General features: G+C 41.4%; 4 protein-coding genes across 10 annotated transcripts; 3 read left to right on the top strand and 1 right to left on the bottom strand.

Moving 5' to 3' along the window:
- Positions 1–6,804: 6,804 nt before the first annotated feature.
- On the top strand, positions 6,805–28,782 carry LOC134069280 (globoside alpha-1,3-N-acetylgalactosaminyltransferase 1-like). 3 transcript variants are annotated; one of them, XM_062525211.1, is made up of 7 exons: positions 6,805–6,980; positions 15,894–15,953; positions 25,135–25,164; positions 25,583–25,672; positions 25,779–25,817; positions 26,889–27,023; positions 27,127–28,782. In XM_062525211.1, the coding sequence occupies exons 1-7, from the start codon at positions 6,850–6,852 to the stop codon at positions 27,815–27,817; spliced, it is 1,176 nt and encodes a 391-aa protein (XP_062381195.1). In that variant the 5' UTR covers positions 6,805–6,849; the 3' UTR covers positions 27,818–28,782. The 3 variants fall into 3 exon arrangements, with proteins under 3 accessions (XP_062381195.1, XP_062381197.1, XP_062381196.1); XM_062525213.1 differs by having other exon boundaries at positions 6,809–6,980; positions 25,135–25,672; XM_062525212.1 differs by lacking the exon at positions 6,805–6,980 and having other exon boundaries at positions 15,890–15,953.
- Positions 28,783–49,416: 20,634 nt separating this feature from the next.
- On the top strand, positions 49,417–52,928 carry LOC134068564 (globoside alpha-1,3-N-acetylgalactosaminyltransferase 1-like). Its single transcript, XM_062524248.1, has 4 exons — positions 49,417–49,460; positions 49,565–49,603; positions 50,875–51,009; positions 51,114–52,928. Exons 1-4 carry the CDS (start codon positions 49,417–49,419, stop codon positions 51,802–51,804), a joined length of 909 nt encoding a protein of 302 aa, XP_062380232.1. The 3' UTR covers positions 51,805–52,928.
- Positions 52,929–56,123: 3,195 nt separating this feature from the next.
- LOC134068973 (globoside alpha-1,3-N-acetylgalactosaminyltransferase 1-like) lies at positions 56,124–67,633 on the top strand. 4 transcript variants are annotated; one of them, XM_062524804.1, is made up of 7 exons: positions 56,124–56,453; positions 57,042–57,138; positions 63,719–63,754; positions 64,195–64,284; positions 64,389–64,427; positions 65,699–65,833; positions 65,934–67,632. In XM_062524804.1, the coding sequence occupies exons 2-7, from the start codon at positions 57,068–57,070 to the stop codon at positions 66,622–66,624; spliced, it is 1,062 nt and encodes a 353-aa protein (XP_062380788.1). In that variant the 5' UTR covers positions 56,124–56,453; positions 57,042–57,067; the 3' UTR covers positions 66,625–67,632. The 4 variants fall into 4 exon arrangements, with proteins under 4 accessions (XP_062380788.1, XP_062380790.1, XP_062380789.1 ...); XM_062524805.1 differs by lacking the exon at positions 57,042–57,138 and having other exon boundaries at positions 56,126–56,453; positions 65,934–67,631; XM_062524806.1 differs by lacking the exons at positions 57,042–57,138; positions 63,719–63,754 and having other exon boundaries at positions 56,125–56,453; positions 65,934–67,631.
- Positions 57,280–65,543, bottom strand: LOC134068972 (uncharacterized). Of its 2 annotated transcripts, XM_062524803.1 has the most exons (6): positions 65,152–65,543; positions 63,191–63,285; positions 61,696–62,283; positions 61,420–61,578; positions 61,208–61,303; positions 57,280–57,986 (listed from the first exon to the last, which is right to left on the bottom strand). In XM_062524803.1, the coding sequence occupies exons 3-6, from the start codon at positions 61,795–61,797 to the stop codon at positions 57,669–57,671; spliced, it is 675 nt and encodes a 224-aa protein (XP_062380787.1). In that variant the 5' UTR covers positions 61,798–62,283; positions 63,191–63,285; positions 65,152–65,543; the 3' UTR covers positions 57,280–57,668. The 2 variants fall into 2 exon arrangements, with proteins under 2 accessions (XP_062380787.1, XP_062380786.1); XM_062524802.1 differs by lacking the exons at positions 63,191–63,285; positions 65,152–65,543 and having other exon boundaries at positions 61,696–62,372.
- Positions 67,634–71,688: the final 4,055 nt, after the last annotated feature.

Genomic DNA, 71,688 nt, shown 5'->3' with positions numbered 1-71,688 from the left:
CTCCACCTCGCTCACGGATATGGCATTTAATTTCATCTCCTGATTCTGAGCAGGTTAAATAAGAATGACATTCCCCTGTCTCGAACGTCTGCAAACTTGAATAGACAGGAATGGAGAGAGAGTAAAGACAGAGTGAGTGTGGGAGAAAGAGTGAGGGGAGGGATAGGGGAGGGATGGGGGGGGCATGGGTGCTTTGGGAACCAAGTGGCTCAGAATCAATGGAACATGGGAAAAAGTTTAGTCACTTTCCACAGGAGGGAGTATGACGTCCGGAAATCGATCACGGAAAGATCAGAGGAATTTCGGGGGGCTGAGGGGAGTCTGGGGTATGGAGACTGTGGTAGAAGGTGGCGTTGAGGTAGTGATTCAGAAAGGGGTCACCCCCTCCGTGCCTGCCTTGCCTGCCTGCCTGCCTGTGTCAGCCAAGTGAGTGAATGTCCTGTCACTTCGGCTCTCCCTTCCGCATGGCCTGCCATGGAAGATTCATTTATAGTGTGAGTGGGGAGGAACACCCTTTCAGATAGAGAGAGAGAGAGAGAGAGAGAGAGAGAGAGAGAGGGAGAGAGAGAGGTGCTAAAACCTATGAGCTCAGTGAGGGACTGCACTGGCAGGCCACTTCTATAAACCTGACAGTGTGCACGTAGCGTAGCTGTAGTCTTCCACATTTTTTTTTTTTTAAATGACGGTCTTACGGATGTGACACTTCTTGCCACGTTAGACTCCAAGCACACCTCACCCCTACCCGAACCACCCACCCCTATGACAACCTTACCCACCACTTTATGTTTTCTTTTTCTTTTTTTTTCTTTAACATATCCTGTTGCTGTGTGCAGTCGGGCAAGGACGTTGTTTTGTTTTTCCAGTTTTTATTTTGTTTTTGCTGTGGCGCGGTATTTGCTACCCTGGGACATCTCTCTCGAAGGGTGTCGGGGGACTCGCGTCTCCACAGGTCCTGTGGCTCCTCTTTCCCCGGATAGGATTCAACACGCAAGACACTGCAAGCGTTTCAAACACAGCAACGTCGTCGACGTAGACGAAGATAAAAAAGAAGAATCAAACGAGGTCACAGGGTTTTTTTTTTCCTTTTAAATGCTCAGAGCACCTAAAACAGACTGCCGCCGCCTCCTCTCCCACAGGCAGCCTCACGCTGACCTGGCTGGTGTAAAAATATTCCTGGGAAAAATCAGAGCATGCACTAATCCTACCAGGAACACGCCCAAATCGCACAGAGAGAGGGAACAACCCCAGCCATCTGTGAGTCCCCCATTGATCTGGCAAGGCAGTAAAGCTTCTGGAAGCTTCCTAGGGCACCCCCCATCCTACGCGCCATCCCATGACCCCCCCTCCCACACACACACACACACACACACACAATGTCACCAGACCTTTGAGTCCTGAGATCTCAGTGTTCTTTCATTCATCAATGTTCCGGAAATGTGACCATAATATCTGAATGTGGATGGAGCCTGGTGACTGCGAGTGATTGATAAATTTGACTGGAGACATGAGAATGATTCATGCCAATGAAAGGGATTTTAAGACTATCTGGGAAGCACACCTGTTAAGAGCACTATTTGCTCAGTACGTTTATCTTTATTATCTAAATATGTGACTGATGTTTACCCGCAGTAATTCAAATGTTAAAACGACTGAAAAGACCTTAGGTCTCAACAGCAATAATACAAAGATGTAGAAGCCTTGTACTTACAAGCACCCTTATATTAAATACAGCTCTGGAAAAATGAAGAGACCACTGCACATTTTTCGGATGTCATCCTACGGTTGCTGAGTGAAAACCGAATGAGTTGACAGTCATATTCTCTCTTCGGGTTTAACCTATTCCTACGCACCTGTCCCCACAAAAGAGGTGTGTAAAAGCATTTTGTAAACCCTCTATAGTATAATCATTTATATCACCATTGATATACTTATTAATACCGACCTTCATGACTTTCAGTAATACTAACACACTCTATTTCTCTTCCCTTTCCCCTATACCTCACCTGTGAGGTAAACCATTACCAGCCATCAACCATCTCTGTGCCTGTCCCTTATCACACCTGAAGTCACATCCCTCTGACTACCCTACCATCGCCATTGCCTTCGCCATCCCTATGACTGCCCTACCATCGCCTGCTGTGGTTCCCTGCCGAATCTTTGGCCCACGCATCCCAGCGACCCATCACTTTCCTAAATAACTAATGGATTACTAATGGACAATTTAATCCCTACACTGGACTATTTGAACTTTCATTGTCATTGTAACTTTCAAACTACAATGACTGTACTGTAACTGACCCAAGGCAGATGGGTTGGGCCCTTGAGTCGTGGATCTGTCTGAGGTTTCTTCCTATATGTATCTCCAATTCTAGTTTTTCCTTGCCCCTGTTACTCATGGGCTCTCTTTGAATGTCTAACACTCTGTAAAGCGCCATGAGACATGTGTAATGTATTGGCGCTCTATAAGCGAAATTAAATTGAAAATTGAATGTTCAAAATGAAGAGACCACTGCAAATTTGGATATAATCAATAAATAATAAAATAATAAAAACTAAATAATAAAATAAATTGTTAAACAACCTGATTGAAAAAGCAAAAAGAAACTAAACCCAAGGGTCAAGGTTGTTCTTCAGAGCATTTGGAATTGTTACATGTTTGGCTGAATTGATTACAAAAGATGTGTGCGGGCAACAGAGATCAGGAAACTATTGAATAGAGCTGTAGGTTAAAAATTGGTGACAAACACATTTCTCTCTTATTTTCATACTTTCTTTAGTCGAATACGTCGACTAATCACGGCAGCATCAATGTACAGTACACCCACTCTCTCTCTCTGTGTCTCTCTCTCTCTCACACACACACACACACCAGGGATGTGCACAGACAATCTGAGGAAACATACATAAGCATACACCCACTCTCCCACTTTCTGCTTGGCCCCACATTGCTGCTTATAGCTACATTTATTCTTCCTCCGCCATTTAAGTCTATGGCAGCCCACCGTCTGGTGAAATGTTTGGAAATTTGACTGATTATAGGGACAGTCCCCTAGCCTGGCTAACGCCTACCACTTCTCAAATGAGACGTGGTCTGGCAACCAGACGTTCATTTTCTCGTATTTGAAAAAATGCCCAGATCCGTTCATTGGGCGCCACGGATGTCTATCAAATGCGCATAGCTCACCCAACTCGTTCGTATGCAACGCTAAGGGCTGCCGTTGACATCAGTGTAAATCCTTTGGCGTCGAATGTAGACGCAAGAAGGCAACGGAAACTTCTCGGATGTTCTGTGATTGGTTCGCCAACATCAGGCGAACATTTGGGCGTTAGTTTCCAGACTGCCTTAGCAGCGGGATTGGAATCACAGCGCAAGGCAGTATGGGAAAACCCAGGCTAACAGTCCCCTGGTTGATATCACCAAGTTTCATGCCAGCACCTCATATGCTCTAGTGCCACCACCAAAGTTGGATGTGCGCACACTCATATAACATTTGACCTGTCGTAACGATTTTTTGATTTTCAAAAATGAGGCATTGTTGGAATCCTTTGATCAAGCCGAGTTCAACACACCATATGACATCAATTTCCGCCATGATGCAATTTCCACCATTTTGGATCATCAAAAACATGTCACAAATTTTGTTCGACACCAAACTTGCCACACTTTATCTTCAGAACATGCCTCATAAATGTTTTTTTTTTATTATGTTTTCTTAATTATTTGAGTATTATGGGTTATTATCTCCCTCAACAATGGAATTCTCTTCTCTGATTGGCTGATGGGGTGGCCATTAACTTCGTATAACCTGGTACCTTTGAAGTAGTTCCCGTAGCACACTTGAATATTAATTCGCCAAACTCGTTGCGAAGTTTAAATGAACTGTCATGTTGCATCCAAGCTGAAATACAGACGTGCAGAACCATAGTAACATTGTAGCATATGACGGAGGTGGATTGTAGCTAGTTGGATGCCATGTAGGCTATAAAAGTAGCGATCTTTCCAAGTTAAAGTTAATCAGAATCCTGGGATATGCCCGCTTGACAACGGGAGAGATAGAACCACTGATCTATAAAGAATACCTGGATAGAGCATCTACGTCAAAATTCTGAAGCCTACATGGGGGCGGCCATTATGGGACCACTTGCCATAGGAATGCATAGACAGTAAAAGACAGTAAAAGAATGTTGCCGTTCTGCAACAATGGAATTGGAACACCTCGCCGCCATTATGGGACCACTCGGGACAGTTCCATTGGCTTCATTGTTGATGGGTCAGCAACAATGAGATAGTCTATCCAGGTATTCTTTATAGATCAGTGGATAGAACTAACGACTGGCTTTTGGCCATAGCAACCAGCTATTTAGAACTAACGACTGGCCTTTGGCCATAGCAACCCTCCATTTTAGAACTAGTAACGGCAGTTTTGTCCTGCAAGTAGAAAGTTGATATGTGAAAGTTGATAAGTAGTCCCACAGTCAAGACAGTTTTAGCGATGTTAACGGACGCAACGGTGGAATAAAACTATGTTCTAAATATACAGGTTATGAATACAAACGGGAGATAAGCGGGATAAGGGCCTGCGAGGTCGACCGGTTCGATGGAAATCAGTGACCCTGTAAAGTGGAACCAGTCGTTTCGGTAAAAATTATTAAATTAGGTTATTGTGCTCACGTGAACGGCCATAAACTAAGCTTTCCAACGATATGTATATCAAGGGTATTACACAAACTATCGCTAAGATAACAGCATCCAAAGTTGACATGGTTCTCCTGTCACGATATGCCAGAAGAGGAGAAATCACCTTTTTAAGCGGCGCGTGCACAACGAGAATGACAGCAAATGTGTTCAATCTTCGCCGGGTTTAACAGTCAAAACGTATGTTTTTCCGTGAAGTGCGTTCACGATATGAAACTGTAGACTGTATACAGTCGAATTATGCGAAAATGTGAAATTCAACATTTTAACCCGGAAGTTTGTTATTGTTGATTTTCTCAAAATAACGTTGTGCGCAAAACGACTGATTTCGCTTTGAATGGTCACATAATGGCACGGCGGAGGTAACTCCGTCTCCCTGCTCCGCACGTCGCCGGAGTTCTAGACCTCCACCAAGCCATTATTTCCATCGAACCGGACACCTCGTCGGCCGTTATCCCTTACTTATGTTCTAGAATCATTGGCTTCCACTAACAAAATAAATAGTTTGCCACACAGAAAGAACTTGATAGTCACAGGTGTTGCGTGGAAAAATCTTACTAGCTGAGTTTAACTTTCAATGAAATTCCATTTCAATAAGCGAACGGAACGGATTTGTTGCGGATTGATAAGAAAGACATTAATCAAAAGCTCAAAACCCGTTGCCATTGACATCTGTCATTAGCCTACTTTGCAGCGGTAATTCGATTTAACAGACCTCCGAATGTTGGGAAGGCCCACTCATGTGAATGGAACTTTCTGCCACACCCTGAAGAGCCATGTAATACATTTTATTAGTTAATTCCCCCCTACTGTTTATATGCTATTTGTGTTATAAATATCAGGTGGTGACGTTTATTTTATCATGGGTGCCACATACAGTAAGCATGTAGATCCTGTAGATGTACAGGTTTGTGTAGTTGTATGTCCGTTTGCTTTTGTGCTTTTGTGGTATGTAAATCATTGTATGACTTAGGATTGCCATTGTATGCCATTGTATGACTGTACAGCAAACATGACCAAAGGCAAAAAAAAGTTTGAAGTTGAAAACTAAGGCAGCAACGATGAATTGATAATTACACTAATATTCGATTTCTTGTCTACCGTTAAATTAATCTGCAACTATTGTGATATTAATAAGTTTGTGTTATCATTAAAGAAAATACCTAGAAATGCTCTTTTCTCTTGCAAACTGACAATCTAAAAACACCCTGACAACAAGCCTATAGCCCTTTACTAATATTTGATCTAGCTCCAAAGCAAAGGAGTTCAAGTAAGAGTTACCTTTTAAATGTTTATTTTACTAAATAAACAAGTGAAATGTCCATGTCAGTTTTGTGCATTGATGTGACGTTGTCAAAATACTAATTAAACAGAAGTGTCGTGGCACACTCGGAACTTCAATATATTTCTTTATTGACCAACGTTGCGGCTTACGCCTTCATCAGGGTCATTTTCACTGTAAAAATACTAAAATGCATTAAATCACTTTGCAAGAAGTCTGTAGCCATACAGTCAACATTGGGGGGGGGGGGGGGGGGTGCAAATACACGGCAGGTATAACCAACTTCTGCCATTATATTTCCTTTAAATAACGACTTCAAACTCATGGTACACTGAATTTGTGTTATCTGATCTGCCCCTGGTATCTTTATCCTGACAGTACACATCACGTATGGAGGAGGAAGCTACTACACTAAATCAGAGAAACAAGAGACTAACTTCAAGTAGCCTGCATCTCAAACTGAACTAAAAAAGACCAAGGCCAGAGCAGCAACATGATTTAGATTAGGTGTAACCTATATAGTTTTAATAATTTCAGTTAGTAGTTTTGTGGCTGGTAAAAAAACTATTTTTTTTTATATTTGTTTATGGAAATATAGGTCCTGTGTGTCTGTGTGTGTGTGTGTGTGTGTGTGTGTCCAAAGATCTTATCTTTGGTGCCTCCCACTTCTGTGTCTGCGCTCTCTTACTGTACTCTCTGGAGCAGGTGACTAGGGCCGGGGTTTTTCATTTCGCTGCACATACCCCTGGACACTGACTGGCATTACACTTTTGTTTTACACACCATTACGCTGACTTTCTTAATATCTTATTATTTTCCAAAACATATACTTTATTTACTTAAAATCGGCGTGTGGCCTCCACTCTGTTTCATGCTAGAGCTGGTATGTTACACTTGTTTTTTTCTCCAAGAAGTTAACCTACTGTATAGGTTCTGTTGCATTCTAAGCTTGTGCGTTACTGGAAGGCAGAGCAAATGGAGGTGTGGCTTGAGTCAGTCCAGGTGAAGTATTCCGTTGTGACAGCCCTATTCCCATAAACATCAAAAGCTAAACTATGTATCATTTTGATTCCATAAGAGCTAAGTGATCCTCTTGCCAGTGTAATGGGTTGAGAAAATGTCCGATTATATTTATTATCACAGTTACCCCCTCCTATTTGTTTTATTCTATTACATTTAAGTGTTCCATTTATTCCACTTCATGCCGCTAGATGGCGCTGTTGCACTGTTTCACCGTAGTGGGTTACCTTGGAGACGGTAGCTCGAGCGCTCAGAAATAAACGTCCAGCGCTTGAGAAAGAGTAACTTTGTTCTCCACATTTCTTTCTAACCCACAGGTATGTTTTAAACCTTTCCAATCCCTGTTAATATCTATCAATATATCCAATACGGTTGCCTATGTGATGTATGTTGTCATGTCCTGTGAAGAAAGCTAATTCTGATGTGTTTATATATATTTACGATCAGCGTTAACTAGCGAGCTAGCAGAAGCTAGTTGAAGTTAGCCTGTAACCGTCAGTGAAGGTTCTGTTCTTTTGCCTGTATGTACGGACCGTAAACAGTGTTGTGCTTATTGAAATCAGTATGTGTAATCTGTAATGTTTCTTAAGTGTCCCGGTACTCGGTATCATTTTGTTTATATTGCCGGTGCTCTGTTCAGTATCCAATTCATTAGCCAGAGCCTGTCAATGTTCTATGGAGGCTATGCCGCCGTTAGTGAATGTGCGTGCGCGTGCCTGTTGACACACGCAAACGGCAGACTGATGCGTTGATGGTGATTGATTAACAGTCACATGAACAGTTTAAATCCTATATAGTATTCTTGGTATTTGATCTATGAAAAGTGTGTTTGTATTGTAATGTATTTCATACTGTATAAGTAGTCCAAGGTAGCTTCTGATCCGTTGTATAATTCACTTTAAAGAAATAATCAGATAGCCATATAGCCTATGTCTGCCTAATTGAATGTGAAGTGTTTTAAGATATAATATGATCTGTATTGTAATTTGTTGAGGTATATGTGATATATGATTCAATAAGTACAGTATTATTAATGAGTTGTGTATTTTATGTGTTTTATTGTATGTGTGATTATCCAGTCCAGTTTGCTAAGCCTTTTTGGGGCACTATTATTGAATTACATTCAAACAGAAATAAACGTCCAGCGCTTGAGAAAGAGTAACTTTGTTCTCCACATTTCTTTCTAACCCACAGTGCTATCCAGCCTGTGGGCTTATACCTGCCCAGATTCCCCTAGGTCTGAGGCCGGTAATAATTGGGGGCTCGTCCGGGATCAAGCTTCGGAAAGTGAGCTGAGCAGTCACTGCGACGGTGAGACCAGGTGTCCAAGCTTCAGGGAAGGCTGCTGTGTTGAGCGTCATCCAGAGAGCAACAGTCACCGGTGAGACGTCACGATGACTACAGTAACACCACGCCGAATGTTGATCTTCCAGATCATCAAACAGCTCTCATCGCTGAGTTTCAGTCAATTGCAGTTGGTTGCCAGGTCAATTGAAGATGACAGCGAAAGCACTGAGGGCCTCAGTGAGCCAGAGCTGTATGACTTCATCATCGACAACACCAGGTCCGAGAGGTTGAAGGCGATGGAAGATGAAGGCATGGCTCAACTCCTCTCCCTCCAGGACCTGCTGCAGGAACTGACATCGACAGACCCCGGGTCTGGTGAGGTTGGTGTTTCCACCGTTCACATGGACGGCATACTGACGCCTACACACCAACAACCTCCCTCCACAAGGGACATCCACACACGTTCATCAGTGGACATTCACACCCACCCGTCGTCCACGGACCTTCACACACACCCGTTGTCCACGGACACTCACCCGCGTTCGTCATCAGTGGACATGCCCACACACACGTCACTCATGGACAGAGACCTACATGCACCTACATGGAGACCAGCCCAGCCGAGCGTCACTGGCACCCACCATGGTAGGACAAGCCTATCCTCAACTGTCACAGATCAGGTAGTAAGACTGTCTGATGTTACTGCACTGCTTCCACGTAGAGAGTGTAAAATACATGGTGGTCAAGTATCTGACACAGGTTCTGACATTTCCTTTAATGGTATCTGTAAGCAGATGGACGCTGCTTTACAAGAAGGTTTTAGCGATGCTGAAATTATTAGGGCTGTCCTTAAGATAACTAGGCCAGGTACATTCAGGGAAATGCTCACTAACCATGATGATTTAACATTGAGTGGGTTAAAAAGGTTCCTCCGTTCTCATGTCAGGGATAAAAGTGTAACCGAGCTCTTTCAAGAGCTCAGCAATGCTAGACAATATGACAAGGAGGGTCCACAGCAGTTTCTCTACAGGCTCATGGGGTTGAAACAGAGAGTTCTTTTTGAGTCACAGCAACCTGGTGTAGAGTTTAGTTATGACAAAAGGCTTGTACAGGGTACTTTTTTACACTCACTCTACCAAGGTCTAAATGAGAGAAACACTTATGTTAGACATGACATCAAATCTTTTCTTTCTGACATGCAGGTTAGCGATGACTTTCTGTTAGTACAGATGACCAAGTCCATGACTGAGGAAGAGGGGAGGTTAAAACGCCTGGGTGCTGTTGCTAAGTCTAGACCTGTGACTGTAAACATTGCCCAATATGACCATGATGGACAGACTGACAAGACAAAACCGAGTCAAGTTGATGCTGAGTTACAGGCTAACCGTGAAGCTATTAGAGAGCTGACTGCCCATGTGTCCTCACTGACTAGACACATGACACTCGTTGACAGGTCTGCGGATCGTGTACAGTCTGGCCGCCCTAGCACATCTGGTAGCCGTCCGCAGTCACTGTCAGCTGACAAAAAGGGTAGATGCCACGACTGCGTAGCAAGTGGAACCATGAGCTGTCCCCATTGTTTTGTCTGTGGCCAGGCAGGACACAGAGCTATTGGCTGTTTGCAGAGGAAGTCGTCGGGAAACGGGAAGAGGTCGCTGGAGCAGGGCAGCCAGTGACTGTGAACAGCATTCAGCCCACTGTTAAGTTTAAGCCACCACCCATCTTATGTCAAGCAGATTCAAACAAGCGCATTGCCCAGCTCATAGGGAAACGTTGTACTGTCTCTTGCAACATCAATGGTGTGCCAATTGAGATGCTTTTAGACTCAGGAGCTCAGGTAACGATGGTCAGCAAAACCTGGGTAGACAGAGCATCACCCCATGTCAAAATCCAACCACTTCAGTCCCTCTTTGCCAATCAGCCTTTTGAAATATCAGCAGCAAATGGTACCCAAGTTCCCCTTGATGGATGGGCAGAGGTCGACCTACAGATTTGTAGTGAGCGCCATGGATCTGTGACAATTAGAGTGCCCCTCCTGGTCAGTCAAAATTGCCACTGTCCCCTGTTAGGTAGTAACGTCATTGCTGAGATAATCAAGGAGCATGACAACACTGTGAACGTGACTGCTATCCTGACTGACGCTTTAAGTGTCCCTGAGAAAACCGTTGAGGCTTTGGTCTCTGCCCTTCAGGTAATAACCACTGACAAGACAGCCCTGTATACTGTACACACAGGAAAGAAAGGTGTCACTATCCCTGCTGGTAGAATCTACGAAGTCAGGTGCCGGGTTAGGGGGTTGCCAGAGACCCGTACCATGCTGTTCCAGCCTCTTATAGAAAACACCTGCCCTGAGGGTCTAGAACTGTTTCCTGCGTTAGTTGACATTCCTGGTGGATCCTCAAAATGCATTAAAATTCCCATCCAAAATGCAACCCGACATGCCATTTATTTGACCCAAAGAATCACACTCGGCACTCTTGAGGAAATGGCTGACGTGGAACCTCTCTCGAGTCTTGAGCACACGCCACAGGATGTCCAAACATTTTCAGCTCAGTTATGTACAGATCCATCGACTTACCTGACAAAAACACAAGACAGACAGACTAGGTCTGAAGCTGAAAACAAGTGGCACCCTCCCGTGGACGTATCACATCTAGCTGAGGATGAACAGAAATTAGTCAGAGAGATGTTGTTTGAGCAGTCTGATGTGTTTGCCAATGATGATGCTGACATTGGTTGCATTCCTGACCTCCAGCTTAGAATCAACCTTACAGATGAAACACCAGTCCAAAAGTCTTACAATTCCATCCCAAAGCCCTTGTATCAAGAGGTAAAAGACTATGTTCAGAACTTGCTTGACCGTGGTTGGATCAGAAAATCCACCTCAGCATACTCTTCTCCTGTGGTCTGTGTGAGAAAAAAGGACATGAGCCTACGTCTCTGTGTTGACTTCCGGGGGCTGAACAGTAAAACCATCCCTGACCGCCACCCACTTCCACGCATCCAAGACCTGCTTGACAATTTAGGTGGCAACTCATGGTTTTCCATTCTCGACCAGGGCAGTGCTTATCACCAAGGCTTTGTTGAAGAGAGCTGCCGGCACCTGACAGCTTTTAGCACTCCGTGGGGGTTTTACGAGTGGGTACGCCTCCCATTTGGCCTCACCAACGCTCCAGCGGCCTTCCAACGCTGCATGGAGGGCGTACTGGCCGGTTTAAGAGATGAATGCTGTTCGCCTTACCTGGATGATGTGCTCTGCTTTTCCAAGACTTTCCAGGGCCATGTTGAGGACTTAAGACAAGTTCTGTGTCGCTTAAGAGAGCATGGTGTGAAGCTGCGCCCGAAAAAGTGTGAGCTGTTCAAACGCCAAGTGAGATATGTTGGACGCCTGGTCACGAGTGACGGTGTTCAGATAGATCCCAAAGACCTGGAAGCTGTGTTGCCGATGAAGGAGAGAAAGCCAAAGAACGTCGGAGAGGTCCGAGCTCTACTTGGTTTCTTGGGCTACTATCGCTCATTCATCCAAGATTTTTCCAGAATAGCCCGGCCACTGTTTAAGCTTCAAGAACATCCTGCTCCATCCAACAAGAGCCCTGTCGCAGCCAAGTCCACCCAAAACGGCAAGAGCAGTGGTCAATTACCATCCAGGACACCAGTTCATTGGACCCCCGAACACAGTGCAGTTGTGTCCCGCCTTGTGGACATGTTGATCAAACCTCCCATCTTGGCTTACCCCGACTTCGATTTGCCATTCATCCTGCACACTGATGCATCCAATGAAGGTTTGGGGGCTGTGCTCTACCAGGAACAGAACAGCAGACTCCGGGTTATTGCATATGGGTCCAGGTCACTCACGCCTGCTGAAAAGAATTACCACCTCCATTCCAGTAAGCTTGAGTTTCTCGCTCTGAAGTGGGCCATATGCGATAAATTCCGTGATTACCTGTATTATGCAACAACATTCACTGTGTATACAGATAACAATCCCCTCACCTACGTCCTGAGCACGGCCAAGTTGAATGCTGTTGGACATCGCTGGGTTGGTGAATTGGCCGACTTCCACTTCAACATCAAGTACAGGCCAGGCAAGGTGAATGTTGATGCGGATACCCTGTCCAGGTTTCCAGTGAAGCTCCAAGACCACCTGAGGGAGTACACTGAGACCATGCCACCCGAGGTTGTATCCGCCATCTGGCAGGGGAATAAAGCTCAGAGAGATGAAGATGTGTCCTGGGCTGCCGCCCTTCAGATCTCCGCTTGTGATGACGACCCTCCTCCTGTGTGTACACCCATGTTTACCCCAGAAGACATCAGAGCTGCCCAGAGAGGAGATGAGTCCATTTCCGAGGTGATCCAGTTGATAGGGAGCGGATGGAATCCGAGAGACAAAGTCCAGAGTCCAATACAACCAGGAACACGACGGCTGATACATGAGTGGAACAGGCTCAAACTGGATGATGGAATTCTGTACAGGTATGCAGGAGAAAATCAACAACTGGTCCTTCCCAAAGCACTAAAGTCAACTGTGCTTAAACACCTGCACGATGACATGGGACACATTGGCGCTGATAAAGTCATCCACCTTGCAAGGCAACGGTTCTACTGGCCTTTTATGCAGCGCGAAATCGAGGACCACGTCATCCGCCAGTGTTCATGCATCAAGCAGAAGCGACCTACCGTGCATCAGAAAGCACCAATGGGCTCAATCACAACTAGTGCACCTTTTGAGTTGCTCTCTGTTGATTACCTTCACCTTGAGCGCAGTAAAGGAGGCTACGAGTACATTCTTGTGATAGTAGACCACTTTACTCGTTTTGCTCAGGCCTACCCAACCCGAAACAAGTCTGGTAAAACAGCGGCCGAAAAGATCTTCTATGACTTCATTCCACGCTTCGGGTACCCTCAAAAGCTCCACCATGACCAGGGCCGGGAATTCGAGAACACCCTGTTTCAAAGACTTCAGCAGCTGGCAGGCATCTCTCACTCCCGAACTACTCCTTACCATCCGCAGGGGAACCCTGTTGAACGCCTGAACAGAACACTTCTCCAGATGCTCAGGACGCTCCATGAGGAAAAGAAGGCAGAGTGGAAAGACCATCTCCCTAGCATAGTCCATGCCTACAACTGCACGAAGCATGAGTCTACAGGCTACTCACCTTTCTTCCTCCTCTTTGGAAGACATCCACAGCTGCCCATTGACCTGATATTCAATCTCGACCCAGATCGGCTGGCACAGACACGGCAGGAATATGCACAGACCTGGGCTTCCCGGATGCAGGATGCATACCGTATTGCCTCTGAGAACAGCAAGAAGTCTTCAGAGAAAGGGAAAAGGCACTACGACCAAGGTGCCAGAGGAGCCTTGCTGCAACCTGGTGATCGCGTGCTTGTCAAGAACCTGTCTGAGAGAGGTGGCCCAGGCAAACTTCGATCTTATTGGGAACAAAAGATTCACCGTGTCATTGAGAGGCTGGGAGATGGACCTGTATATCGAATCCAAGCTGAAACAGGTGACAAGACCCTCCGGGTGCTCCACCGCAATCTCCTTTTGCCTGTCAGTGACTTGCCAGTCAGACAGGAGGAATGTGACACCGGTATGGGGTTGAAACCCCAAAGACAGAGACGCCATTTGCCACCCAGAGAAGCAACGAAGTTGGATGGCGATACCTCAGATGATGAGGGGGAGTGCTCCTACAACCTCAGACCCTTGCCTGTATATGAGAGGAGGACAGTCAGACACCACCTACCTCAGTCAGAGCTACACAGTGAGCTGCGGGCTGTGGCTCCAGAATACAAACCTTCGAGCCGAGCACCTGAGTCTGAGGATGTGTGGCGGCCAGGATCATCTGACTCTTCGGTGACAGCAGAGCCAATTCCTGCACCAACGAGTGCCCCAACTGTGGAAGGACCAGAACAACAAAGGGATGATTCTGAGGAGAGTGGAAGTCCACAGGATCCTGAGCTAGATGTTGTGCCTGTTCCTCAACCAGTCAGAGAGGTAGATCAGCAACTTAGGAGGTCCACCCGACCAGTCAAACCCAGAAGCATCTTCATGTATGACCAGTCAGGAGAACCTTCCTACCAGCCTTGGAGAATTGGAACTAATGCTGTGTACTGTACCCCTTCGTCCTTGCCTGCCTACCCTGTGTCTCATGAGATGTGCTACTATCCTTCCCCAGCTGTATGGACGTACGGTAGAACTGACATTGACCAGGACCTGAAAGCCCTTGACATTGACATTGACATACAACCTTACCTTCATACTACTTACCTGTGACTGACATACTGCACGCTTACTTCCTGTTCAGACAGGTGACTCCTGAGGACCTTACCTACCTGACCGTACTTACCTTACCTGTGAGTACCACTGTAGCTAGTAGTCTAGTTCTGGATGTCAGAAGACATCTTTTAAAGTAGGGGAGAGTGTAATGGGTTGAGAAAATGTCCGATTATATTTATTATCACAGTTACCCCCTCCTATTTGTTTTATTCTATTACATTTAAGTGTTCCATTTATTCCACTTCATGCCGCTAGATGGCGCTGTTGCACTGTTTCACCGTAGTGGGTTACCTTGGAGACGGTAGCTCGAGCGCTCAGAAATAAACGTCCAGCGCTTGAGAAAGAGTAACTTTGTTCTCCACATTTCTTTCTAACCCACAGGTATGTTTTAAACCTTTCCAATCCCTGTTAATATCTATCAATATATCCAATACGGTTGCCTATGTGATGTATGTTGTCATGTCCTGTGAAGAAAGCTAATTCTGATGTGTTTATATATATTTACGATCAGCGTTAACTAGCGAGCTAGCAGAAGCTAGTTGAAGTTAGCCTGTAACCGTCAGTGAAGGTTCTGTTCTTTTGCCTGTATGTACGGACCGTAAACAGTGTTGTGCTTATTGAAATCAGTATGTGTAATCTGTAATGTTTCTTAAGTGTCCCGGTACTCGGTATCATTTTGTTTATATTGCCGGTGCTCTGTTCAGTATCCAATTCATTAGCCAGAGCCTGTCAATGTTCTATGGAGGCTATGCCGCCGTTAGTGAATGTGCGTGCGCGTGCCTGTTGACACACGCAAACGGCAGACTGATGCGTTGATGGTGATTGATTAACAGTCACATGAACAGTTTAAATCCTATATAGTATTCTTGGTATTTGATCTATGAAAAGTGTGTTTGTATTGTAATGTATTTCATACTGTATAAGTAGTCCAAGGTAGCTTCTGATCCGTTGTATAATTCACTTTAAAGAAATAATCAGATAGCCATATAGCCTATGTCTGCCTAATTGAATGTGAAGTGTTTTAAGATATAATATGATCTGTATTGTAATTTGTTGAGGTATATGTGATATATGATTCAATAAGTACAGTATTATTAATGAGTTGTGTATTTTATGTGTTTTATTGTATGTGTGATTATCCAGTCCAGTTTGCTAAGCCTTTTTGGGGCACTATTATTGAATTACATTCAAACAGAAATAAACGTCCAGCGCTTGAGAAAGAGTAACTTTGTTCTCCACATTTCTTTCTAACCCACAGTGCTATCCAGCCTGTGGGCTTATACCTGCCCAGATTCCCCTAGGTCTGAGGCCGGTAATACCATCAACAGCATGCTGCATCATCTGAAACACCACCAAGCCATTCTGGCCTTAACTATTATAGTGTTTGGGTAAGTCATTCAACACTTTATAGTCTATTAGTTAATTGATTTCCAATCATTTATTTTTTTATTTGTGTTATCAGGCCTCACTTGAGTGATCAAGCTTATTCTATCATGGGTGCAATAAGCATATATGCTTTTAGAACCAAGCAAACGTTCTACTTTACAGATTTCACAATAACTTTCCATTTAAAATAATGTCTATGGCAAGAGTAGTCATAGAGTCAACATTAGGGGATACCAAATGTCCCGTACGAAAAAAATAATGAACAGATGAAGTGATATGTTTCATATATGTTTCATGTTTATAATAGTGTCTAATAGTATCCTATTGCATAGTCCTGTTCTTCCTCTTTTGGCATTGTTCTCTCTCACGACATTCCATTATATTTGTTAAAAAATAAGTCCAGATACAGTGGCCAAACTTTAGAAAAATGTATTTTTTAATTTAACAATTTGGACGTATGTTTGGTTGGCTTTCTTGCCCTTTTGGGTTGTGTGGCCAGATTACCATACCATCCCATATATTTCAATGTGATAATGTAAACAATGCTGAAACTAAAATAACTAGACCACATTACGCTACAACATCTTTTAATATTCAAATCCTTCCCTCTGTGCTGCTCCTTTACTCTTTCACCCATGTGCTCTCTCTCTCTCTCTCTCTCTCTCTCTCTCTCTCTCTATCTCCTTTTATCTCTGCCCAGTTGGCAGGGATGGGCAAAAATACATCAAAATGCATTTTAAAATAAAATTGTATATACCCTCATTTTAAATGTATCAAAATAAACAACAAAATTCATGAATCAAAAGGAAATACTGTATTTTTGTATTTTTAAATTCATTAAATGCCTGTGCATTGGAGGCATGTGCATAGCATGTTAAACCAGTTCCTGCCATTTATTTCCTTGAAATATCGATTTCACTCATGATATGCTGAATTTGTACTAGTGCCGTGCCCGTGCAAACAATGTTTTCCAGTGTTTCCTTGTTGCCCAATGACATTGATGCAGGTAGATCATGTGAGATTGGTGATGATGTAGAATCAGACCCGTCCAGTTAGAAGAGCGTTTTACTGTTTGCAAAATAAAAAAAATTGAAGGGGAAAGGCATTTGAGTTGCAGCTAATGCCATTATTACACACATTACATAGCCTACCCGTGCGTTTTTGCTGTTGTAGGGAAATGATAAAGCTAACCGCATGACCATGCCAGTGTTTTGAACTCGGAAGAGATGTTTGAATAAATGTTATGAGCATATCCGATGTCCAGATAGAGTCATAAGAGCGGCTGTTTAATGCAAATTTTAACAGAATGCTTGACGTGTGTGTCAGCATATTAGTCCAGGCATTCTATGAGAAAAAAACACTCAACCCAAAATTAATTGCAACAGAATTGATTTTTGCTGTATTTAGTTCCTAAAACCTTCCCATGTCACATAGTAAAAGTCCATGACAATCCAAGTGGTGGAACATTGTCAAAATGGGCTTTCTTTGTGCATAGGTCAAAGGCCAAAAAGTGCACTTTTGACAGTTTTCATGAGCTTTAATAGTACAGGTGATATGTGATAAAGAAGTCCCCTTTTTTTCATAAAAGCATGACACTTGGTACAATTGTACAGTTTGAAGTCCTGGACATTTTCAGATTGAAACTGGTATTAAAAAAACGGAGTGATTATTTGCACCCGGGTGTAAATAGTGGAATGGAGGCATTTTCTTATTTGCACCCAAACCGGAAATGCGTGCTATCCAACATAGCGGGACGATCTTGGCAGGAGATGGCCTACCTAAATCTAACAAGTTAGGATTATTAAAACTATATTTGAGATGGGAAAGTGGTGCTAAATTTCCACAAACTTTATTCAGTGAACGGGTAAAGCCGTCCGTTTGCAAGCACAATCAAGAAACACGATCTTTTTGTTTTGTTTACCGTTACCTAGCAACCCCAACAAGTGAGTCAATAATTAGTATTCTCCCCTTCCTCTTCAATGGGGCACAGTACAGCGGAAAAGTGACTGATTTACCATGCTCGAGGTGCTGGGTTCGAACCTCAGATTAATTTTTTTTTTTTTTTTGCCTGCCAAAGTACGCACCATGACTTCTTTTTTCTTAGATGACGTTACCTCGCGGCAAATAAGAGTTTGTGCTTTTTGAACCTGTCAAAGATTTACTGGTTTTATTTCAGTTATGAGTAGAGTTAAGTAGAAGTAGGCTTCAGTACTTGTTAGAAAGGTTGTGTTTTGACTTTGAGCCCCCAACGCTGCCTGGAAGGCGCTTAGGCGTGGGTTAAGGTTAAGGTTAGGGTTAAGGTTAGGTTAAGGTTAGGGTTAAGGTTAGGTTAAGGTTAGGTTAAGGTTAGGGTTAAGGTTAGGAGTAGGATTAAGTGTTTTTAAGTCAACAGTGGCAGCGCTGCCTGGAAGACAACTCAGAAAACAACTCTTTAAAGTAGCTTGTCTTTGATGAAGCTACCACATGACCACTCATTACCCTAATATTTGTATAATCACTTCCAAGTAACCCAGACATGGCAAAACAGCTAAAAACTGTTCAAAAATATTAGGCCTACTGTAGAGCTGGTAAATACACAGGCCTATTGACAGAGAACATGGATGTTAGACATCGGGTGTAAATAGTATTGTTGATTATTACACTATTTACACCCGGGTGTAAATAGTAATGTTGATTATTACACTATTTACACCCGGGTGTAAATAGTAATGTTGATTATTTGCACCCGGGTGTAAATAGTAATGTTCATTATTTACACCCGGGTGCAAATAGTCTCTGCCTTAAAAAAAACCCTAATGGTTGCAATCCGCACTGTTGGTGGTGGTCTACTGTGTAACAAAAATAAAAACACCTTACGAAGGCTAATGTTAACTCAAAGACAGACATGCAAGGCATTATCCCATCCACATACCACACCATACCTGCATGAAACCATTTACTGATATGGGACATGTAGATCATTCTGTGAATACTGTATACTGTACCTGCATATAGTGTGAGTGTGAGTGTGTTTGTGTGTGTGTTCAAAGATCTTATCTTTGGTGCCTCCCACTTCTGTGTGTGCGCTCTCTTACTGTACTCTCTGGAACAGGTGAGGTGACTACCCAGATAGCAAAACTACACTGGGACGGAACTGGGCCACATCTACCACAACATTCGGCACGGATCTGCATAATGGACCTGATCCGGCGTCCAAACGCACATCGGTCCAAAATTGTTTTGGATCCGTTTGACGGATCTGCGGCAGATATGAACTTGCACTCGTCCAGGTCCGTCCCAGATAGCAAAACACACCTACCACGACATCGGGCACGGATCTGAATAGTGGACCTGATCCGGCGTCCAAACGCACATCGGTCCAAAATTGTTTTGGATCCGTTTTACTGATCTGGTGCTAATAAGGGCTAAGATTGCTCCCAACAAACAAGATAACGTGCCGGCGATGATTCAGAGCATTTTAAAGAACGTATTTCTCACCGCGACGTAAAAAGAGGATAAATCTAATTACCTCGACGTTCTCACAATTTACTTTTGTGCCGTTTATCTCCCCCTCCCCCTACAAGTAGTTCTGTCACGAATTACATGGCGTTCAGTGATTAGTGATGGAAGTGAAACACCTGTCATTATTATTTAGCAGACATTTGTCTACAGCAATGGTTAGCAATTACGTTCATTATTTGCATAGGCTACTTTAAGCTGATTTGTCTTACCTGCGAATTGGGCTTGTAGAATGATGATCACGTCCAGATGAATAATAAATATTTGAGTTCGCTGGATACTTATACCCGGTTAGGTCTGATACTTTCACGACTACGGTGTATTTCCCCCCTAATAAATTACTAACTCAATGGTCATATCTAGTAGGCTAATGTTATTGTTCAAAACATCAGTGGAGTAGGTTAGCCTATAAGCTAAGTCCCAATCACATTGTTTCAAAATTCAAAACTAATATTTGCAATGCATGCTGGGAAGCAAACCTCAACAAAGTAGACCTACACAAAACATAATTAAAGTTATCAGAGAATGTTTAGGTTATATTTTATATCTAAACCATGAGGTTTATAAAGACATAAAATTGTGATAAGCAGTATCCTTAATTCTTCTGCAAAGTTTTTTATAGTGGTGACCATTTGGGGATGTTGTGAATGTCTGCCTAAAGTCATATGTAATATATGGGACCTGCATTGCAGATCCGTACCACACACAAGAAGCGGACCCGTACCACACATAAGAGGCGGAACCGCATTGCAGATCCGTACCACACAATAAGCGGACCCGTACCACACACAAGAAAAGTACCACACACAAAAAAAATATATATTCTTTTCTAAGAGGCCGTACCACACACAAAAAAGTATATATTCTATTCTAAGAGGCGGAACCGTATTGCAGATCCGTACCACACACAATAAGCGGACCCGTACACACATAAGAGGCGGAACCGTATTGCAGATCCGTTCCACACACAATAAGCAAACCCGTACAGGTCCGCTTCTTGTGTGTGGTACGGATCTGCCATATGGGTCCGCTTATTGTGTGTGGTACGGGTCTGCTTCTTGTGTGTGATACAGATCTGGGCTCGGGCACACGCCTTGCATTCTAGGAATATAGCCACCATGTTGGTAGCGTACCGAACGTAATATCCATTCATTCAGATGCAAAAGACAAGAAGCAGAAATATAGTATTAGCAATTCTTTTCCTCTTGCGATCGTGGGTTGCGCTGTTACACCCCACTACACAGCACCAAGAAGGCAAAAACTAAGTAAAAGGAACACACTAATAGGTGGGAGTAAATCCATAGTAATCCATAGTAAACTAAGGAGTGAGGCTGCCAAAATGGCTGTGCCCGTGAAGTTTTCACGTCATGATCCCGAGCCCTATTCATGGGTTTCATCAGGTCCCACAGGTGTATACAATCAAGCACCTTAATTATCAATGCAAACTGCATGGTGCTTGATACACCTGCAAAGGGACCTGATGAAACCCATGAATACGGGTCCGCTTCATGTGTGTGGTACGGATCTGAAATACGGGTCCGCTTGTGTGTGTAGTACGGGTCTGCTTGTTGTGTGTAGTACGGATCAGCAATACGGGTCCGCTTATTGAGTGTGCTACGGGTCCACTTATTCTGTGTGGTACGGATCTGCAATACGGGACCGCTTATTAGGTGAGGTAAGGGTCCGCTTATTTTGTGTTGTACGGATCTTCAATACGGGTCCGCTTATTGTGTGTGGTACGGGTCTGCTTATTGTGTGTGGTACGGATCTGCAATACGGGTCTGCTTATTGGGTGTGGTAGGGGTCCGCTTATTCTGTGTTCTACGGATCTTCGATACGGGTCCGCTTATTGGGTGTGATAGGGGTCCGCTTATTCTGTGTTGTACGGATCTGAAACATGAGTCCGCTTATTGGGTGTGGGCTACATCTGGCCCACAGTCAGATACCGTAGGTCCGCTACATACGGATCTAAAGGCTTTCATGCGGATCCGGCCCAAAGGAAATTGCTATCTGGGTAGGGCCGGGGTTTTTCGCGTTCTCGTTCGACGACTTGGGTGTGAGACCGTGTTGTTTTAAAGAAGGATGTATTGGCCGTTTTGCCGACCGGCTACGATTGGTCACAAATGCTGGCCTATTACATACTGTAAGACAACTGTTCATCCCACCCACAGGCTTCAGCTCTGTGAATGGTCCGACCCCAGACTATACATTTCTGTATAGTTTGGCTTGCCATATAATTCATACCAATATTTAAAAAAAATTAAGGACTTTTTTCGTTTTAACATTTTTCGTCAGATTTCTGCCACACAACAGGGGTTTTATCCATACTGTAGCTCATCAGCTGTCAGAAAATTGTCATCAACTGCCTGGTGTCTTATGCCATTTGGTAAAGTAATAAGTGGAATGACAGAAATTTTAGAGTTACGATCTAAGGGGGGAAGTCTCGCCCATGTGTGTAAGGGTGTGTAAGTCAAAAAAAGTGCATAACTACAGGTCATTGAGGGACTTGGACAAGCAACCTCAAACTGTTTTAAACTGTAGGTCGAGCCTGGAAAATCCAGACCTTGGTTATTTAGAAAGGGAAAGGGAAATTATAAGGGTCTGGCCACGGATAATGTGATGGCCCAGCTCGAGGGGCGGCACCAAGCATGCTTTTGAAAATGTTACTGCACGCAACTGGATAACACTACGGCCAATGTTAACTCTGGCTAATTCCGGACTTTGACGCAATTGGATAACACTACGACCAATGTTCACTGACTTTCAACGTTGCAGCGCTGTCGTCATCAGTTTTGCTTGCCTATGGCCCACCTATATCAGATACAGGGGCGCCTGCAGGAATGAATGTTATGATACGCACCCCTTACCTTGTCAGACCCGACGACAGACACCAATTCACGCACGGGCATTACATTTTTCCAAGGGGAAATTTGAATTAATCATGGTAGTTTAAGGCCATTCATAGACACTGGGGTTACAACAACTGAATTCAAAAAGATATGCCAAAAATGACTGAAGTGTGCCTATAATTAGGTTACTTTTAATTACAAGTGTAGGCTTGACAAAAATATGAAAATGTAGATGTTTGAGGGTAGCCTAACGTAATGTGGTAAAATGCAAAAATGCAAAAATATAAAACAGCAGACAAAACAGAAATTCTTGTTCATAACCACTTTTAAATCGAGGAAATGGAGTTAGCCCCAAAGTTCCGGATAACTCTGGCCCTGGAGCGGTAACATGAAGCTCCCCTATGTTCTCCACTAGTCAGAAAAAAAAACAGTTGCCTAACAGGCTAACGCTATCAAACTAGAAATTCAATTCCAAAGAATTACCAGTGCAAAATGCAAAAATGTGTAGATAGATAACATAGATATGGTTACTAAGGTGTAGTTAGGGTAAACATGGTGGTGGCATAGTTTAAAGAGAGTTGATAGTGTGAAGGTAGACAGCTTAAAGCTTAAACATTCCAGTTCTAACTTAACTAATGATCAACTGTTCATCCCACCCACAGGCTTCAGCTCTGTGAATGGTCCGACCCCAGACTATACATTTCTGTATAGTTTGGCTTGCCAGGCTACTGGTGAACATCAAAATACCAATGCACTGTTTGAAGTTGCACTGCTTGTTAAATGGATTGACAGATGTCACTCTCATTGGTTTAAACTATGTTACGCCCAAAACACACCTCTGAGTAATTAAAAGGATAAGTACCACCTTCTTGAACACTGCGCCAGACTGAATCAACATGAATGTGAGCTTGCCACACCCAAAAAAATCTATATGATTTTGCGCGGGTGACCAAGTGTTTTAGACCGTCATGATACAGGCCTGAGAATTTCCTACAACATCGAAACAATTTCACAGCTGGTATTATTCAAAGAGCAATTGTGCAACAACATCTGTTTGAAGTAAGCAATAGTCATGTTTATCAAAATGTATAGGGTCTCTGTTGAATAGTAGAAGTCTTTACATACTAAATGGTTGAACAAGTTGTCATAATATGTTGTGGATGAGAATTTGTGGCCCAACAGACAAGAACATTGTCAGGAAAATAATGTCTAATCGTGCTGTTATAGCCAAACTGTTTAGCAAACATTTAACTTGGGTGTGCAACTACATGTTTGCCTTCAGGGTAGGTCTTTGTGTGGCTATACCATGATTCCAAAATTCAAAACAATATACCAAATAGAAACCAGATATGTTTATTTTTACACCTTTCCTCACCCCATGACACATTCATCTCTCTCTGTCTCTGTTGAAACTTCCTGTGCAATTGCGAAATATGCTGTCAATCAAAAACATTCCAGCCACTATGACGGTTCCTCCAATCAATCATCATACAGAAGCTCAGCATCTGAGCCATCAAACATAGGTTGTGTCCAGAAGTAAAGCGTGCACGCTGGATAGTACCTTCTTGTCAGTAGCGTCTTAGTTAGTTTGCTCCTCAGTGTGTGCGTCTCTACCTACATTTGGACAGCACTAACTAGTTGGCGTCACCTGACTCGGGGAGGTGGGTGTGTTGACGATTTGCATGTCGTGCGGAGCTTGACCTGCGCTGCGCAATGGATTATGGGATATCTGAGGGCAAAAAAAGATGCATCGATGCACGCTTGGAAATCACGCCAAACGAAGTACCCAACTAGTGAGAGCGCTTGACTTTCGGACAGTCTATTCTGACGTAACTTCCGGAAAATGCACACTGCCCAGCGTGCACGCTTGACTTCTGGACATAGCCATGATCTACCTCAGAGCGGTAGATAAAACAGAGTGGCGACACTCCCATAGACCTCCATAGGAAAAAATGGCAGCGCTTTTTCCAGGCTATTTCCTCGTTATGGGGCTTTTGGAACTGTTTACAGCCAATCTCTCGGTCAGTAGTCAATGAATGAATTGATTACACCTTCCAGCATCGGAAGTACAGCCCACCCTCCTGCGATTCAGCCATTCAGCACAGGTTTTTTTGGAACTTTTGATCGTGGCGGCAACATCAAAGAGTGTCGCAACTCTCTCTATCTATGGCTCTGATCTACCTGTATCAACGTCATTGGGCAACACATTTCTTGGAAAACATTGTTTGTACGGGCACTGCACTAGTAGGCTATTCACTAATTCACTACACTGAAATACCTATATGGTAGGCTAGGCCAAAGACTTTATTTGAAGGGGTCTACATAAGGGTGACATGTAACCGTCATAAGAATGACACGACACATGTCATTAAAGACACATTATTGATGTTTAAGACTGTTGTCAAGTTGTCATTCGGTTTTTGAAACGTCAGAGTGCCGACACTCCCATAGACCGGAAAAAAATGGCAGCGCTTTTTCTAGGCTACTTCCACATTATGGGAGTTTTGGAACTGTTAACAGCACTCTTAGTCAGTAGTCAATGAGTTAATTGACTACACCCTCAGGCATCCAGAAGTACATCCCATCCTCCTATGGCTTTGGTTCTACCCACAAACACTATAACACAGGTGATTTCACTAATTACCTGGGCCCATATTCACAAAGAATCTTAAGGCTAAATACTACAACATGTAGCTTAAGGAAAATTCGATCTTGTCTTATGATGCACATACTATACAGTCCAAATAAATACTAGCCTTTTCTGTTTTCAATGCCTCACAGAAATTTGCAGGATAAATTGCTGAAAGTTTGTTTAATTAATTTGTTTGTGTTTTAGGAGTCTCTGGATTTTCAAATCAGAAATTAGGTACAGTATGACATATGACTATCAAACTGTAAAGAATTATCAAAATAAAGAAAGAATGAAAACGTTGCTTTTGTGGCTTTATCATGATGTTAGTAATGGGTTATACTGGCATACAAGGCCTTACATGCAGAAATATGAAACACTGGGCTAAAACTCAAGCACAATATATACCGGTGTGTGTCTTTTTAAACAGTGGAGAATGTTGTGTTATCGGATAGAAGGATATATTTGCTGGCCCACAGCATCTCCTGCATATACAATTGTAGATTTTCTAGCTCATTTCTTGCTTGTGTTTACATTAACAGCTGTTTTTATTTGCAGTTTACAGACTAAAAGACATTATATAACATCATGTAAACATCAGGTGTATGCGTACAGTAAATATCTATGAACCTTCTGTACATTTCTCTTGGTTCAGTAAGATGATTTTCCATCCTGAAAATGCACATTGTTCAGAGGCTCACATGTTTCAAAAGATTGCACTTGATGAGTTGATATATCCAATAGGGTAAGTGTAAGTGTAACTGGATTCCCATATCATTCAATTCTTGTTTATGTGCACATTATCCTTGTTTATACTTAAACCATCACACTAAACACATTGTGTGTCATAGACAATCAGAGGTCCCACAGCCACAGACTTTAGTGCAGAGGTAAGTACAGCTCAAAATGGTCGTAAATCTGATTCTGAAGTAAATACAATAACAAATGGTAACCTAAGTTGGATAATTATATTCTTAGTTGTAATCCCCCTGCATATCCTGCTGGTGACTCCACTGAGGCATACGCGTTAAGTCAGTAACAAGAACTCTGGAGCACTCGTTTAAGCAATAAGCCCCGAGAGGCAGTGCGTTATACTGTATAATCAAACAGCTAAGGGCAGTGTTAGGCACGACGCGAAGCGGAGTGCCTAAAACCCCCTTAGCTGTTCGATTATACAGTATAACGCACGGACTCGAGTGGCTTATTGCTTTTCTAAAACGGTTACCACATCGATCTAGCAAGATTTCAAGAAACAAAGGCACAACAACGAAAAAGTAACGATGTATTCATAGATAATCATTCTTCCGCCAAGAAATATATTCCCTCCATATGAATGGTTGCCGAGCAACAAGAAGACGCAGCCACTGCTAGTTTTGTGCTAGCGCATTACTATAGAACGAAATGCGGTCAAGGTGTGTGTTTATCGTCCTATATACAACGGCATCGAACGCGATTCAGCCAATCATAATCAAGGACCGGAACTATCCGTTTTAGAAAGAGTATTTTCACAATGCCCTTACAATAAGTTAAGATATGAGTTTTGGGGCAGCCGTGGCCTACTGGTTAGGGCTTCAAGTTTGTAACCGGAGGGTTGCCGGTTCGATCCCCCACCAGTCCACGGCTGAAGTGCCCTTGAGCAAGGAACCTCACTGCTCCCTGATCGCTGCTGTTGGGCAGGCAGCTCACTGCTCTAGGTTAGTGTGTGCTTCACCTCACTGTGTATTCACTGCGTGCTGTGTGTGTTCACTAATTCACTAATTCACAGAGACCGAATTTCCCTCACAGGATCAAAAAAGTATACAGTATTTACTTATACTATACTTACTATACTGCTGGTTTCAGGAAACAGTCGGCAAATCTTAAAGCGTTCATACAATAAGAGGGACTTTACAACCATCTTAGACTTACAATGCTTTCAGGAAACCCACCCCAGTTCTCTCATCTTTCTTGCACCTCTGTAGAAGAACTGATGTTCTGACGGTCTCCCCGTGGTTAGCACCCATCGTTTGGCAAGAAACTTTTGATCCAAAAGTAATTGACAGCATATACCAGCCTTTGAATATTACAGTGGCAACAACGGTCTTTGCAGTCGGAAAGTAAGCACAACATCTCTTCAAATACTGAAATACCGAGTTAGTGACCGAAGCATGTACTGTATATGACATAGATGTAACCTGCTCTTTTTTTGCCTCTCTACAGATATATTCAACTTTTGAAGCAATTTCTAGAAAGTGCTGAGAAGCATTACATGCTTGGGTACAGAGTCCATTACTATGTCTTCACTGATCAAATGGACAAGGTTCCTCAGGTGGCCCTGGCGTCTGGACGGTCCCTCACGGTGCTTCCTGTCCCGAGCTTTAGCCGCTGGCAGGAGATCTCTTTGAGGAGGATGGAGTTCATTCGCAAGGCCATAGAGGACCACATCCGCCACGAGGCCCACTTCATCTTCTGCACCGATGTGGACATGGTGTTTGAAAGCCGCTTTGGCGCCGAGGCGTTTGGTGAACTGGTGGCAGCCATACACCCCTGGTGGTACCTCACTGGGCGTAATGAGCTCCCATACGAGCGCAGGACGGCATCTCAGGCACATGTTCCAAAAGGACAAGGTGATTTCTACTACGGTGGAGCTCTTTATGGAGGCCACGTAGACGTGGTGCACAGACTGACCAGCACATGCGAGGAGCAACTGAGCATAGACAAGCAGAATTCCATTGAAGCCGCGTGGCAGGAAGAGAGCCATCTTAACCGCTACTTTATACTGCACAAACCCACTAAGCTGCTCTCTCCCGAGTACCTATGGGACAAAGCTAAGGGGCCAGAGAAGTGGCTCAGAGTAGTTCGATTTGCCACAGTGCTTAAAAACAATCGAAACTTGCGTCCCAATGTGTGATTCTGATGAAAGGCTGTTGAAATTGTTGCTCAACATGTCGAATTACCCTCCCGAGCAAGGTGATTATCGGCTGTAATTGTACAGTATATCTTTCACTGGATTACTTTGTGGACTGTACCTTCGAACTTCAAACTTGTTTCAAACTTCAAGCAAAAATATACAAATGACCACTGCTGGAAATGACTAGAAAAGTGAATCTAGGCCCACTTTTAGAATCTCATAACTGAATCTCTGGCCATACATCCATGCCTCTGTTGTGGTCTGTGTTTCTCTCAAATTAATGAATATTCCATTCTTTTTATACCATAAAACAGGATTCTGAGTGAAACTATTACTTTTTGTTTTTTTCTGGGTTTTGGTTTTGGACTGTAAGCTAAATATTTGTTTCTAAACATAATTTAAAGAGGACATAGAATGGATGAATCGAGTATTGTACTGTGCTCTCTGTATATACATTTTTTGTCGACCCAGGGGCCAAATCTGAGCTGCTAAGATTCTAAATCAGATCCCCTTTGTGAGTTTCTCTTCCATTTATCATAAAATGATCAACTGATGAAATGAAGATACGCACTTAACTGCTTAACTGCAGAGAAACAAACGAAGAGTTTGATTCCAAAACGCTATCCATTTTTAAAAACATCAAAAAGTCATGTTATTTAATTGTGTATTTCAGGTAATATCAATAAAAATGCAGTTGTTTTGTTTTGATTGAGTAAAGATAAATCAACTAAACATAAACCAATACAGTTCCACTGTAATTACTTGCAAACATTTTTTTTTTAAAAATATTTATGAAAATTCATTAAAATGGTGGATATAGCGTTTTGGAACCAAACTCTTAACATTCTGTTTGAGGTAAGCTTGTTGGCAGAATAGGCCTAGTAGTAGGACATTTTTAAGATGGGAGAGTAACCAAAGAATGTGATGGTTTGATGCCTGTACATATTGCAATAAAGCACTGTATGTTATGCTACCAAATACTGTTTTTGATTCACATTGTTGCAAATCTGTGTGTGTGCAGGATGAGAAAGCGTAGACACCCAAACCAGACTGGAGCCACTTGAATAACCTGTAACACAGATACATAAATGTAGCCTACATTTCAGAGAGCTTTTGAGGTAGAAGGTGGCTTTTATTAAAGCAGACAAAGGCATTTATGCATGTTGACATTAACCTTCACTACATCCTGAACTGGTAACACCAGCTACAGAGGCATAATATGGTTATTTTTAGGGCCCGAGCACCGAGGTGCGGCCACTGAAGTGGCTGCACTGTAGGTGCAAGGCCCTATTGTTTTTGCTCAGATTAAATTTCTTCTGGGCCACGTTTTGCCTTTTTTCACCAACTTGGCATGCTCTAAAACTTTTGAAATTTGGTAGCTATGTGTGGAATTGGTAATGCTACTCAGCGACAGAGCTCTGGCCTTGGGCGTGGCTCAGGGACTCTATAGCGCCACCTAGCGCATTGTCTCTTGTGGTTGACATTTACATGCATGGAAATGAACCATATTTGGTAGGCATGTGTGTTGTATTAATCTGAACAAGTTTCACATTTAAACTACATAGTGAATCTAAGAGGAATTTGAGTTATGATTATGATTATGATTTTTGCACATCATGTATTTTGAAACACTTCTCCCAGACGATTTATCGAAATCATGTCATACAAGTACTAAAATGATCTTGAGGGGTTGCTCAAGAGGAATTACGACCAGATTTTTGAATTTTTGAAGTATATTGAAATGGCGAAGGTTTGAATTATGACGTCTTATTTAGAAACAGGAAGTTGGTGTTATAGGCAGAAAAAAGGTTTTAAATTGGATGTAATTTGGCAGCTACATGTGGAATTGCTTCTGCTAGTCAGAGACAAAGCTCTGGCCTAAGGTGTGGCTATGGGACTCTATAGTGCCACCTTGCAGCACGTTATCTGTTGTGATTGACACAAACATTCACGAAAATGAACCAAATTTGGTGGACTTGTGTGTTATTGCTATCAATAGTCAGAGACAGAGCTTTGGCCTAGGGTGTGGCTTAGGGACTCTATAGCGCCACCCAGTGCATTGTCTGTTGTGGTTGACACATACATTCACGAAAATTAATCAAATGTGGTGGGCTTGTGTGTTATTGCTACCGCTAGTCAAAGACAGAGCTCTGACCTAGGGTGTGGCTTAGAGACTCTATAGCGCCACCTAGCCCACTGTCTGTTGTGGTTGACATGTACATTCACAAAAATTAACCAAATTTGGTGGGCATGTGTGTTATTGCTATAGTTATTCAGAGACAGAGTTCTGGCCTCGAGTGTGGTTTAGGGACTCCATAGCGCCACCTGCACTAATGCACCTGACGCTGCGGGTGGAAGCATAAGTTCTTCCGCAAATTGTGTAGACTATGCGTGCAACTTTACCAAACCGTATTCATGGGTTTCATCAGGTCCCTCTCCACAGGTGTACTAATCAAGCACTATGTAGTCTGGATTGATAATCAAGGTGCTTGATTTTATACACCTGTGGAAAGGGACCTGATGAAACCCATGAATAGAAGTAAACGAATTATCCTTGGCCCACTCTTGTGCGCACTCAATGGCCACCCGCCCCTCTACATGCACATTTAATCCAAACAAAACATTCACAATCGTGAGCGCAATGACGCACAGAAGACGACTTGCTGAATTATTGTTAAATACGGTTAGCATCATTAGTAGGCTATGCTGCAGTGCACACATCTGATTAAAACTCTGCATTCAAGTTGATTTACTATCTCAATACCAATGTTTTTCAACTCCAAAATTTAAAGGGCCTGTCCCAAAGAGAAAAAGTATGAGCTTACCTTGAAACTTAAACACACATGGGGACACTGAACAGTCCAACCAGCTAGAGTATGTTAAACTAGCCAACTATGCTACTTTGTTTACAATATTTTGAGGCTTCAATATCAGAAATGTCAGTATACAGAATGTATAAATAATTACGTGTGTGTGTGTGTGTGTGTGTGCTTTACATCTTGTTAAAAAATCATTAAATAAATAAATTCACATTATGTGAAAGCAAAGTGATAAAAAGTCAGACATGAGGCGACCACCACACATTGCCTTCTAATCTGTGGGAAACACTGTTATTACTCTTTAGAAAGATAATCATTGTCTTTTTTTGAATACCTTAACTTAAATGGTTGCAACTAAATCTTATTCTTCAAATGCCTGCCATCCAATTTCACATATCTTGACAACATGACACCTTATGATTGTAGGTCAATTTGTAACCTGTCAAAGACAAAGATTAGCAGCAAAACTTGATATAAAGAGAAATACTAAATGCTACATGTACCATATTGTAGTGTGTTGGACTGCTGCTGCCACCTATTGGCCTTTCTTGGGGTCCAACATCACAAACAAGGCCTGTGTTGTGTGCAAACACTCCAAAAAGTAAACCGGTTTCCAATCGATCGACCAACATAGTGTCGTATAGAGTCGCATGCACGAGTCTAAAAAAGTTCAGGCTCAGGATTTTTTTTCGCTTTAATCCCTGGACAGTACTGTACAATGTACAATAAGACAACAATACAACAGTGACAAGAACAGTACATAAAGATAAAGCGCAATAATGACAACATGCATAGACACTGGAAGAGTGTAGTCACTACACACACATAAATCACGACTACTCACAAATCACATACTTCAGAGTTACTGCTATGCATTAACACAAAATGAACTAAGGATTTTGAGCAAGAACTGGCTTTTGCAGGTAATCCATGTTTTGCTATTTTTACAAATTGTTTTGAGAAATGCACTTACTGTTTTGCCAATCTTGAGGATGATTCAAGAAATGTACCAAAGTGACAGAGATAAACTGTAATTCAGATCCAGTGCAGAACTGAACAAGGGAATCATAAAGTTATATCTTGAAGTTCATATAACTTGATATGCCTAAACATCTTCAACCTTCAAGTATGCAGCTAATCAGGAAATAGAGTTAGGGGACGCTACAAGGCTGGTTATTCAGGCTGATAAGGCTGGTAACACACCCAATGTTCCACTTAATTTCAGTTGAACTGCCTGAAGCTTTTTGGATACAGGCCAAGACCATCATAAGTAAGTCTTTGAACGAAAAACAAAAGACCTATGGCTTAACTATTGCTGAGCCCTGTCCATCGAACACAGATATTAGCCAATAACCGCGGCATGTAGACATCTTCCACCTTTTTATTTGCCTTATTCACGCAGCAGCCATGTGTAAACGAAAGGGAGGCTATGGGGTACACTAACTATCATTAACACACTGTCAGCAATTACTGGCAGATGCATAGAACACAACAATGAAATGGTTTGCGGACCCCATAACCAAGTTTTGGTTTACAATGACCACAGCGTGAATAAGGTGAATAAAGATGATTATATAGAGAAGTTGAAAACAATGGCAAAACAATATGCATATCAATGCAACACTAATACATATGTTTGCTTACAGTCTTGTATGATCTCTCTGTAAATTAGGCCTATGTTCAATTCAGTTCCTTCCTCCAGATTCTGTGGATTTCTGACTGCACAAAATCATTTACTGACATAACCTAGACATGGGCATCAACACAAGGCACGTGCTGCTTTGTTAGATTCCGAAATGTCATGGGTCCGCACCGCAGGTGCTCGGGCCCGCCATCGCCGCTTGCGGCTATATTTATTATTAATGTTTAGACCAAAAGTCAAATAAATCAAATTTGGGTGGCAGGACAGGATGAGAAAGCGTAGACCCCCAAACCACACTGGAGCCATGTGAATAACCTGTAATGCAGATACATAAATGTAGGCTACATTTCATTAGAGAGCTTTTGAGGTAGAAGGTGGGTTTTATTACAGCAGAAAAAGGCATTTATGCATGTTGACATTTAGGCTACCTCCACTTTGTCCTGAACTAGTAACTTTAACGCCAATGCTAGCTAACGCAAGCGAACTTTTGTTGTTCACAGGCAAACACATTACGTTAGCGTTAAACCAAATTAAATTTTGCTCATTTTAAACTTTGAGTTTAGCTTTAATTAAAAAGGTAACAAAGCCCAAGTTGGACAGGATTTAGCCCTGTTTAAAGTGAGCTAAATTAGCTTGTGCAAGCTAGACGTAGCTGGCGTGTAAATATGAGCAATATCTGCCGGCCAGCAAATCTTCTGAAAATATCAGCAAATAAAGCTAGATAAGTAGGTAACTGGTGTTATGGAAGTACGTTTTCACTGAATAGACTAGGTAACTGCATAAATAAAGCATATAGGAGCATACTTACAGTGAGCCTTCAGACACTGTTTCGTCTTCCATTCAGCAGCACTTCAACGAGAAAACTGAAGAAGCCGTGAGAATTTCCAGAAGTCGAACGTTCCACTTCTACTCTCTATGTGCACGGCTGATGCTGCTTTCCTACAGTAGTTACTGTTTATGCTCAACATCACACCTGTCTGAAAGTAATACAGTATTTCCACAGTAGTTGACTGTGTTGTGGAAAAACAGTAGAATGCTGTTGCAAAATTGCTGTTAAAGGGTCACTGCACCCTAAAATAGTTTTTTTGAGCTGTTGATTGATTGAAAATACTCATAAGTGGTGAACTGTACTATTACCAGGGTTAATATTGACAAAAATCGTGTTTCTCGACAAAAGTAACATATCGTCTGATTTTGCATTGGAGATATTGCTCTCTCGCGCATACTACCGTTTGAAAACATGCCATGGCATGTTGGTCCAAAATGCTATTGGAATGCTGACGTTGTCCTGCACTTCTAGTCCGACACTACGTCACCGGGTCGTTACAAATTAGGACTGAAACGCCCCAACACCTGCTGCCCTGATTAGCCTACCTGTGATAAGCCATGTCTGCAGCACTCATTCCCAGATTTACACGAAATCACCATGGTTGATTGGTTGCAGCAGTGCTGCACTCTCTCTCCAAATTTCAGAACGTCTCGCCCATTTTGAAAGCCGTTTTCAGAAATGTATCGTTCCACGGCAAAACCAGTCGCTTGTCGCAACAGGCGTTTCTGAGAAAAATGGCCATTTATGTCACTTCGTGGAATCGTGGAATTTTTTTTGTAAGTGTTTTGAAACAGTGGGAGGTCTACACTGTACGGCCGTGAATACATTTCACCGAAAAACTGACCTTTTGTAGTCTAAAAACGTGAGTTTGTTGAGGTGAGAAAGTTAGAGGAAGCAGGAAGTTAGAGGCGTCTCGTTTTTGCCGCTCTATTCCAATATTTACGGTAATTGCACTCATTGACAACCACCAAGCCATCCGTGTGCTGTGTCGTTGATACAAGTACCGTAAATCTTGTAATAACGGCGACCTTACAAAGCGTTTGTGAGTGTTGAGCCGACGGTTAACTTCAGAGGCAGATTTCTCCGTTTTTCTATTGGCATGACAGGATGAACTCAACTCCTTTGAATGTTTATATTTCAGTAATATGACGTTCAATTCATTAGATATAGGTATCGTTTTGAAGGTTGATTATGCCCCTTCCTGAAAACGTAATAACTTTGATTTTGAAAATTTGGACATTGTGAATGATTTCGCCGTGGAAGGTCACAAATGTGAAGTGGGTGGAGTTATGGGGTGAAGTGACTCTTTAATTAACAGCAATTGTTTTACAGTGTGGGGTCTCTGTTGAATAGTAGAAGTCTTTACATACTAAATGGTTGAACAAGTTGTCATAATAAGTTGTGGATGAGAATTTGTGGCCCAACAGACAAGAACATTGTCAGGAAAATAATGTCTAATCGTGTTGTTATAGCCAAACTGTTTAGCAAACATTTAACTTGGGTGTGCAACATTTAGGCTACATGTTTGCCTTCAGGGTAGGTCTTTGTGTGGTTCCAAAATTCAAAACAATATACCAAGTAGAAACCAGATATGTTTATTTTTACACCTTTCCTCACCCCATGACACATTCATCTCTGCCCCCCCCCCCCCCCCTCATCTTATAAAGGTATTAAATATGATAAAGATCTAGAACTACGACACGCATTGAGATGCGTGTCGTGAGATGCCGCCGCTGTTTGTAAGATCAAACTCTCTGTTGAAACTTCTTGTGCAATCGCGAAATATGCTGTTAATCAAAAACACTCCAGCCACTATGACAGCCACTCCTCCAATCAATCATCAAACATGATCTACCTGTCAACGTTATTGGGCAACACATTTCTTGGAAAACATTGTCTGTACAGGCACTGCACTAGTATTCACTAATTCACTACACTGAAATACCTATATCGTAGGCTAGGCCTAACACTTTATTTGAAGGGGTCTACATAAGGGTGACATGTAACCGTCATAAGAATGACACGACACATGTCATGCACATTAATGACACATTATTTATTTTTTTTAAGATAAATTTTTTATTAACACCATTTGTATCATTCATACAGATTAAATTTCACAGTGTATGACCAGTAGTGTCAAGTGGTGTACAAAACACAAATTACACAAATTGCACAAAAACCCTCTCCCACCCCCCCACCCTCTGCGGTCTCAAGGAAAACAAAAAACAAAACAAAACAAAACAAAACAAACAAAAAACACACCTTGCCTAATCACTCTCCTCTAGTTCTTGTGCCTCTGAGGTTATTAGGTATGATATTTGTGCTGCTGCACTTTCCCATAGATTAATGGTTGATGCTTTGGCTTTGTTAATCCTTGCTGTAGAAAGCTCCAGCCTCACTATGTCTAGAAAATATGCCAACCATTGTTTTATACAAAGTGAGTGGGGGGGGAGCCAGCGCTGGGCTATCATTTTCTTGGTTGCAGTTGAACCAGCAAGCCAAATTTTCCTTTGTCTCTCAAACAGGTGTATTTTAGAGTCATCATTTAGTAACAAAACAATCGGGTCCATAGGAATCTGACATCCTATTATATCAGATATTATTGATGTAGTTTTGTGCCAGAACTCATGCACCTGTTCACACCCCCAGACCATATGCATGAAAGTTCCAGTTTGTTCAGGATGACAGAAGTTAGGGAGTGGGAGTGGCTTTAGATATGTATCTCTTCTGGGGAGTCCAATACGTCCTATGACATATGTTGAAGTGGATATACTGGTGATTTGGGTTCTTGGAGCAGTGAAAAATGTTATCCCAAACTGCATCCCAATCAATTGTGTTCCCCTCGGTGCTCAGCTCTCGCTCCCATTTCCCCACTATTGGAAGCTTCCCCATGGATGCTTGCATTAATTTAGCATAAATCATAGACACTAGTCCTCTCACAGGGAAATCAAAAAAACATTTAATGACTGGGTGCGTCTCCAGACCCTTCCCCCATGGCACACCATAACACTTTAGGGCTGATCTTAAGCAAAGATAAAGGTAAAATGACGTCCTAGGGATCTCAAAACTTGCTCTCAGGTCTTCAAAACTCAACATACCTTTCTCATTGAATAACTGGTCAAGGGTATGAATCCCTCTTTCACTCCACTGATTACAAGTAAAGGGTTTGTTACCAGACATTAAGTGTGTATTGTGCCATATCGGGGTATTCAAATGCCACTTATTGGTGTAACGTATTTGCTCCTCCACATGGGCGGCGCCAGGGGGGAGCAAGGGGGTGCTACAGCTCCCCCTGGATTGGCAATAGCACCCCCGTAGCACCCCCAAGAATAATGGATTATATGTAATTTAAAAATATGTAAGCGCACCTAAGACACGTGTCATTTTCTGTGAAGACAGACGCATGGATACATTCGACACGCAACCAGCCTATAGAGCTTACAGTGCGTGTAGTCAGATCTTTCCGTAACACTTGTTGTAACGCACAGGCTACTTTATTATTAGGCTATTATTTAAGCCTACAGCCTAAACTAAACTGTGGGTCATTAAGAAAACATAATGCATATGTTGTTGTAACTTTGTGTAACCGAGACATCAGCAAAATTCATTGTATACGACCAATCACTTTTCATGGCTGCCTCCACTTTCTCTGTCCTCACGGTTGCAACTTCTGCTTTTTAGCGGCATGTTCATCAGGTCCCAATGAGCAGCCAACCACCTTCAATGTTTTTAATGTATCAGACAATAACTAGGCTACTCCAGACTATGCTATAGTAGGCTATAATCTTCGGGACAATTAGGTCAGGATTCGAGATTCGGGACAACTCTTTGTATTTCGTGACTGTCTCGAACCCTAGTCTGATGTTCTGCAGCGTTAGGCTATGGAACAGCAAACCGAAAGAAAAAGAAAGTAAACATTTTCCAGACTATTAATTATTTCTTAATTAGGTGTTATCATATAAAGAGACAACACATTAGGGGGCAGTGATATGAGCGCTTATTCAATGTGTGTGTGCGTCTGCGCAAGTAACTGAACCACTGGAGATAACGTGGATAGAAGCAACAAACAACGTTATTTAAAACATCTATCGAAGCAGATTATTGCTGTCCAGCATGAAACGGGCCTGGCCAAGTGAACGTCGTAGCAAATAACCTATGACGACACCACTTTTAAAACATTTATTTCGCTCTCGTTTGTGTGAAGAACATGGGCTGTTGCTCAAACAAATGAATGAGGGCAATGATCTGCATCTCCGTTCACCAAAAGTATGGTTTTGCTAATCCGTTCACACAAAACATAATTTCTGAAGGGTTCTCTCCAGTATTAACGTGCTATATTTCATGTGTATTAGTGTCAAGCAGTGAATTGATAGTTTAGGCTGCATGGTGTATTTTTTTGGTGGGGTTTTTGACGCGCGGGGGGGTGGGGGGGGGGGGGGGGGGGGGTGGAGCGGCAATTCATAGCACCCTCTGAGAAAAGCATAGCTCCCGCATAGCTTCGGCAGAAACAAATCTCTGGCGCCGCCACTGCTCCTCCATCTGTTTGAAGTTAGCCAATGTGTTGGTGACAATAGGGCCAAAGGTTAGCATACACTTTTTTGTACGAACACCTGCAAAGGCAAGGTCTTGCAGTCTTATACTTCCAATGAGACTTTGCTCTATTTCTCTCCATGGAACGGTAGATGATGGGTCCATCCACTCTCTGAGGGCCTGTAACTGAAAGGCCATGTGATAGACTTTAAAGTTGGGGAGGGCCAGACCTCCTGCACTTGTGGTACGTTGCAGGGTAGAGTACTTTAGCCTAGGTTGTTTACTGTTCCAAATGTACTGCCGAATTAAAATATCGGAGTGATTATTTGCACCCGGGTGTAAATAGTGGAATGGAGGCATTTTCTTATTTGCACCCAAACCGGAAATGCGTGCTATCCAACATAGCGGGACCATCTTGGCAGGAGATGGCCTACCTAAATCTAACAAGTTAGGATTATTAAAACTATATTTGAGATGGTAAAGTGGTGCTAAATTTCCACAAACTTTATTCAGTGAACGGGTAAAGCCGTCCGTTTGCAAGCACAATCAAGAAACACGATCTTTTTGTTTTGTTTACCGTTACCTAGCAACCCCAACAAGTGAGTCAATAATTAGTATTCTCCCCTTCTTCTTCGACGGGGCGCAGTACAGCGGTAAAGTGACTGATTTACCATGCTCGAGGTGCTGGGTTCGAACCTCAGATTAATTTTTTTTTTTTTTGCCTGCCAAGGTACGCACCATGACTTCTTTTTTCTTAGATGACGTTACCTCGCGGCAAATAAGAGTTTGTGCTTTTTGAACCTGTCAAAGATTTACTGGTTTTATTTCAGTTATGAGTAGAGTTAAGTAGAAGTAGGCTTCAGTAGTTGTTAGAAAGGTTGTGTTTTGACTTTGAGCCCCCAACGCTGCCTGGAAGGCGCTTAGGCGTGGGTTAAGGTTAAGGTTAAGGTTAGGTTAAGGTTAGGGTTAAGGTTAGGGGTAGGATTAAGTGTTTTTAAGTCAACAGTGGCAGCGCTGCCTGGAAGACAACTCAGAAAACAACTCTTTAAAGTAGCTTGTCTTTGATGAAGCTACCACATGACCACTCATTACCCTAATATTTGTATAATCACTTCCAAGTAACCCAGACATGGCAAAACAGCTAAAAACTGTTCAAAACTATTAGGCCTAGCCTACTGTAGAGCTGGTAAATACACAGGCCTATTGACAGAGAACATGGATGTTAGACATCGGGTGTAAATAGTATTGTTGATTATTACACTATTTACACCCGGGTGTAAATAGTAATGTTGATTATTACACTATTTACACCCGGGTGTAAATAGTAATGTTGATTATTACACTATTTACACCCGGGTGTAAATAGTAATGTTGATTATTTGCACCCGGGTGTAAATAGTCTCTGCCTTAAAATATCCAGTTTCTTCCAAAAGTTTATTGGTGGGGGTAAGGGGATCATTGAACTTAAAAAATTCACACGAGGAACTATGTTCATTTTCACCACAGCAATCCTGGACCGCAGAGATGCTGGCAGCGCAGACCACCTGGCCAGATCACTCTGAACATTACTTAATATAGTTTCATAGTTGTCCTGGACAACTCGCTGTAAAGACGTGTGTATGACAATGCCCAAATATGTAATTTTGCTTTGGATTGGTATTGTATCACTAATAGTTGATGCCACATGTCCCTTATTTAATAAAAGAAGACTAGATTTATTCCAGTTAATTTTATAGCCAGAGATTGAGCCAAATTCGTTGAAGATTTTAAGAATTTTTGGAATGGAGTCCTCAAGATCAGAGATGTACAACAAAATATCATCTGCAAATAATGATATTGAGTTGCTAGTGGATTTAATTTGAACATTACAAATTGTATTTTGCCTTATTGCTTGGGCTAACGGTTCAAGAGAGATTGCAAATAGCATGGGAGAAAGTGGGCATCCCTGTCGAGAGCCCCGGTTGATAGGAAATGGCTGAGTGTAAGCCATTGGCTGAGACTATGGCTGTGGGATTCGCATATAAAATACGGACCATGTCAATGAATTTGGCCCCCAAACCAAGGAACTCCATTACCCGCCATAAGTAGTTCCATTCTAGGCGGTCAAAAGCCTTTTCTGCGTCCAATGATAACACTGCTGCCGTCGTTGGGAGGTTTCTGGCTTCTTCTATTACATGAAATAGTCTGCGTATATTGTCTGCAGCATGCCTCTTTGGTATAAAACCTGATTGGTCGGGGTGGACTAATTTATGAATAAAGCGCTCTAAGCGGAGAGCCAAGACTTTGGAATAAAGTTTAATATCAGTCCCGATGAGACTGATAGGCCTGAAATTTGAGCAGTACGTAAGGTCTTTGCCCTTTTTAGGTAGAACAGAGATTAGTGCAGTGTTGGTTTGTCGGTGAAAAGTACCCATCTCTATGGCTGAGGTTAAAGCTTGTAAAATAGTAGGACCTAATATATCAAAGTACTGTAGAAGGAGTTCTGATGGAATTCCATCTAATCCTGGCGTTTTCCCTTTTTTAACTGTTTTTAATGCTGATTTAAGTTCCTCTAACGTTATAGGTTGACCGAGTTCTTCTGCCTCTTCCGGATCAAGAAGAGGCAGATTCAGTTCTTTTAGGAACTCCTGACACTGAGTCGGATCAGCATTACAGGAGGACTCATACAGTTTTGAATAAAATGATTGAAAAGTGGCACTAATGTCTCTAGGATTTGTTGAGATACCTTGGTCTGTGCGGATACTGTTGATAGTGGCCCTGGATTCGCTTTGTTTTAATTTCAGAGCAAGCAGTTTGCTTGGCTTACAACCATTAAAATAATAATTTTGCCTCACTCTGTGCATTATGAATTCAGCTCTCCTTCTTAGCAAATCATTTAATTCCGATCGAGTTGTGACTAAAAGAGTATGTGTAGATTTAGAAAAACCAGTCTTAAGAGATTGCTCTAAAGATTTACAATGTTCTTCCAACTCTGCAATCCTTGCCTCTCTTTTCCTCTTCAAATTGACCGCAAAGGAGGAAGTGAAATCTTTAATAAATCCTTTAGTTGCTTGCCAAACAAATGCAGGATCAAAACTGAATCAGTATTGATTGTTATAAATTCAGACAATTTGCCTCTGAAATCTGCATCAAAAACTGCATTCTGAAGAAGGGAGGTATTAAATTGCCAACGTCTAGATCTTTCTCCTAACATATCACAATGGAATGTGATTATCAGCGCATTGTGATCAGATAAAATTGCTGGTTCTATTGCTATGGTGTGAAACATCATCTTAAGCTCACTAGAACACAAAATGTAATCAATGCGGGAGTGGGTGAGGTGACGTGTGGAAAAAAAAGTGTAATCCCTGCTAGTAGGATTGTGTACCCTCCATATATCTGCAAGATGGTGGGATTCCACAACTGCCCTGAACATGTCTGATGTATGTTTTTGGGCTTTTGTGTAATTGACCCCTGATCTATCCAAATGTAAATCTAGCACTGCATTCATGTCTCCCCCTATAATCAGTGAATATTCATTGAGAGAGAGCAATTCATTGGTCAGACGTGGGAAAAAGTTTTCGTCATATATAGCTGGAGCATATATCGACACAAAGGCTATTTTCCTACTCCTTATAGTGGTGCATATATAAGCTATCCTGCCTGATAGATCTTTACTACTTGTATCTACGGTAAATGAACATTTCCGTGATAGCAACACAATGGAGCCCTTGGTTTTGGTGTCGTCACTAGATGAAGCAGCAATCTTGTAGTATTTATTTTGCAAACGATTGACATCTCTTTTACGTAAATGTGACTCTTGTATAAGCGCTACATCTATATTCTTTCTTCTTAAATAGTCCAGGAATTTAGCTCGTTTGATTGGACCATTTAGCCCCCTGATGTTAACTGAAAGGATTGAAAGTTCAGCCATCCCCAAAATATACACTCATGTAGTCGTATATCGTATTCGTATTCGCTGATCTATTTATGGCAAAAGGTGAATTGTAAGCCCTAAGCAAAGTGTGGTAAAAACATTCAAAATAAAATAAAACCCCCCCTCCTGTGAGACCGCAAACCCCATCCCCTTAGCAAGATACGTGGCCACATCAAACGCAGCTCGCGCAAACTCTAGCACAACTGCCCCTCCTGTCTAAAGTCACAAGTTCGTTGAAACAGGTCTGATGAACTAATGCTAAACATGAACGACCTTACAAAAATCCTAAAAATAGGTCACAACCAGCTACCAAATTCTGAAATGGGCATACGAAAAACACACCAACCTAGTTGGCGGAATAGATAAAGAATATACGGTAAGCTAAACGGTCATTATTTATCATTATCAAGTTCTTTCACCGTTCAGAGCTTGGCTTCAGAAACTTACATACACGGCCCTCGAGTCAAACCGTTAGCACAGTTAGCCCAAGTGTTGCTATCTAGCTCGTAGTCAGTGGGTCTGCCTGCTTGGGCTCCGCCGTCGGCTCCTGCACCAGACTCGAAATCTCTTGCGTGGATGTATCTTCGTCCTCTGATTCCATCGTCAGCACCGGATCCGGCTGCGGAGTGTCCTGTATGGGTGTCGTGGCGTCATCCATATCCAAATCTTGACAGAAAGCGTCTGCATCTTTAGCTGTAGTGAAGGTGAACTCTCTCCCTCTGTGGGACACTCTCAGGGTGGCCGGGTAAATAAGAAAGTTTGAGATGCCTTTAGCATGAAGCTTACGCTGCGCTCCTATAAACTCTTGACGCCGCTGGATGGTGAAAGCACTGTAGTCAGGTTTAAAGCGTAGAGTTGTTCTAGAATCACGAATCAGCCCTTTTTCCTGAGCTTGCCTTGCCCCTTGCAGAATAGCTTGGCGGTCCTGATATCTCAAACACCTAAAGATCAGAGTACGTGTTGCTGTACCCTTGCCGTAGATTCTGTGTGCTCTATCAATTTCGATGACCGCTTTGTTCTGTAAGGAAGGAATCCACCTCGGTAGTTGCTCCTGCAGAAATCCAACTGGGTCACTCTTTTCGCTGCCCTCGGTCAGACCAATGATGCGTATATTGTTGCGTCGGGATCTGTCCTCCATTTCGGCTAGCTTGTGTTCAAATTTCTTCTGGTCATCCGCACAGGCATTCACAATTTTTTTCATCTGCCTATTATCCCCCTGTGTCTTTTCCAGACGTTGCATCATATCACGTACAGTAGATCCCTGAACTTCAAGCTCTGACCTGATGTGTTGCAGCGAAGTATCTATTTCTGTTAAAGCTCCCTTAACTGCATTGTGGACCACCGATTCAAGCACACTCTGTTGCTTATCCAAGACCTGAGCGATAATGTCCTCCAAGTTTAGGTCCGTCGACGGGCTAGACGGGCTCTGGTCCGGACTAGCATCATTCGCCATGTTAGCAGCCGCCATGTTAGCCGCTTTCTGTTTCTGAGTAGATAACTTAGATGATAACGATACCTGCTTTTTTGCGTTTGTAGGCATTTCACTGACTCACTGTGATAACAAATAAAACAATTTGACGTCGAAGAAACAGTAATAGACCTGGTTTTTCATAAAAAATAAGGAGGTGGGTAAGGAGCTCTAGCCTTCAGCGACCATTGCGGTTGTTGGTCACGTGACCTCCCAGCTTAATGACACATTATTCATGTTTGAGACTGTTGTCAAGTTGTCATTCGGTTTTTGAAACGTCAAAAACCGAAACTAAACTGTCAAAAACCGTGACACATAATGACAACAGTCAGAGACATCATTAATGTGCATGACGTGTTATATTCTTATGATGCTTACATGTCACCCCAACAACAACACCCCAAAGTTTAGTAGATATTCACAAACGTGTGCGATATTTACATGTCTGGCACACTCGGAACTTCAAGATATTTCTTTATTGACCAACGTTGCGGCTTACGCCTTCATCAGGGTCATTTTTATTGTCAAAATACTAAAATGCATTCAATCACTTTGCAAGAAGTCTGTAGCCATGCAGTCAACATTTCCATACAATTTTGTGTATGGAAATATAGGTCCTGAACACACTGTGGTGTGACTATAGTGTCAACTATAATCATATGAACATAAATGTATGCATAGAAAATAGGTATAGTGGCCAAAGTTTAACAAATATTCAAAAATGTGTGCAACATTTACATTTACATGTATTTCTAGTTTGCTTTCTCAATTACATGCCCACAGTTAGGCCTGTTTTAATAAGATGAAAGTATGGAAAAAAACATCATTCCAGCTAAGCAATCCACACTGTTGGTGGTGGGTCTACTGTGTAACAAAAATAAAAACACCTTACGAAGGCTAATGTTAACTCAAAGACAGACATGCAAGGCATTATCCCATCCACATACCACACCATACCAGCATGAAACCTTTTACTGATATAGGACATGCACATCAGTCTGTGAATACTGTATACTTGCATATAGTGTGTGTGTGTGTGTGTGTGTGTGTGTGTGTGTGTGTGTGTCCAAAGATCTTGTCTTTGGTGCCTCCCACTGTGTCTGCGCTCTCTTACTGTACTCTCTGGAGCAGGTGACTATGGGCCGGGGTTTTTCATTTCGCTGCACATATCCCTGGACACTGACTGGCATTACACTTTTGTTTTACACACCATTACGCTGACTTTCTTAATATCTTATTATTTTCCAAAACATATACTTTATTTACTTAAAATCGGTGTGTGGCCTCCACTCTGTTTCTTGCTAGAGCTGCTATGTTACACTTGTTTTTTTTCTCCAAGAAGTTAACCTACTGTATAGGTTCTGTTGCATTCTAAGCTTGTGCGTTATTGGAAGGCAGAGCAAATGGAGGTGTGGCTTGAGTCAGTCCAGGTGAAGTATTCCGTTGTGACAGCCCTATTCCCATAAACATCAAAAGCTAAACTATGTATCATTTTGATTCCATAAGAGCTAAGTGATCCTCTTGCCATCAACAACATGCTGCATCATCTGAAACATTACCAAGCCATTCTGACCGTAACTATTATAGTGTTTGGGTAAGTCATTCAACACTTTATAGTCTATTAGTTAATTGATTTCCAATCATTTATTTTTTTATTTGTGTCATCAGGCCTCACTTGAGTGCTCAAGCTTATTCTATCATGGGTGCAATAAGCATATATGCTTTTAGAACCAAGCAAACGTTCTACTTTACATATTTCACAATAACTTTCCATTTAAAATAATGTCTATGGCAAGAGTAGTCATAGAGTCAACATTAGGGGATACCAAATGTCCCATACGAAAAAAATAATGAACAGTTTTATATGTTCATATATGTTTCATGTTTATAATAGTGTCTAATAGTATCCTATTGCATAGTCCTGTTCTTCCTCTTTTGGCATTGTTCTCTCTCACGACATTCCATTACTATTTGTTATATAAAATAAGTCCAGACACAGTGGCCAAACTTTAGAAAAATGTATTTATTAATTTAACAATTTGGACGTATGTTTGTTCGGCTTTCTTGCCCTTTTGGGTTGTGTGGCCAGATTATCATACCATCCCATAGATTTCAATGTGATCATGTAAACAATACTGAAACCAAAATAACTAGACCAGATTACGCTACAACATCTTTTAATGTTCAAATCCTTCCCTCTGTGCTGCTCCTTTACTCTTTTACCCATGTGCTCTCTCTCTCTCTCTCTCTCTATCTAGCCTCCTCCTTTTATCTCTGCCCAGTTGGCAGGGATGGGCAAAAATACGTCAAAATGCATTTTAAAATAAATTGTATCAAAATAAACAACAAAATACATGAATCAAGAGGAAATACTGTATTTTTGTATTTTTATATGAATTTGTAGGCTACTAGTGCAGTGCCCGTGCAAACAATGTTTTCCAAGAAACTTGTTGCCCAATGACATTGACGCAGGTAGATCATGTGAGATAGGTGATGATGTAGAATCAGACCCGTGCAGTTAGTAGAGCTTTTTACTGTCTTTGCAAAGTAAAAAAAGTGAAGGGGAAAGGCGTTTGAGTTGCAGCTAATGCCAATATTAGACACATTAGGCTACATAGCCTACCCGTGCGTTTTCGCTGTTGTAGGGAAATGATAGCCTACTTTTTTCTCGGCGCACCCCCGCCTACATTTTGACTTGACTCGCGCACCCCCACCATCCGACACATAAACCGATACAAACGCATTGTATTGCCACCGCCACCTAGCCTGACTCTCGCCAGACCCTTGTAGTTCCGCCATGCTCCACCAGAGGCGTTTCGCTGAGCTCCACACAAGGGTCTGGACGCGAGGGCAATCCAAACCCCTGCCAGTGATCAAAAAATGAGCAGCCAATCAGGAGCGCCGAAGCGAGTGTTTGATTCAAATAACAATGGCGGCACGCAGCGAGGAGTCTTGTGCTGACATTGATTCTGCTATTTCAACCGTTTTGTCGAATCTATCGAGTATTCATTCTTTCAGAGAATAGTTTTGAAGACATTTATTGGTGGCAAGGATGTTTTTACTCTTCTTCCGACCGGGTTTGGCAAGAACTTGAAGAAGCCTAGCACGTCATTCAAGATAACAGGCAAGTGGTTTATCAAATCACATGCGAGGATGTTTTACAAGGACCCGCCTTCAGAAATACATCTCCTATCGAGAAGTCCCAGATCCTTGTGTGAAGCAGACAGCGAACTACAGGATCTGGCGAAAGTCAGGTTAACCGCCACCGCCCCCCGCAACGAAACGTTCAAAGCGTTGACAATATTTGTTCGGTTCCCGGTTAGGTTTGTGCATTGGTTAGTAAAAAAGTAGCCTGCATAGTAGACTAACAACATCCACATACAATATCTTATAATAGGCCTACAACAACGCCTGTCAAGAATGTATTCGTTTGGACAACTTTATAGCCCTATAAAGGCTAAAATTACCTTTTAGTTTGTCACGTTGCCTTGTTCTTACCCATCTGAAATAACTCCTAGCTTTGCTGCCTCCCTCCTTTCTGTTTTTGTTGTTTTAAAAAAAAAATGTTAGGCTATATCCACGATGAGTCTTGAGTTAGTGCAGCGGTTCCGAAACGTTTTCCCCACGGACAACCCACCATCCGACAGATTCAAATTTAACGCATTCTATTCCAGGCGTCATGCTTAATAAGCCGCCCTTTTTGATGAACACCTACAGACTAGAGTTTATGATATTTAATTTCACGTTTCCATATCATTATGACCTGATTCGAAATTATATATTTAGTCATGAATCAAAAGTTGATTTTTTTTAAAACACCTGTCCTGTCCGCCATTGCCCTTTTCATCCCGTGCACCCCCTAGAAGCAGCTTGCGCGCACCACAGTTTGGGAATCCCTGGCTTAGTTTATTTGATTCAATTAGAAAAACTTGATTACTCAATGAGATACTTGAACACGATGGTTGTGTTTCATTCAAAACTAGACTGTTTTAAGTCATTGTATAGTTTTTCTTTTTTACAGTACACACACACACACACACACACACACACACACCTAACTCATCTACCACTTCTGCAATTTTGTTATTGATCTTATTGTTATTCATTCATGGTGCTAATGAGTGGATGAATGTTGAGTGAGTGATCCGCACAATACTTGAGCAAATGGCAAATAAATACTACTTGAACTTGAAATGTCAAATGAAACTGGGACTATAGCCCAATAATTGAACACATCCCAAACAAGATTGTTGTGTCTGCCTGAAACTCATAATCTCAACAACTGGGAAATGAAACTGCTCCAACTGATCAAAGGTGGTCAAAAACTGGTTTTACAGTATTTCAGTGATGAGCAAGTTTGCCTGTGCAAGTTCACAGAACAAAAGGCTCCGACCACAGAAACCAGTGAGTCCTATTGCCTCTATGCAATGAAAAAAATGACATACAACATTGCCAAAAGTTAACCACAACTGTTCACCAGAAACATAATTTGCATTTGAAAATACCTTGCCGCAAATATGCGGAATCTGTTTGCCAGAAACTTGAAATGTCTGTAAAGGAATGAACCACAATGACATCAGCAGATGGTAGGATTTTGAGTGTGTTGAGTGAATTACTCTTCTTGTAGCACGCCTTTCTACATTCCTGTACAGGGCAAAACCCAGAACAATATGTTAAGGTCATATCAAACTTTTCTCAATTGATTCTATAGTACTTTTTCGTGTAGAATCCATTTCTACGTTAGACATTTTTATGTCACCTATAGTTAATTAGAACATTTTCATATTTAATATGAAAATTAATATATTGTGCTTGCTTTGAGTCTGCATTGGCATTTTGTATTATTATTTGTGTAATGTTACTAACATAAACATGACCAGTGTACTGTACATAGGGCCTACATGTTAGTGGGATGGGTTTTTACAGGATGATGGCAGAATATGGTGCATGAACATCCACATCAAGAATTTTCACACTTCCCTTCTCACTTAGGCTACAATGGCCCTCATTAATCAACCGAGCGTAGAAAACCAGCGTACATCTGAGTGCAGAAATCATCTTACGATGGGGCTCACGTGTTATTCATCAAACTTTCGTATCACTGGTCGCATGTCAGTCACCATTGTGTTAAGCCCATCCACCAACTCTATACACGCTGTGATTGGCCCGCTGGTTTTTCAAGTTCTCAGCTCCCTGGCTCTATGGATCGTGCCTAGACTGCCCCGCCAGCCAAATTACATTTGCTGCCGCTAGGGGCGTCTAGATTTCTAGGCTAACAAACTTTATGAAAATGTAAGCCACAACCTTTTCCTATAGGAACAAATGGAAAACATAGCCTCCCCAAATTCAGAAAAATGTATTAAATTGAAATCGGACAACGATGTTATCTTTGGTAAACTCTTAGGTAGCTGTGATATAAATTATGTGGCGAAATTCGAAGTCTAACAAACTTTATGTTGAAAGTGTAACTGTGATTTCCATAGAATAGCCTACATTCAAATTAATAAACACAGGCTCAACGTGTCCCCAACCTGTCATCATCAACCGAATTACGTTAAAATTCCATCAAATACCAAAAACGACAAAAACTGGCCTTTAACAACATCTTGAGATTTTTAAAAAAAATGGTGTTCATATTTTGAGTGTTTTATGTAGGCTACCCATTAATCAACAGGAGCCTAGTTGTTAACATGCACTACGGCGCCTTTGAGGAAAATTCGATCTTGTCTTATGATGCACATAGGCTACTCCTGTATAACTAATGTGTATACAGTCCAAATAAATACTAGCCTTTTCTGTTTTTAATGTCTCACTGAAATTTGCAGGATAAATTGCTGAAAGTTTGTTTAATTAATTTGTTTGTGTTTTAGGAGTCTTTATCTCTGGATTTTCAAATCAGAAATTAGGTAGGCTACAGTATGACATATGACTATCAAACTGTAAAGAATTATCAAAATAAAGAAAGAATGAAAACGTTGCTTTTGTGGCTTTATCATGATATTAGTACCTATGCAAAGATGGGCTATACTGGCATACAAGGCCTTACATGCAGAAATATGAAACACTGGGCTAAAACCCATTATACCGGTATATACCGGTGTGTCTTTTTAAACAGTGGAGAATGTTATGTGTTATCGGATAGAAGGATATATTTGCTGGCCCACAGCATCTCCTGCATATACAATACATTGTAGATTTTCTAGCTCATTTCTTGCTTGTGTTTACATTAACAGCTGTTTTTATTTGCAGTTTACAGACTAAAAGACATTATATAACATCATGTAAACATCAGGTGTATGCGTACAGTAAATATCTATGAACTCTCTGTACATTTCTCTTGGTTCAGTGAGATGATTTTCCATCCTGAAAATGCAAATTTTTCAGAGGCTCACATGTTTCAAAAGATTACACTTGATGAGTTGATATATCCAATAGGGTAAGTGTGTGTAACAGGATTCCCATATCATTCAATTCTTGTTTATGTGCACATTATCCTTGTTTATACTTAAACCATCACACTAAACACATTGTGTGTCGTAGACAATCAGAGGTCCCACAGCCACAGACTTTGGTGCAGAGGTAAGTACAGCTCAAAATGGTCGTAAATCTGATTCTGAAGTAAATACTATAACAAATGGTAACGTACATTGGATAATTATTCATTATATTCTTAGTTGTAATCCCCCTGCATATCCTGCTGGTGACTCCACTGAGGCATACGCGTTAAGTCAGTAACGAGAACTATGGAGCACTCGTAGAGTATTTTCACAATGCCCTTACGATAAGTTAAGATATGAGTTTTGGGGCAGCCGTGGCCTACTGGTTAGGGCTTCAAGTTTGTAACCGGAGGGTTGCCGGTTTGATCCCCCACCAGTCCACGGCTGAAGTGCCCTTGAGCAAGGAACCTCACTGCTCCCTGATCGCAGCTGTTGGGCAGGCAGCTCACTGCTCTAGGTTAGTGTGTGCTTCACCTCACTGTGTATTCACTGCGTGCTGTGTGTGTTCACTAATTCACTAATTCACAGAGACCGAATTTCCCTCACAGGATCAAAAAAGTATACAGTATATACTTATACTATACTTACTATACTGCTGGTTTCAGGAACAGTCGGCAAATCTTAAAGCGTTCATACAATAAAGGCCTATTCGGACGGGATTAGTTTTATGGGGTGACATCAGGTAAAGTAATAATTACCAGGTAATGTAGTCCCGTCCGGACGCGCCATGTCAGTAAACATAACGGAGTATGTCGGTGACATTTACAGACACTTTTACCTTCCGTAAAACGGTCCGGAGAAATTACCTTAGGTAATATTAATCCCGTGCGAACGCGACCCTCTGTAAAGATGTCTGTAATATTTCGTCACATCCTGATTTGAAAACAATTCCACCATAGTCTGAATGAAAACATAACATGCTGTGCAGCTTCTAATAGGACGTTAGCTAGTTTGCCTAATAGCTTGATATTGTTAGCCATTTCAAACTAACAATATCAAATATCATAACATAAAGCTAACGTTTGCTAGTTTAACCAATTTGTGTAGTCTTTCAAATCTGAAAATGCCGCACGTACCTGACGCAAAGTATCACGTGCACGGCGACGAAGATGTGACGGCAGAACGTAAACGTAGTTACTCCTCCCATGTCAAGTAAAATGACAGAGATGTCTAGTCCCGTCCGAATTGGACATTTATATTACAGGTCATATGATAAACCTGCATTACTCTACGTCCCCCCATAAAACTAATCCCGTCCGAATAGGCCTTAAGAGGGACTTTACGACCATCTTAGACTTACAATGCTTTCAGGAAACCCACCCCAGTTCTCTCATCTTTCTTGCACCTCTGTAGGAGAACTGATGTTCTGACGGTCTCCCCGTGGTTAGCACCCATCGTTTGGCAAGAAACTTTTGATCCAAAAGTAATTGATAGCATATACCAGCCTTTGAATATTACAGTGGCAACAACGGTCTTTGCAGTCGGAAAGTAAGCACAAAATCTCTTCAAATACTGAAATACCAAGTTAGTGACCGAAGCATGTACTGTATATGACATAGATGTAACCAGCTCTTTTTTTTGCCTCTCTACAGATATATTCAACTTTTGAAGCAATTTCTAGAAAGTGCTGAGAAGCATTACATGCTTGGGTACGGAGTCCATTACTATGTCTTCACTGATCAAATGGACAAGGTTCCTCAGGTGGCCCTGGCGTCTGGACGGTCCCTTACGGTGCTTCCGGTCCCGAGCTTTAGCCGCTGGCAGGAGATCTCTTTGAGGAGGATGGAGTTCATTCGCAAGGCCATCGAGGACCACATCCGCCACGAGGCCCACTTCATCTTCTGCACCGATGTGGACATGGTGTTTGAAAACCGCTTTGGCGCGGAGGCGTTTGGTGAACTGGTGGCAACCATACACCCCTGGTGGTACCTCACTGGGCGTAATGAGCTCCCGTACGAGCGCAGGACGGCATCTCAGGCATATGTTCCAAAAGGACAAGGTGATTTCTACTACGGTGGAGCTCTTTATGGAGGCCATGTAGACGTGGTGCACAGACTGACCAGCACATGCGAGGAGCAACTGAGCATAGACAAGCAGAAGTCCATTGAAGCCGCGTGGCAGGAAGAGAGCCATCTTAACCGCTACTTTATACTGCACAAACCCACTAAGCTGCTCTCTCCCGAGTACCTATGGGACAAAGCCAAGGGGCCAGAGGAGTACCTCAGAGTAGTTCGATTTGCCACAGTGCTTAAAGACAATCGAAACTTGCGTCCCAATGTGTGATTCTGATGAAAGGCTGTTGAAATTGTTGCTCAACAGGTCGAATTACCCTCCCAAGCAAGGTGATTATTGGCTATAATTGTACAGTATATATCTTTCTAGAAGCAGGTCCAGGACACAAACACTGGATCACTTTGTGGACTGTACCTTCAAACTTCAAACTTGTTTCAAACTTCCAACAAAAATATACAAATGACCACCGCTGGAAATGACTAGAAAAGTGCAGGCATGCAAACTCCTCACCTTTCGGCGAGTGGAAGCTAATTGTTGACAAAGACGCAACGAACAGAACGCGCACGCCAATATAGCCTCCCTGTTGTGAGCGCAGATAGATGCGTCTCAGGTGGAATAGTGATTCTGGACAGATGGAGGAGAGATGCCGAGGGATTTCACAGGTGGGCTAGTTGAAACTTTCAACTTCTATTAGAAAAAGACGCTGAGTGAAGCAACGGGCGTAGGTTGTTTTCTTCTAATGTTATGAAAGTCAGCGAAATTAGACAAAAATGTAGACTTAACGAGTTCTTTTGATGAAGAATACGTGCAGTTTGAACCATCTGGGGGTCGGAGAAGAGTCCCACCTTTTTCACCCCTGACCAGTTTGCATGCCTGAAAGTGAATCTAGGCCCACTTTTAGAATCTCATAACTGAATCTCTGGCCATACATCCATGCCTCTGTTGTGCTCTGTGCTGTTTCTCTCAAATGAATGAATATTCCCTTATTTTTATTCCATAAAACACGATTCTGAGTGAAACTATTACCATGAAATGTTTTTTTTCTGGGTTTTGGTTTTGGACTGTAAGCTAAATATTTTCTGTGTTTCTAAACATAATTTAAAGAGGACATATAATGGATGAATCGAGTATTGTGCTGTGCTCTCTGTATATACATTTTTTGTCGACCAAGGGGCCAAATCTGAGCTGCGAAGATTCTAAATCAGATCCCCTTTGTGAGTTTCTCTTCCTTTTATCATAAAATGATCAACTGACAAAATGGAAATACGCACTTAACTGCAGAGAAACAAACATTTTGTTTGAGGTAAGCCTGTTGGCAGAATAGGCCTAGTAGTAGGACATTTTTAAGATGGGAGAGTAACCAAAGAATGTGATGGTTTGATGCCTGTACATATTTCAATAAAGCACTGTATGTAACTTATGCTACCAAATACTGTTTTTGATTCACATTGTTGCAAATCTGTGTGTGTGCAGGATGAGAAAGCGTAGACACCCAAACCAGACTGGAGCCACTTGAATATCCTGTAACACAGATACATAAGGTACATTTCAGAGAGCTTTTGAGGTAGAAGGTGGCTTTTATTAAAGCAGACAAATAAGGCATTTGCATGTTGACATTAACCTTCACTACATCCTGAACTGGTAACACCAGCTACAGAGGCATATGGTTATTTTTATTATTAATGTTTAGACCAAAAGTCAAATAAATCAAATGTAAAACTGTATAGCTTACTTTACTTGGGTATAGGACAGGATGAGAAAGCGTAGACCCCCAAACCACACTGGAGCCACTTGTGAATAACTAATGCAGATACATAAATGTACATTTCATTAGAGAGCTTTTGAGGTAGAAGGTGGGTTTTTTACGCTTTAACGCTCGCTAGCTAACAAGCTAATGCTAGCTAACGCAAGCGAACTTTTGTTGTTCACAGGCAAACACATTACGTTAGCGTTAAACCAAATTAAATTTTGCTGATTTTAAACTCTGAGTTTAGCTTTAATTAAAAAGGTAACAAAGCCCAAGTTGGACAGGATTTAGCCCTGTTTAAAGTGAGCTAAATTAGCTTGTGCAAGCTAGACGTAGCTGGCGTGTAAATATGAGCAATATCTGCCGGCCAGCAAATCTTCGGAAAATATCAGCAAATAAAGCTAGATAAGTAACTGGTGTTATGGAAGTACGTTTTCGCTGAATAGACTAGGTAACTGCATAAATAAAGCATATAGGAGCATACTTACTCAGACGCCACTGTTTCGGCCTTCAGACGCCACTGTTTCGTCTTCCATTCAGCAGCACTTCAACGAGAAAACTGAAGAAGCCGTGAGAATTTCCAGAAGTCGAACATTCCACTTCTACTCTCTATGTGCACGGCTGATGCTGCTTTCCTACAGTAGTTACTGTTTATGCTCAACATCACACCTGTCTGAAAGTAATACAGTATTTCCACAGTAGTTGACTGTGTTGTGGAAAAACAGTAGAATGCTGTTGCAAAATTGCTGTTAATTAACAGCAATTTTTTTACAGTGTGGGGTCTCTGTTGAATAGTAGAAGTCTTTACATACTAAATGGTTGAACAAGTTGTCATATGTTGTGGATGAGAATTTGTGGCCCAACAGACAAGAACATTGTCAGGAAAATAATGTCTAATCGTGTTGTTATAGCCAAACTGTTTAGCAAACATTTAACTTGGGTGTGCAACATTTACATGTTTTCCTTCAGGGTAGGTCTTTATACTGTAAGACTCCAGACTCTTGTTGAAACTTCAGCTCTTTATTGATCAATCAAATAACAAACGAGTTGCTGTTAGCCACAACTCACGCTAATAATAGTGCTATTCACGAACACCGCACCTCTCGACACTCTGTCCAACTTCACTCTCAGAACTCCACACCACACGCACACACACACACACGTAACTCCACCCCCCCAGTTCCCCTTAAAGGGACACAACCATTTTGTGAACTCAACTCCAGGTAAAAGGTAACATTTAACAGGATATCACAATACCATGATTCCAAAATTCAAAACAATATACCAAATAGAAACCAGATATGTTCATTTTTACACCTTTCCTCACCCCATGACACATTCATCTCTGCCCCCCCCCCCCCCCCCCATCTTATAAAGGTATTAAATATATAAAGATCTAGAACTACGACACGCATTGAGATGCGTGTCGTGAGATGCCGTGTCGTGAGATGCCGCCGCTGTTTGTAAGATCAAAATCTCTGTTGAAACTTCTTGTGCAATCGCGAAATATGCTGTTAATCAAAAACACTCCAGCCACTATGACGGTTCCTCCAATCAATCATCATACAGAAGCTCAGCATCTGAGCCATCAAACATGATCTACCTGTATCAACGTTATTGGGCAACACATTTCTTGGAAAACATTGTTTGTACAGGCACTGCACTAGTATTCACTAATTCACTACACTGAAATACCTATATCGTAGGCTAGGCCTAACACTTTATTTGAAGGGGTCTACATAAGGGTGACATGTAACCGTCATAAGAATGACACGACACATGTCATGCACATTAATGACACATTATTCATGTTTGAGACTGTTGTCAAGTTGTCATTCGGTTTTTGAAACGTCAAAAACCGAAACTAAACTGTCAAAAACCGTGACACATAATGACAACAGTCAGAGGCATCATTAATGTGCATGACGTGTTATATTCTTATGATGCTTACATGTCACCCCAACAACAACACCCCAAAGTTTAGTAGATATTCACAAACGTGTGCGATATTTACATGTCTGGCACACTCGGAACTTCAAGATATTTCTTTATTGACCAACGTTGCGGCTTACGCCTTCATCAGGGTCATTTTTATTGTCAAAATACTAAAATGCATTCAATCACTTTGCAAGAAGTCTGTAGCCATGCAGTCAACATTTCCATAAAATGTTGTGTATGGAAATATAGGTCCTGAACACACTGTGGTGTGACTATAGTGTCAACTATAATCATATGAACATAAATGTATGCATAGAAAATAGGTATAGTGGCCAAAGTTTAACAAATATTCAAAAATGTGTGCAACATTTACATTTACATGTACATTTCTAGTTTGCTTTCTCAATTACATGCCCACAGTTAGGCCTGTTTTAATAAGATGAAAGTATGGAAAAAAACATCATTCCAGCTAAGCAATCCACACTGTTGGTGGTGGGTCTACTCTGTAACAAAAATAAAAACACCTTACGAAGGCTAATGTTAACTCAAAGACAGACATGCAAGGCATTATCCCATCCACATACCACACCATACCAGCATGAAACCTTTTACTGATATGGGACATCCACATCAGTCTGTGAATACTGTATTACTTGCATATAGTGTGTGTGTGTGTGTGTGTGTGTGTGTGTGTGTGTGTGTGTCCAAAGATCTTATCTTTGGTGCCTCCCACTTCTGTGTCTGCGCTCTCTTACTGTACTCTCTGGAGCAGGTGACTATGGGCCGGGGTTTTTCATTTCGCTGCACATACCCCTGGACACTGACTGGCATTACACTTTTGTTTTACACACCATTACGCTGACTTTCTTAATATCTTATTATTTTCCAAAACATATACTTTATTTACTTAAAATCGGTGTGTGGCCTCCACTCTGTTTCTTGCTAGAGCTGCTATGTTACACTTGTTTTTTTCTCCAAGAAGTTAACCTACTGTATAGGTTCTGTTGCATTCTAAGCTTGTGCGTTATTGGAAGGCAGAGCAAATGGAGGTGTGGCTTGAGTCAGTCCAGGTGAAGTATTCCGTTGTGACAGCCCTATTCCCATAAACATCAAAAGCTAAACTATGTATCATTTTGATTCCATAAGAGCTAAGTGATCCTCTTGCCATCAACAACATGCTGCATCATCTGAAACATTACCAAGCCATTCTGACCGTAACTATTATAGTGTTTGGGTAAGTCATTCAACACTTTATAGTCTATTAGTTAATTGATTTCCTATCATTTATTTTTTTATTTGTGTCATCAGGCCTCACTTGAGTGCTCAAGCTTATTCTATCATGGGTGCAATAAGCATATATGCTTTTAGAACCAAGCAAACGTTCTACTTTACAGATTTCACAATAACTTTCCATTTAAAATAATGTCTATGGCAAGAGTAGCCATAGAGTCAACATTAGGGGATACCAAATGTCCCGTACGAAAAAAATAATGAACAGTTTTATATGTTTCATATATGTTTCATGTTTATAATAGTGTCTAATAGTATCCTATTGCATAGTCCTGTTCTTCCTCTTTTGGCATTGTTCTCTCTCACGACATTCCATTACTATTTGTTATATAAAATAAGTCCAGACACAGTGGCCAAACTTTAGAAAAATGTATTTTTTAATTTAACAATTTGGACGTATGTTTGTTCGGCTTTCTTGCCCTTTTGGGTTGTGTGGCCAGATTATCATACACTGTAAAAAATAAAAGCTTGTGACAATGTGAAATTCAATGGCAACCTTCTGCATTCAAAATTTCATGTTTTCCCAACAAAGATTTTTGCGTTTTTGCAACTACAAAAATGCTGTTGTCTTTACGAACAATTGTTCGTTCTGCCAGTGGGCACAACTTAAAATTCATCATTCTGCCAACGTAAGTTTGTTTGTTGAGTTAACAATGATGTGATTATCCCAACTACAAAAATGCTGTTGTCCTTACAAATAGTTTTTAGTTCAACATAGTACAAAATGTTAGCTAGTAACTATTAACAAAGCAAATCCACATACACAAATGTACACTTAGACAATTTATTTTCAAATTATCAAGACAGAATATTAGCCTAGATGAAGAAAATTACAGAAAAGAGGCCTCTTTTCAGAATGATTTTCTCGGTCTTGATCAGTATTTAAATTCACAGAAGTCTTCACAGAACAAAGAACATTCTGCAGTAAAAAAAATTGTCCTAGCAAATATTCCATGTCAAATGTCACATTGTAAGCCTACAGTATATATGTTTTGCTAAGAGAACAATACAAATGGGTGTGACATTTCACAAATACTAGCCTCCCAGCTGAAACAAAGACTGTAGCTGTAACAATGTTTGTAACATTCTACACACTTTTCAGTCACTAGCCAGCAATTAGTCAGAGATGACTATGAGCATTACTTTTTTTTTTGCAATGTTAGGCAAAACCAAGCTTTTTCTTTAGGGATCGCACACGGTTAGAGCATTTTGGGTCAATGTCCATGAAAACCTTCTGAAGTGTTTCAAAGGTGTACTTAAGGTGCTTAGGATAAGAAATGTTGAGTGCATAAAGGAGGCCAAGAAGGTAGGCCAAGGCAGTGGGAGTATCCGGAAGGTCCTCTACTGCTATTGATTCCTCCAAGATGACTGCGATGTTTTGAATCTTGGGAGATGAGGCTTCAGCCACACAGTCCTCAAGGACATACAGAATTCCCACAGAGACTCCCTTGGCAGCCACGTCATCTGAATCAGTTTCCTGTTTGAGGACATAAAGAAATATGATTTTCAATTCAAACTCCCATCACACAAACTACATGCTCTTACATGTTAAATGTTCTTGTAGAGAGTTAGGCATCCCCTCTACATCTCAAACTGACACACACACACACACACACGGACACACACACACAGACACAGACACACAGACACACAGACACACACACACACACACACACACACACACACACACCAGGCAATTAACTTTCCATCCCTCTCTCAAGCAGTCCGAGGGTAAAACACAAATAAACTCTCCAATTTTCTATTTTTCACTTTACAGGTAGATCTAAAAAAAAATTGTATTGTGGAGAAGTTTGTTAATTTCAGTAATTCGATGCAAAACATGAAACTCGTATATTATACAGATTCTTTACACATTACGTGAAATATTTCTAGCTATTGTTTGTGTTAATTTGAATGATTATGGCTTACAGCTAAACACAGGGTTCGTACACCTTTTTCATGGCCAAATACAAGCACTTTTTAAGGACTTTCAAGACCAGTTTTCCAGTACCGAAATCGAGTGTGAACAAATCCAAAGCCCTGTTGTTTGAGGTCACTGTAGGACAAAGAACCAGAAAATTTGATACAACCTAAGCCCATAGGCCTACCAGCAGCTATCATTAGGTTAACTGAATGGGGCATAGAAAATGGAACCATTTCAATAGTGTTTGCTGCTGCTCTATTTGGTCTATGTCATATCAAATTTCCTTGTTCTTTTTCTTACTGACAGCACTCGATAATGTTGAACAGCATGGATTGATTCACACCATATTTCAGGGGTGTGATTGGTAAAGGACAAAAAAGAGGAAAATATACCCAGCACCCCCGGGAGAAATTTTTGAAAAATAACCCCTTAAATGATGACATCTGATGACTTTTATGAGAACTATTGATAAACTGTGATACATATATTTCAAACATTATAACATACCACAATATAGTCTATATATAAGTCTATAACTCATTTATAGCAAAGTAGCCTAGGCCTACTCAAGACTAAACCAGATATCGCTGAAATATGTAGGCTATCATGATCATGTTGCCAACAATGATGTAGAACCATGGATTTTCTCAGTTCATAACATGTTTTGTTTCAACTTAAATCAACATAACGTTATAATTTTGACTACATGTTTTAATATAGGTCTACTTGATCACATATAGCCTGCCCCCTTACAGTCCTCTAGTCCTGATAGTGAACCATAGGCCTATTGATATTGATGCTGTTTGAAGAGGTTGCTCCGAAGAAAATCAAATGCACCACTCCCTCTCCTTCCAAAGTATCATGCCCTACACCCCTCCTCCTAAAATAAATGGCAGACCCTACTGTTATATGCTTCATCACTAGTTGTTAAAGTGCACACACTAAATGGAGAGCTATGATTAAAATTCAGACTGTGCCTTTAAATAGGCGACTTTTTTCATCCATCAGCACAATGCGATAGTAAGCCATTTCCACTAAAAAATCAGCTCAATATTATGTGCAAGACTGATGTTTACCAAGCATGCCAACGTGTCAATATCTTAGCACTATTGTCATACGTTTTCTCAAAGAGAGATGGCTATCCCGAAATATGTTTTGAATGACATGGGGCGCACGGGGGTGAATGGCTGGACAAACGCGAAATGACAAGGTGTTAACTAAACAATTTAGTAGACCTAAGGTCGACAGGCTTTGTGGTTAAAACGATGAAAACCAGTAGGCTAGTCGGTCACAGCTAACTTCAAGCACAATAGCTTAGACTTACACGCGCATAAATTAAAAGTCAATATCAGCATCACGAGATTGCTGCTGTCATTATTATCGGAAAATCCAGACACGTCAAACTGGATGCGAACGCGTGGCAAAGCCAAAACAACTTCATAAATGATGTCTCTTTAAATAAATAACCTTTACCGTTTCATGGCTTCTGCTAAGAAACAAATAGTTCACCACACACATCGAACTTGCATCAAACATTCATCAACACACGTCTGCTTTCACTTTCAATGAAGAAGACTAGCGAACGGACATGTTTGCGGAGTGATGAATGAGAAGCACCAAACCCGTCGTCATTGTCAGCGCAGCGCCCTAATAGACAGCAAATTAATTTTATTTCCCTTCATTTAATAATTGGTCTATTGGGTCAGACTGCCGAGAAATATGTAGGCCTAGCACTTTCAAGCATTCACAAGCACTTTACCCAAAATCCAAGCATTTTTCAAACCTTGAAAACACCACATTAAAATCCAAGCATTTTCATGGATTTCAAGTACCCGTACGAACCCTGTAAACAAAACCTCAAATTCAGTATCTAACAAAGTTAAACCAATACAAAACTGGATTTTTAATATAGAAATGTTTGCCATCTGAAAAATAATATTCACACATACAGTATATGACCACAGTATAGGTCTGGCCTCTTTTTGCATGGATTACATCAATGTGGCGTCGCATTGAGTCAACCCACCTGTAGCACTACTGAGGTGTTATGGAAGTCCAGGTTGCCTTGATGGAGGCTTTCAGCTTGTCTGCATTGTTGGGTCTCATGTCTCATCTTCCTCTTGAGAATACCCTATAGGTTCCCTATGTTGTTCAAGTCTGGTAAGTTTGCTGGCCAGTCAAGCACTGTAATTCCCATATTACCAATACCTAAGTTTAATGACCATGGAATTACTGTGCGTCATTGGCCTGCAACCTCGCCTGACCTGAAACCCATAGAGAATCTATGTGGTGCAGTATTGTCAAGAGGAAGATCAGAGGTACGAGATACAACAATGCAGATGTGCTGAAAGCTACTTTTAAAGGAACCATAACACCTCTGCAGTGCCACATGCGGATTGGCTCCATGCCACACCACACTGATGCAGTGTTTCATGCAAAAGGACGGCAAACTAAGTATTTAAGGCATATACTGTACCTGAACATGTTTTTCAGAAGGCTGACATTTCTTTATTAAAAGCTATTGGTTGTAGGTGATATTCTGATTTGTGAGACACTGAATTTGGGGTTTTCTTAAGCTGTAAGCAGCCATCATAATTAACACAAATAATGGCTAGAAATATTTCACTTAACGTCTAATGAATCTATATAATACACAGTACAAGTTTCATGTTTTACATTGAATTACTGAAATTAACACATTTTTCCACAATATAACATTTTAGCATCTCTATGCTTGTAAAATCGAAGTTCTATTAATGACCATTAATACTTACAAGACAATGATTGAAAAGTTGATTAGGATCTTCACGTAGGAACACAGGAAGTCCTTTCATGGCTGCTTCCTCGCGGTGTCTTACAATGTTGGTAGTCTCAAACAAAAAAATAGAAAGAGTTCTAATAACAGCAAGACGAGTAATTCAACACATTCAATTTCATCACACTAGGTGAAAGTATAGTTTGGTAGTGTAGTGTACTGTGCACACACCTCATCATCAAGCCTTCTCAGTATCTCATTCAGATCCTTGCCAAACTCTGTTTTTCGGGCTCGGTACAATCTCAGCAGGAGGGGGGCATATTTTTCAACTGCAGCTCTGAATGTTCCAACTAAGTCTTTATTTGTAATACGGAAAAACTCCTCACCAATCTGTAAAATGCAGGAAAAAACAAACATGTACAGAGGAATAGTCATACATTGAGAAAATGTGTAATGCTGACCTGTAAAAATGGAAAATTGTTTAGAAGTATTTACAGCCATTCCTACCTGGTCTTTAAAGAACAAAGCTGGCCATCTATCTTTCAAATCTTGCACCATGGGCTGTTTGTCAACAACCTCCTTTCGCCTCAGTGAGAAGGTCAAATCCATTTTCTCTTTGATGAGAGACTCATCTAATCTTGCCTTCTTGGATGCCTCCACTAGAAGCAGTCTCTGTTCCTCCAGTGAGGCTTCATCTTGGTCATTTGGGTGGTCTGGTGAAGGGTTGGTAGAAGGGCTAGGTGAACAGCCAGGCGAAAAGTCAGGTGAAGCGCCAGATGAAGGCCGCCCCGGAGAACCTAAACTTGCCGTATCCAGAGACGATATAGATCCAAGAGACTGAGTGTCACACAGTTCACTTACAGTGACAGGCACTTTCCACTTTATGTGCAAGATTGCACGACCCTTTGGTAGTTCAGCTATATCTGATAAATCACATAGCGCATTGTCCAAGTCCTCAAATTGTAACGAAAAGTCTCCTTGCAGCTGAAGTTTTTCTCGTAAGAAGTCAATCAGTGCATCTGCAGACTGTGGCTCTTCGGTAAGTTTGACACGTCGCGCCTCGTTAGCAGATACAATGACACGAAGTAGCAGTGCCTGCAGAAAAGAGTTGTGCAGGTTAGTAAAGAAAATGATCATGACATATTTAAAGGAACACTTCACCGTTTTTTCATATTAAACTATGTTATTCCCTTAAAGGGATATTCCGCCATTTGTGGAAATACGCTCATTTTCCACCTTCCCTCGAGCAAAACAATCGATATTTACCTTGTTCCCGTTCATCCAGCCATTCTGTGAGTCTGGCGATACAACTATTAGCTTCAGCCTAGCATAGATCATTGAATCGGATTAGACCATTAGCTTCTCGCCTGCTAGCTTCATGTTTAAAAGTGACTAATATTTCTGGTAATTTTCCCATTTAAAACGTGTGTCCTCTCAAGTTAGAAAGTGCAATAAGACCAACTGAAAATGAACCCTGCCGTTTTTCTAGGCTGATTTGACATGGAACTACATTCTCATCTGGCGTAATAATCAAGGCAACTTGCAGCTACTGGCACTACTACTGCTTGATGTCTATGGGGACTATTTTCAGATGCTGCGTACGATATCACTGCGCCTATGGTACGTTTGCAAGTTGCCTTGATTATTACGCCAGATGAGAGTGTAGTTCCATGTCAAATCAGCCTAGAAAAACGCCAGGTTTCATTTTCAGTTGGTCTTATTGCACTTTCTAATTTGAGAGGAGACACGTTTTAAATGGGAAAATTATCAGAAATCTTAGTCACTTTTAAACATGAAGCTAGCAGGCGAGAAGCTAATGGTCTAATCCGATTCAGTGATCTATGCTAGGCTGAAGCTAAAAGTTGTATTGCCAGACTCACAGAATGGCTGGATGAACGGGAACAAGGTAAATATCGATTGTTTTGCTCGAGGGGAGGTGGAAAATGAGCGTATTTCCAAAAATGGCGGAATATCCCTTTAACTAAGACGAGTTGATACATACCTCTCACGTTTCAATGCGTGCACTCACCGGCTCTGGCTCTGGCGCACGGCGCTACTCTGATAGCACTTAGCTAGCCCAGTTCATTCATTAGGATCCTAACAGAGATGAAGTTAGAAGCGACCAAACACCTCCATGTTTTCCCTATTAATTCACATTCAAATTAATAAACACAGGCTCAACGTGTCCCCAACCTGTCATCATCAACCGAATTACGTTAAAATTCCATCAAATACCAAAAACGACAAAAACTGGCCTTTAACAACATCTTGAGATTTTTTAAAAAAAAATGGTGTTCATATTTTGAGTGTTTTAGGCTACCCATTAATCAACAGGAGCCTAGTTGTTAACATGCACTACGGCGCCTTTGAGGAAAATTCGATCTTGTCTTATGATGCACATAGGCTACTCCTGTATAACTAATGTGTATACAGTCCAAATAAATACTAGCCTTTTCTGTTTTTAATGTCTCACTGAAATTTGCAGGATAAATTGCTGAAAGTTTGTTTAATTAATTTGTTTGTGTTTTAGGAGTCTTTATCTCTGGATTTTCAAATCAGAAATTAGGTAGGCTACAGTATGACATATGACTATCAAACTGTAAAGAATTATCAAAATAAAGAAAGAATGAAAACGTTGCTTTTGTGGCTTTATCATGATATTAGTACCTATGCAAAGATGGGCTATACTGGCATACAAGGCCTTACATGCAGAAATATGAAACACTGGGCTAAAACCCATTATACCGGTATATACCGGTGTGTCTTTTTAAACAGTGGAGAATGTTATGTGTTATCGGATAGAAGGATATATTTGCTGGCCCACAGCATCTCCTGCATATACAATACATTGTAGATTTTCTAGCTCATTTCTTGCTTGTGTTTACATTAACAGCTGTTTTTATTTGCAGTTTACAGACTAAAAGACATTATATAACATCATGTAAACATCAGGTGTATGCGTACAGTAAATATCTATGAACTCTCTGTACATTTCTCTTGGTTCAGTGAGATGATTTTCCATCCTGAAAATGCACATTGTTCAGAGGCTCACATGTTTCAAAAGATTACACTTGATGAGTTGATATATCCAATAGGGTAAGTGTGTGTAACAGGATTCCCATATCATTCAATTCTTGTTTATGTGCACATTATCCTTGTTTATACTTAAACCATCACACTAAACACATTGTGTGTCGTAGACAATCAGAGGTCCCACAGCCACAGACTTTGGTGCAGAGGTAAGTACAGCTCAAAATGGTCGTAAATCTGATTCTGAAGTAAATACTATAACAAATGGTAACGTACATTGGATAATTATTCATTATATTCTTAGTTGTAATCCCCCTGCATATCCTGCTGGTGACTCCACTGAGGCATACGCGTTAAGTCAGTAACGAGAACTATGGAGCACTCGTAGAGTATTTTCACAATGCCCTTACGATAAGTTAAGATATGAGTTTTGGGGCAGCCGTGGCCTACTGGTTAGGGCTTCAAGTTTGTAACCGGAGGGTTGCCGGTTTGATCCCCCACCAGTCCACGGCTGAAGTGCCCTTGAGCAAGGAACCTCACTGCTCCCTGATCGCAGCTGTTGGGCAGGCAGCTCACTGCTCTAGGTTAGTGTGTGCTTCACCTCACTGTGTATTCACTGGCTGCTGTGTGTGTTCACTAATTCACTAATTCACAGAGACCGAATTTCCCTCACAGGATCAAAAAAGTATACAGTATATACTTATACTATACTTACTATACTGCTGGTTTCAGGAACAGTCGGCAAATCTTAAAGCGTTCATACAATAAAGGCCTATTCGGACGGGATTAGTTTTATGGGGTGACATCAGGTAAAGTAATAATTACCAGGTAATGTAGTCCCGTCCGGACGCGCCATGTCAGTAAACATAACGGAGTATGTCGGTGACATTTACAGACACTTTTACCTTCCGTAAAACGGTCCGGAGAAATTACCTTAGGTAATATTAATCCCGTGCGAACGCGACCCTCTGTAAAGATGTCTGTAATATTTCGTCACATCCTGATTTGAAAACAATTCCACCATAGTCTGAATGAAAACATAACATGCTGTGCAGCTTCTAATAGGACGTTAGCTAGTTTGCCTAATAGCTTGATATTGTTAGCCATTTCAAACTAACAATATCAAATATCATAACATAAAGCTAACGTTTGCTAGTTTAACCAATTTGTGTAGTCTTTCAAATCTGAAAATGCCGCACGTACCTGACGCAAAGTATCACGTGCACGGCGACGAAGATGTGACGGCAGAACGTAAACGTAGTTACTCCTCCCATGTCAAGTAAAATGACAGAGATGTCTAGTCCCGTCCGAATTGGACATTTATATTACAGGTCATATGATAAACCTGCATTACTCTACGTCCCCCCATAAAACTAATCCCGTCCGAATAGGCCTTAAGAGGGACTTTACGACCATCTTAGACTTACAATGCTTTCAGGAAACCCACCCCAGTTCTCTCATCTTTCTTGCACCTCTGTAGGAGAACTGATGTTCTGACGGTCTCCCCGTGGTTAGCACCCATCGTTTGGCAAGAAACTTTTGATCCAAAAGTAATTGACAGCATATACCAGCCTTTGAATATTACAGTGGCAACAACGGTCTTTGCAGTCGGAAAGTAAGCACAAAATCTCTTCAAATACTGAAATACCAAGTGACCGAAGCATGTACTGTATATGACATAGATGTAACCAGCTCTTTTTTTTGCCTCTCTACAGATATATTCAACTTTTGAAGCAATTTCTAGAAAGTGCTGAGAAGCATTACATGCTTGGGTACGGAGTCCATTACTATGTCTTCACTGATCAAATGGACAAGGTTCCTCAGGTGGCCCTGGCGTCTGGACGGTCCCTCACGGTGCTTCCTGTCCCGAGCTTTAGCCGCTGGCAGGAGATCTCTTTGAGGAGGATGGAGTTCATTCGCAAGGCCATCGAGGACCACATCCGCCACGAGGCCCACTTCATCTTCTGCACCGATGTGGACATGGTGTTTGAAAGCCGCTTTGGCGCGGAGGCGTTTGGTGAACTGGTGGCAACCATACACAACGGGTGGTACCTCACTGGGCGTAATGAGCTCCCGTACGAGCGCAGGACGGCATCTCAGGCATATGTTCCAAAAGGACAAGGTGATTTCTACTACGGTGGAGCTCTTTATGGAGGCCATGTAGACGTGGTGCACAGACTGACCAGCACATGCGAGGAGCAACTGAGCATAGACAAGCAGAAGTCCATTGAAGCCGCGTGGCAGGAAGAGAGCCATCTTAACCGCTACTTTATACTGCACAAACCCACTAAGCTGCTCTCTCCCGAGTACCTATGGGACAAAGCTAAGGGGCCAGAGAAGTGGCTCAGAGTAGTTCGATTTGCCACAGTGCTTAAGAATTATAAAACATTGCGTCCCAATGTGTGATTCTGATGAAAGGCTGTTGAAATTGTTGCTCAACAGGTCGAATTACCCTCCCAAGCAAGGTGATTATTGGCTATAATTGTACAGTATATATCTTTCTAGAACCAGGTCCAGGACATAAACACTGGATCACTTTGTGGACTGTACCTTCAAACTTCATTCAAACTTCAAACAAAAATATACAAATGACCACTGCTGGAAATTACTAGAAAAGTGAATCTAGGCCCACTTTTAGAATCTCATAACTGAATCTCTGACCATACATCCATGCCTCTGTTGTGCTCTGTGCTGTTTCTCTCAAATTAATGAATATCCCATTCTTTTTATTCCATAAAACAGGATTCTGAAATGTTTTTTTCTGGGTTTTGGTTTTGGACTGTAAGCTAAATATTTTCCGTGTTTCTATATGTTTTGGAAGATGTATGAATGATATGATGAATGATACAGATGATTCCTCAATAAAAAATACTTGAAATAAATATGTTCCGTGTTTCTAAACATAATTTAAAGAGGACATAGAATGGATGAATCGAGTATTGTACTGTGCTCTCAGTATATACATTTTTTGTCGACCCAGGGGCCAAATCTGAGCTGCCTAAGATTCTAAATCAGATCCCCTTTGTGAGTTTCTCTTCCTTTTATCATAAAATGATCAACTGACGAAATGAAGATACGCACTTAACTGCTTAACTGCAGAGAAACAAACGAAGAGTTTGATTCCAAAACGCTATATATCCATTTTTAAAAACATCAAAAAGTCATGTTATTTAATTGTGTTTTTCAGCTAATATCAATAAAAATGCAGTGTTTTTGTTTTGATTGAGTAAAGATAAATCAACTAAACATAAACCAATACAGTTCCACTGTAATTACTTGCAAAACAAAATAAAAAAAAAATATTTATGAAAATTCATTAAAATGGTGGATATAGCGTTTTGGAACCAAACTCTTATTTTAACATTCTGTTTGAGGTAAGCTTTTTGGCAGAATAGGCCTAGTAGGACATTTTTAAGATGGGAGAGTAACCAAAGAATGTCATGGTTTGATGCCTGTACATATTGCAATAAAGCACTGTCTGTTATGCTACCAAATACTGTTTTTGATTCATATTGTTGCAAATCTCATAAGATGATTGTCTTCCTACAAAATGGGTTGTCTTCTATATCGTTAAGCTATTGTTTTCTTTGTAAATCCATATGTGAATTCTTGTGAAGAGCAAACAAAAAAAAGGGTGACATTGGCATGCATTTGTACATGCAGTCAATGGAGCGTTAGCTTCTGTGATCTGGGGGTAAGAGTGTGGGTGGTTGTTGTCTTTATACTTGCCTTTGAGTCTGTCTGTTCCTTACCTTGTTATCCGTGCAACATGTTTGTGTATTCTGTTTTAGAGCGCCCACTATCATGAATTTATATCTTGCCTATGATTTACTGTGATGTAGGTATGTGTGTGTGCGTTTGTGTGTGTGTGTGTGTGTGTGTGTGTGTGTGTGTGTGTGTGTGTGTGTGTGTGCGTGCGTGCGTGCAGTGAGTAAAAGTTCCTGTAGACATTGAGTTGATGTTTTGATGCACAATGTGTAATTTGTGTATTGCACGTCCATTTGCTCAGTGTGGATGTGCGTCTATCTTGTGCAGAAATTCTGTCCTGTGGTGAGTGTTCCATAGAATGTAGATTGTATGATTCTTCCGTGCTGTGTTTTCATCATTGTGGGTTGTATCAGAGAGGGTTAAAGCGGAGCGAGAGGCTCAAACGTTCAAACATTTTCGCGTTCTGTTTTTGCAAAGGGGAGGGGGGCGAAATCCCCCTTTAAGCAGACCTATAAAGTGACATTACATTCGAACTGAACTGCCTGCCGATCTGACAGAGATCGATATCCCACTACGACGACTTTGCGACAGACACGCCTCTTTAAGCAGACAGGAACTGTTCGAATTTTGCTTCCATAGAGATGCATTATGTTGCTCTATCTTGTCAGTAATGAAGGATCTTTGGTTGTATGTTGTGGTCACTGCGTGTGAATGTCTTTACTGTATGACCAGTACTGCATGTCTGTTGTCTCCTCCATGTTATCCGTGTGTCTGTGAGTCCATTTCCTGTTGTTGCCATATTTGTCTGTACAGTATGTCCATTTCCTGTTGTTGCCATATTTGTCTGTCTGTCCATTCTGTTGTATCTGTGAATAAGGTTTACGGGGTCACAGTGTGTCACGTACGCGCACACAGTATGCTTGTTGTCCAGTGCTTTATGGTCTTTATTATGTACGGTCTCGCATGATCGTGTTGTCTGTGTTATGAGTTGCGATGTCCTGTGCGTGCGTCTTGTCTGTGGGTCCGTGTTGAGTGTCGAGTGTTGAGGGTGACACAGCAGGGCGCTGGCTCTGCCCCTGGCAGACGGTCATCCCTGAGCCGGTCGAGTCGACCTTCTGTGGCAGAGGGGACTCCCTGTTCCCTGCCCCTCCCCACTGAGAGGGCCATCTGTGCCGGGGAACCTCACGGCGAGGACCTGGCTGCGGCTCCGGGTATGTTCGTGTGTGTGTGTGTGTGTGTGTGTGTGTGTGTGTGTGTGTACATGTAAGTGTGGGTGTGTGTCTGTCTGTGGGAGTGTGTGTGTGTGTGTGTGTGTGTGTGTATGCATGTGTCAGCATGTGTGTGTGTGTGTGTGTGTGTCTGTGTGAGTGTGTGGGAGTAACAGCCCCACTTGAAGCAGGGTCATTCCGTGTCAAATCACCCAGTGCCGGAAAGTGACCCTCTCCGAAAAAATCTGAAATAAATCACAGGTGTTTGTAGACTAGACCTATGCACAAATCTGAAATAGTATACCTGGATCACTAATGGTTTAAAATCTACAGCCCTTTGAAGCTTCAAGTCATTTTAAGCATTGTGGTGAACAATCCTTTTTGGTCAACTTGCAACGTTATTGGTTCTTTTGGTATTTCACACACATCAGTGAAACTATGTGAATGGAAGCACATTTTCCTGTTGAATTAAGAAATCTAATCAGATGAGACGTGTCTTGTGTAATTTCCCCTCTGCAAAGCTCTGAAAATGGCTATAAATTCATTATGTGAAAAGACATCATCACTTTTGAAGGCTTCTCATTCGAAAGGTATGTGCCACAAATTTCATCAGGTTTTTTTCCCACTCATATATGGACTATAAGGTCATGTCCATGCATCAACTTTGGTTGTAATCGTTGTCATATTGTCAGAGCATTTTGCTTTAATTGGGCTTGATTTTCAAAAAGCCCATTTTCGTCTTATCATTTCACCATGTGGACAGTTAACAGGATTTTTTTTAATTTTACCATATCACATTCTGTATGTGAGGATCATCTGTCCAAAATTTGGGCTTGTTGCTGAGTTTCTTTATTGGAGATATGATTTTTGGAAAATATTCTCTATAAATCCACTGAACTTGCATTGGATCTGCAGTACTACTTTGCACCACATGGGATGCTCTTTTAATACAATGGAAGTCAATGGAAGAGTAAGAGATTCGCTTGTTTGCTGCACATATCCAATCTAAACACACATTTTATGGTTCATAGTTGAATTGCTCCAAGTAATGATTGCAACATGAACAACATACTACTCATAAATAAATCTTATTTAGCTAAATAAACTGATCAAGCTAAATATACACACATACGACTGACTGATCATACATGCAGCAAGAGGATTTAGCTTGCCATCTTTGTAACAGTTTTCTACACCACCATAGAAGTTGGAAAATGAAAGTCATGAACATATTCAAGAAATAAGGGGTTTCAAGAATTCAGTGCATTATCAGATGCAGAAAAAGCGTCAGATGCAGTTTAGAGCAGATATTTCACTTGATGAAGATGACCATGCATGTTTCCATCACATAAAAGTTTTAATCAAAGGGTATGAGGGCTCAAAACGCTATTGCCTGGATCCAAGACGCATTCATGAAAAGGAGATAACTCATCAAGTATCTTGTATGTATAATGACCAGTCAGTCTTATGTGTGTATAATTAGCTTGATCCGCTTATTTTCTCTAAATAAGATTTATTTATGAGTAGTATGTTGTTCATGTTGCAATAATTACTTGGAGAAATTCAACTATGAACCATAAAATGTGTGTTTAGATTGGATATGTGCAGCAAACAAGTGAATCTCTTACTCTTCCATTGACTTCCATTGTATTAAAAGAGCACCCCATGTGGTGCAAAGTGGTACTGCAGATCCAATGCAAGTCCAGTGGATTTATAGAGAATATTTTCCAAAAATCATATCTCCAATAAAGAAACTCAGCAACAAGCCCACATTTTGGACAGATGATCCTCACATACAGAATGTGATATGGTAAAATTAAAAAAAATCCTGTTAACTGTCCACATGGTGAAATGATAGGACGAAAATGGGCTTTTTGAAAATCAAGCCCAATTAAAACAAAATGCTCTGACAATATGACAACAATTACAACCAAAGTTGATGCATGGACATGACCTTATAGTCCATATATGAGTGGGAAAAAAACCTGATGAAATTTGTGGCACATACCTTTCGAATGAGAAGCCTTCAAAAGTGATGATGTCTTTTCACACAATGAATTTATAGCCATTTTCAGAGCTTTGCAGAGGGGAAATTACACAAGACACGTCTCATCTGATTAGATTTCTTAATTCAACAGGAAAATGTGCTTCCATTCACATAGTTTCACTGATGTGTGTGAAATACCGAAAGAACCAATAACGTTGCAAGTTGATCAAAAAGGATTGTTCACCACAATGCTTAAAATGACTTGAAGCTTCAAAGGGCTGCAGTTTTTAAACCATTAGTGATCCAGACATACTATTTAAGATTTGTGCATAGGTCTAGGCTACAAACACCTGTGATTTATTTCAGATTTTTTTGGAGAGGGTCACTTTCCAAATTGGCTGAAATTGGGTGATTTGACACGGAATGACCCAGCAGTAATCTCTACCTCTCTCTCTACGCCCTCTGCCCGAGGCAGGATGACTATCGCTTCATGCTATAGGAGCTCATCTACTACTCCACTTATATCTTCCTTTCATTTCTCTCCTTCTACTCCTCTCTTCTTTCCAT

This window comes from Sardina pilchardus, chromosome 21 (genome assembly GCF_963854185.1).
Source record: "Sardina pilchardus chromosome 21, fSarPil1.1, whole genome shotgun sequence".
Taxonomy (NCBI): domain Eukaryota; kingdom Metazoa; phylum Chordata; class Actinopteri; order Clupeiformes; family Clupeidae; genus Sardina; species Sardina pilchardus.
Note: the sequence above shows the minus strand (reverse complement) of the source record. Positions and strands in the feature narration are given on the sequence as shown.

Excerpts from the sequence above, each read along its gene's own strand:
- LOC134069280 (XM_062525211.1), top strand. The coding sequence starts at position 6,850 with ATGCTAGAGCTGGTATGTTACACTTGTTTTTTTCTCCAAGAAGTTAAC. Across the intron at positions 25,165-25,582 it reads ATTTTCAAATCAGAAATTAG|TAAGATGATTTTCCATCCTG; the intron begins GTACAGTATGAC and ends CTCTTGGTTCAG. Across the intron at positions 25,673-25,778 it reads GAGTTGATATATCCAATAGG|ACAATCAGAGGTCCCACAGC; the intron begins GTAAGTGTAAGT and ends TGTGTGTCATAG.
- LOC134068564 (XM_062524248.1), top strand. The coding sequence starts at position 49,417 with ATGTTTCAAAAGATTACACTTGATGAGTTGATATATCCAATAGG. Across the intron at positions 49,461-49,564 it reads GAGTTGATATATCCAATAGG|ACAATCAGAGGTCCCACAGC; the intron begins GTAAGTGTGTGT and ends TGTGTGTCGTAG. Across the intron at positions 51,010-51,113 it reads ACGGTCTTTGCAGTCGGAAA|ATATATTCAACTTTTGAAGC; the intron begins GTAAGCACAAAA and ends GCCTCTCTACAG.
- LOC134068973 (XM_062524804.1), top strand. The coding sequence starts at position 57,068 with ATGCTGTTGTCTTTACGAACAATTGTTCGTTCTGCCAGTGGGCACAAC. Across the intron at positions 63,755-64,194 it reads ATTTTCAAATCAGAAATTAG|TGAGATGATTTTCCATCCTG; the intron begins GTAGGCTACAGT and ends CTCTTGGTTCAG. Across the intron at positions 65,834-65,933 it reads ACGGTCTTTGCAGTCGGAAA|ATATATTCAACTTTTGAAGC; the intron begins GTAAGCACAAAA and ends GCCTCTCTACAG.
- LOC134068972 (XM_062524802.1), bottom strand. The coding sequence starts at position 62,325 with ATGATCATTTTCTTTACTAACCTGCACAACTCTTTTCTGCAGGCACTG. Across the intron at positions 61,304-61,419 it reads TGAGAAGGCTTGATGATGAG|ACTACCAACATTGTAAGACA; the intron begins GTGTGTGCACAG and ends TTTTTGTTTGAG. Across the intron at positions 57,987-61,207 it reads AACTTTTCAATCATTGTCTT|GAAACTGATTCAGATGACGT; the intron begins GTAAGTATTAAT and ends GTCCTCAAACAG.